Source organism: Pelophylax lessonae (genome assembly GCF_965119305.1).
Source record: "Pelophylax lessonae genome assembly, chromosome: 8".
In the NCBI taxonomy this organism is placed as follows: Eukaryota; Metazoa; Chordata; class Amphibia; order Anura; family Ranidae; genus Pelophylax; species Pelophylax lessonae.
This window is the reverse complement of record NC_138775.1, coordinates 269,219,216-269,291,304: the sequence shown is the minus strand read 5'-3', so window position 1 is coordinate 269,291,304 and position 72,089 is coordinate 269,219,216.

The following is a 72,089-nucleotide window of genomic DNA, read 5'->3' as shown; positions in this document are numbered from 1 at the left end:
CTGGGGAAGATCAAGCGGTTAAAAGTTTATTAGGGAATAGGTGGCGGGTGCCCTAACCCTATATGGGCTTAGCGCAAGCGCAAATTAGGGTCACTAGTGACACTAAATACAGTGATCAGTATTTACCTATATACTGTATTTAGTGCACAGAGTAATAGGTAGTGAAGGGGTTAACTGGGGCTGATCAAGGGGTAAAAACTTTATTAGGGGATAGGTGGCGGGTACCCTAACCCTATTTGGGCCTAACGCAGGCGCAAACTACGCTCACAAGTGACACTTATACAGTGATCAGTAAAATATCTGTATACCACTGTATATAGTGTTCACTGTGAGGGGTTTTGGGGGTGATCAGGGGGTGATCAGAGGTGATGAAGGGGTTAAATGTACCTATGTGAGGTGTGTCAGTGTAGTGTTGGTGGAACTCACGTTTTTGGTGTGTCTCTGTCTCTCTCCTGGAACCGAAAGGACTCCAGGAAGGACAGTGACATCACTTCCCCTGTCTGTGTTTACATTACACAGACAGGGGACAGATTGCCATTGGTGGGGACCGATCTACAGACACTGACCAAAAATCATTGGTCAGTATCTGATGACTGATCGGTTCCCTACCGAATGACATCGGGATCGGGACCCGCGGCGCGCGGGAGCGCGCTCTGGAGCCGTGATCGCGCATCACGTTAATACTACGTGGCTGAGCGGTATCGTGCCGCTCTGCCGCAGTAGTATTACCGTGAGCGGTATTAAAGTGGTTAATCTCCTCTTCTTCTCAAGAGAGAATAAATTCAGTTCCTCTAATCTTTCCTCATAGCTGAGCTCCTCCATGCCTCTTATCAGTTTGGTTGCCCTTTACTGTACTTTCTCCAGTTCCCCGATATCCTTTTTAAGAACTGATGCCCAAAACTGAACTGCATATTCCAGATGAGGTCTTACTAATGATTACACCTCCATCTCGGAGCCCCTAATAGAATGAACAGGTGGCACAAGTGTGTGATGGTCTTGCTGGTGATGAGCAGGGTGTTCAAGCAGTTATTGTCTCGAGGAGTCCTCCTGCCTGCTGGCATGCCTTTCTTGACAGTGGGATGGATTTTCCAAAAGCAATTAGACTGTGCACTTTGCAAGTGTGGTTGCTCCAGAGCTTAGTAAGTGAAATGCAGCTTCACTTTGCAAAGAATACCCAATCACATGCAAAGAAAATAAAATAAAAAAACAGCATTTTTGCTTGCAAATGATTGGATGGAAGTCAGCAGGGCGTAATCTCATTTACTAAGTTCTGAAGCAACTGCACTTGCAAAGTTCACAGTCTACTTGCCTTTAGCAAATCGACCCCTATACTGTATCTTGCAATAGGTCAACTTTAAAGTTGAACTCCAGGGTAAACCGATATTGCATTAATCCATTCGTCATGTATATTCCTATTGAATCTTGGTGAGCTTTGTGTATTTCTTCCAGATCTGTGCAGTAATCCAGTGTGAGACTTTCCCTCTGTGCAGGAGCTTCCTGTAACAAAGACCGCTCACTGCTGCTCTCTCTCCTTGTGCAGGGTGACTGGTCTTGTCTCCGCCCCTCCTGTAGTTTTCTGCAGGCGGTCTGTAGTGGGTGGAGCCTGTTGGGTCCCTTCTACAGCTCTGATATTTGCACAGGGTATGCACATCACAGTGATGTCACTGCTACTTTTACAAGATTATAATTGCGTTTGCAAAATCATCTGGTTTACACAAAGTGGATTTATATCCTTTGTTAGAATTAATGAGTAACTTTTCATGAAGATTTTTTTGAAATTATTTAGGAGGGGCTTACAGCATGATATTTTCTGGCTAATAATGGTTGTACTTCATTCATGAAAGTTGAACTAAGCACATTTATATGTAGTGTTTACTTATCTCTCTCCAAAGCTCTAAGTGTCGTTTCTCTCTGGTGCTCAGTTCCTCAGCTTGAGTCCCTTCTGATAAGTTCTACGGCACATGAGATAACAGTAGCTGAGGGGAGGGAGCTTAGAGGAAGATAAGCAGAAAGCTGGTCTATTCACTATACAGCTCTGCATGTTGCTTTGTTCCTCTGCCTATGTGGAGGGGGGTGGGAGTGGCCCTTTCCTGCAATCAGCTCTCACATTGTGTAAAGTTTGGCCTCCTCACCCACCCCTATGTTCTGCTGAAAGAGAAAGAACATTTTTTAACACAATCTGTACTTTCCAAAGAGTGTAGAAAGCTGAAGACAGCAGATATACAAGTAAAATTTTTGTAGGAGGATGTGTATCATCTGAGGCTGTTCACTTTACTGGATATATGTGAGGGTTTACATCCACTTTAAGCATACTGTGGGGTCTTTTCCTAAGCAGCGCTTTACATCTTAGACACGCACTTTAAAGTGAACCTTTCAAAAAAGGGTAACTCCACTTTCATGTCATGGGGGAATAAAATAGCAAATAAAAGTAATATTGCGTATACAACTGTGACACAAGTCATATTGTAATTGAATGTTATTAAAAATGACCTTTCCTTTACAATCTGCAGCTCTTTTCCTGAAAATGCAATGCAATACGGCTACCTGGAGTTGTTCTGTACACAGAATGTATACAGAACACCCTCTAGAAACATAATTTCCTGCTTGCGTGATTGGCTCACCAATTTTCCCAGAAGTCTGCACTAAGATACAAGTCAGGTTTTTGGCATCCCCTGCAACAAAAATGTCATTTTTGGTGAGATACTCCCAACAGGAAATAACATCTAAAGGGATGCAGGCCCAGCCACCTTTCCTCATTAGAGCCCTGATTTTGCAGCGGATGGTTGATAATTATGAAACAACCCCCATTAGACCCACTCAGCACAGAGGAACAAACAGGGATTTCTTCAGAATAACAAAATGAAGGAATCTGCAACAAAGTTTGTTAAAACTCTTGCAATGTACAGAGATCACCCAGAGGGGATTTTTTTTTGTCTTTCAACAAAAGTGGAGTTACACTTTAAGTTTATAGGTCTGCTCAAATAAATTTCTAACACATCACAGTATACAGCAACAGCATCATCAAAACAGCGTCTTTTATCATTAAAGGAATTGTAAAGGCAGAAAGTTTTTTTTTTTTTATCTTATTGCATTCTAGCCATTAGGATAAAAAGCCTTCTGTGTGCACTAGCTCCCGTCAGCCCCTTAATACCTATCTGAGCCCATCTCTATCCAGCGATGTTGTAGGAGTGTCTTAGCTGTCAGGGACTCCCCTCCTCATTGGCTGAGACAGCAGCGCGGTGCGGTTGGCTCCTACTGCTGTCAATCAAAATCAGTCTGCCAATCGACAGAAAGAGGGGGCTGGGCCGGGTCACGGCTCAGTATCTGAATGGACACAAGGAGCTGTGACTTGGCTTGGGTGCCCCTATAGTAAGCTGCTTGCTGTGGGGGCACTCGACAGGAGGGAGGGGCCAGGAGATCAGAAGAGGGACCTCAGAAGAGGAGGATCTGTGCTGTTCTTTGCAAAACCAACTGCACAGAGGAGGTAAGCAGGGGCAGACTGGCCACTTTCAGCCCAGGGGGCAAGTACAAACCAGAGACCCATGGTGCAGCGACTCGGCCCCCCTCCCACTCTCCCTCTTCCTGGCCTCCTCCTGACCCTCATTCAAGGCTGAAGCTCCGCTCCCGATACTCTATACTCACCGGCTGAATCCCGGTTCCCTACCTGGTTAGGAGGGGCAGTTGGGAGGATCTGGGACAGCTTGGTTGGGGCTGGCTGGGGGTGGAGAGTTTCCAGTGGGGCATGTAACCCGGCCTCTGCTCAGACACAGTTTACACCATCCATGCTGGGGGGGAGGCCTGCGCTCTATCCTTGTCTTCAACCTGCACTCAGTAGGTCAGCGGCAGGGGCTTTTTATTTCTCTTCACCAGGAATCCTTTAGGCATGTCTGTGGCAGAAGTGGTGCAGCCTTTTTACGGGGGATCAGAGCAGCCTAGGAGGCAATTGCCCCCCTGCCCCCTGGCCCAGTCCTCCCCTGGAGGTAAGTATTACATGTTTGTTATTTAAGAAAAAAAAAAAAAACAAGACTTTACAATCACTTTAAAAAGCAGTTCCAGTCAAAGTGACTTTGCCTAGGCTTAGATGAAGTAATTTATCTGCTGCAGGCAAGAATAAGCATTTCCTCAGTCTCTTCTTCTCCAGGGATCAGACTGCAACATTGTAACTTTGTAGCAAGTCATAAGGTGGGAGCCTGCAGCATGGAGATGATCTCTAAAGGTGGGGGGGGGGGGGGTTCTGTGATTTCTGTAAGAGGTAATAAGTACCTGAAAGTGTTACACTTATACATAGCCTGCATGTACAGTAAACCCCCGTTATATCGCGGTTCCGTTTTTCGCGGTCCCGGCATTTCGCGTTTTTTTTTTTTTCTGTAATACCTATTAATATTATTATATTCATTGATTAATTATTAATTAGATATTTTTGTGTTTTCCATTGCTCTTGCTCTCTCTCTCGCAATATCTTTTATGTGTTTAAATGTGTTTCTATTGTTTTAAAAGTGTGTTTAAAGACCTTAAAGAGGAAGTAAACCCTCCTCAGGAAGTTGTACCTATAGGTAAGCCTATATTAAGGCTTACCTATAGGTACTGTAAATATCTCCTAAACATGCACCGTTTAGGAGATATTTACCTTTAATGCAGCCAGTGACGTCACTGGCGCATGCGCTCTGAAGGAACGGCAGATCGTGCCGTTCCTTCAGAGCCCCGTGCCGTGACCGTCGGCTCCCGCGCGCGTGCGCGGGAGTGACGTCACCGCGGCTCCGGCCAATCAGATGGCCGGATGCCGCGATCCCGGAAGACGGGCGACTATACATGTCGCCCGTCATACAGGTAAGCGGACGGCACGGCGGGGGCTCGTTCTAAGGTAAGTATTTCATAATGAGCTAGTATGCGATGCATACTAGCTCATTATGGGTTTCTCTTTCAGGTTGTAAAGAAGAGAAAAAAAAAAATTCTTGGTGTACAACCTCTTTAAAATGCTTCTAAAAGTACCATAGAAGTTATAAAAACATGCCTAGGGTGTATTTATATGGGGTATTTCTATTTTTGCGGATTTTCACTTATCGCGGGGGGGGGGGGGGGGTCTGGAACGTAACCTCCGCAATGGAGGGGGGGTTTACTGTATTGTAATGGAAAAAAAAAATATTGGATGCTAGCTTTCAGTCATCCTGTCTGTCATTATGGATCATCAGCGATGCTCTTTTTAAAGTATAGTGCCTCTAATGCATTACGCGGCTGAGCATCATTAAAAGGCAGTATACATCCAGCGTACTATAAGCGATTCCTCTCTTTGTGTTGTTGTGTGGAGCGGACTCCAGGCGGGGGGATAGCTTGTTGCTCTGACACTTTGATGAATCAGCCCCACAGAATAACATAACATGATGTCTCATTTTTCTCTGGCACAGAAAAAAAAAAGATGGCCCTTTGATGAATCTAGCCCTTGGGGGGCAATGTATCAAATGCTCTCAGCTGGAAAAATGAAGAATAATAAAATAGCACAGTCACTACATGCCATTAAACAGAACTTCCTGATGGGATTGTATTGCTTTCTTCATTGTATAGATATTCCGTATAAAACATAATGCTGAAAGCCAGGGAGATATAAAATAAAAAAATACACACTACTTACTCCAGCTATGTATTCATTAAAAAATCATTAATAGTATTTTTTTAATTCAGCTTTTCTGTGTTTTGGCGTCTTCATATCCACTGTAAAATAAGACTGGGAGAGTCTGAACTCTGAGCCAATCATATTCTAGTGCATGGCATAGTGCTGTTGATCTAACACTGTGAATATGCTTACAGGCAGGGTTGTCTTACCGCATGGGCAGGCTGAGCAGTTGCCCGGGGGCCCCACTAGCCCTGGGGGGCCCACCTGCCCAGCGACCCAGCCAAGCATTAGTCCCGATTTCCGTGTGCATTCCGCCTCTGAACTTAGCAAGTGGCAAGCGCCTGTCGGCCCTGAGCTGCTGTCAGACCACTTGGGCCGTGGAGGGGGAGCCCACAACTGCAGGAATGCCTGTCTGCCTCCATGGGAACAGGCGCACAGAGGACAGTCGAGTCTGACTCCCATCCGTGTGTGTGTTCACCGGACCCAGCCGCCCAACTTGGAAGATGTCATTACCCTGGCACTGCTGTACCAACAAATATCACCTTATCGATAATTTGCATTTTTATTTTTGTGGGTGATTGTGTAGGCGGGGCCCCAGTTCACTACATTGCCCGGGGGCATTTAATGCTCTTAAGATGGCACTGCTTACAGGTGGTGGGAGATCATGGTAGATGACCTTATTTCTGTGCTGCTGCTCCATCTTTGTTCAGTCATCAGGCTGGAGGAGTCCCTAGACCCCTGGTGCCCTTGGACCTCAGCAGTCTGTAGTGGGAACCAGGGGAGGAATGGGCCAGGGGGCTGGGGGGAAATTGCCCCCTGGGCCGCTCTGATGCCCCATAAAAAGGCTGCACTGCTTCTGCCACAGACATGCCTAAAAGATTCCTGGTGAAGAGAAGTAAAAAGCCCCCACCGCTGACCTACTAAGTGCGAGATAAAGACAAGGACAGAGCGTAGGCCCTTGCCCCCCAGCCTGGATGGTGTAAACTGTGTCTGAACAGAGGCTAGTTCCATGCACCACTGGAGACTCTCCTCCCCCAGCCAGCCCCGACCAAGCTGTCCCAGCTCCCCCCAACCGCCCCCTGCTGGCCAGGTCAGGAACCCAGATTCCGCCAGTGAGTAGAGAGTACCTGGAGCGGAGCTTCAGCCTGGAATTGGGGTCAGGAGGAGGATGGGAAGAGGGAGAGGGCCAAGTCACTGCACCATGGGCCTCTGGTTTGCACTTGCCCCCTGGGCCCAAGGTTGCCAGTCTGCCCCGGGTGGGAACATTTATTAGGGTAATAGCATTGATCTATACTAGCCTAACATGCTGTCAGGTTCATGTTGTCTTCTGCAGCATATTCCCAACCAACAATGTATCCTGTCCACCGGGGCAGAGACAAGGTGTGGGCAGGAGGGAAAGTTGCCCAAGGGCGCAATGGTTTATTGCAGGGTTGGGGGAGCGCCTTGACCCTAAACCTAAGGGAAGGGAGGGGCGCAGTTTGGCATCCTTGCCCTGGGCACTGGATGACCTTGTACCGTCACTGCTGTCCACACTCTCTGACCCTCATTTCTTCTATTATGTTTGCAGTTTCTGACAATCTTCTCAAGCAATACATACAGGTGCATCTCATAAAATTAGAATATCATCAAAAAGTGAATTCAAAAATCAATTCAATTCAAAAAGTGAAAGTAATAATTTTTATATAGATGCATTACACACAGAGTGAGATATTTCCAGCATTTCTTTCTTTTAATTTTGATGATTATGGCTTACAACTAGTGAAAACTCAAAATTTAGTATCTCAGAAAATTAGAATATTACATAAGATCAATATAAAAAAAAGGATTTTTAATACAGAAATGTTGACTTACTGAAAAGTAATTCCATGTATGGTATAGTATAGCACTCAATACTTGGTCGGGGCTCCTTTTGCATCAATAACTGCATCAATGTTGCATGTCACGGAGGCGATCAGCCTATGGCACTGTTGAGGTGTTATGGAAGCCCAGGTTGCTTTGATAGCGGCCTTCAGCTCTTTTGCATTGTTGGGTCTGGTGTCTCTCATCTTCCTCTTGACAATAACCCACAGATTCTCTATGGGGTTTAGGTCAGGCGAGTTTGCTGGCCAATCAAGCACCATGATACAATGATCATGAAACCAGGTATTGGTAGTTTTGGCAGTGATGATTTGGGGAGCCGTGTCATCTGCTGGTGTTGGTCCACTGTGTTTTATCAAGTCCAAAGTCAGTGCAGAGCTCTAGCAGGAAATGTACATATAAACTACTTTGTGCATCCAGGAAGATTATACCTTGTTTTTTTCAGGGAAAATTGGGCTTTCATTTGGTGGTAAATGGTAATGAATATCTAATGATTTTTTTTAACCTCCCTGGCGGTATGATTCTTTCCGATTTTAGGTGCTGAAAGCGGTACCATTATTTTGCATGTAATTCTTAACCACTTCCCGCCAGCCCTATTACAGATTGACGGCGGGAATGTGGTTGTGTTATCCTGACCGGACGTCATATGACGGCGGCAGGATAACACAGCTCTGGGCGCCCCCCGGGGGCGCGCAGAGCAGCAATCGGTGATGCGGGGTGTCAGTCTGACACCCTGCATCTCCGATCTCGGTAAAGAGCCTCTGACGGAGGCTCTTTACCATGTGATCAGCTGTGTCCAATCACGGCTGGTCACATAGTAAAACAGGAAGAGCCGTTGATCGGCTTTCCTTAGTTCGTGCCTGACAGGCACGAGTAAAGGAGCGCCGATCGGCGGCTCCCTTGACGGGGGGGGGGGTCGGCACTGGTAATCAGATCATTGATTACCAGTGCAGACCCTCGGGGGGGGGGGATGCCACTAGATCCACCAGGGATGCCCACTATGACCCCAGGGATGCCCACATGACCCCAGGGATGCCCACTATGGCCACCAGGGATGGCAATCAGGGCTCAGGGAGCCCCCCAATTCCCTCCCCATCAGTGCTGCCCAACAGTGTCCTCCCTATCAGTGCTGCCCACAAGTGCCCATCATTGCCATCCTTTAGTGTCGCCCACCAGTGCCCATTATTGCCCACCAGTGCCGCCTATCAGTGCCCATTAGTGCCCATCAGTGCCGCCCGTCAGTGCCGATCAGTGCTGCCCCATCAGTGCCCATCAGTGCCCACCAGTGCCCATTAGTGCCCGTCAGTGCCACCTATCAGTGCCCATCAGTGCCACCTATCAGTGTCCAACAATGCCGCCCATCAGTGCCCAGCAGTGCCGCCTATCAGTGCCCACCAATGCTGCATATCTGTGCTACCTATCAGTGCCACATATCAGTGCCTATCAGTGCCGCATATCAGTGCCGCCTATCAGTGCCACCCCATCAGTGCCACCCCATCAGTGCCACCCCAGCAGTGCCTCCTCATAAGTGCCTGTCAGTGCAGTCTCATCAGTGCTCATCAGTGCAGGAAAAAACTTATTTATTTACAAAATTGTATAACATAAACAAAAAAACTTTTTTTTTTTTTCAAACTTTTCGGTCTTTTTTTATTTGTTTAGCAAAAAGTAAAAATCGCACAGGTGATCAAATACCACCACAAGAAAGCTCTATTTGTGGGGGGAAAATGACATAAATTTGGTGTAGGTACAGTGTTGCATGACCGCGCAATTGTCATTCAAAATGCAACAGCGCTAAAAGGGGAAAATTGGCCTGGGCAGGAAGGGAGGGAAGTGCCCTGTATTAAAGTGGTTAACCACTTAAGCCCCGGAGGATTTGGCTGCTAAAGGACCAGGGTTTTTTTTGCGATTTTTTACTGCATGATTTTAACGGACAATTGCGCGGTCGTGCGACGCTGTACCTAAACGAATTTGACGTCCTTTTTTTCCCACAAACAGAGCTTTCTTTTGGTGGTATTTGATCACCTGTGCCATTTTTTGATCACGCGCTATAAACAAAAAAAGAGCGTAAATTTTGCAAAAATAACAATATTTTTCACATTTTTTTATATGAAATTCCCCCAAAAAAATGTAAAAATCAAAATGTTTTAACATTTTTCGGCCAATTTGTTTTATGCTACCTATGTTTGGTAAAAAAAATCGCAAAAAGCGTATTTTGATTGGTTTGCGCAAAAGTTATCGCGTTTACTAACAAAGGGAAAGATTTTTGTCATTTTTGGTGTTTTTTTTTTTAACGCGAAATGGCGGCGATCTGCGATTTTTTTTCAGTACTGCGACATTGCGGCGGACAGATCGGACCCTTGACGGACATTTTTGACACTTTTGGGGGTACCAGTGACATTACTGCAGTAATCAGTGCTATACATATGCACTGTTACTGCAAAAATGACACTGGCAGGGAAGGGGTTAACTTTATTGGACAGGGAGGGGTTAAGTGTGTCCTAGGGGCGTGATTCTAACTGTGCAGGGACATTCCTATTGGTGTAAAAGCAAAGATCAACCGTTCTACATAGTAGAACGGACAGATCTTCACTTTTACACAGGGAGAACTGACAGGCAGCTTGTTTACACAAGCTGCTCTGTCTTTCTCCCTTCACAGGAGCGATCGCAGTGTGACTGGCGGACATCGAGTCCGCCGGTCACACGCACTGACTTGTCTGTGAACGAGCCGCGGCGGGCGCGCGCCCGCCCGCAATAGGCTCGCAAGTCAGTGACAGGCGAGTGACGTACCGATACGTCACTCTGCCTGGCCGGGGCTGACCGCCGCAGTATATAGTCGTGCGGCGGTCGGCAACCGGTTAAAGACGAGCAGCCCAAACCAACTATTTATATATGATTTTTTTTTACTGTGCGTTCTTCTTTATAACATCTCGGGTATGATAAAGTTTGAAACACAAAATCAAAAAATATAATATAATAAATAAGTTAAAGAATATAAATATATATATTTATATACATATATACGTATACATATGTTATATATATGTATACTGTACAATATATATATACTGTACAATATATATATACATATATATATATATATATATATATATATATATATATATATACATATATATCTGTGTATATCTATCTATCTATATATATATATATATATATATATATATATATATATCTATCTATCTATCTATCTATCTATCTATCTATCTATCTATCTATATATATATATATATATATATATATATATGTGTGTGTATATATATATATATATATATATATAGTACAGTAAAACTGCAGGAAAGGGCACTGGGGGGCAAACTAATATCAGTTTATTTTATTTCGGAATGAAATCAGTGTGTTTGTGTGTATAACTTTTCAAATTTGCCGCCGGTTCCACCCCCCTGCGAGCGTCACGTTGCAGGAGACGGAAGCCGGGGCTCTACAGCATTGGGCGGAAGATCCAGCCGCCGTATGCCGAAGGGACACATCACTGGATCCTGGCGACAAGGTAAGTAACCTCTACAAGGATCCAGCGATGCTCCCTGGCGGTACCCCGAGTGGGGCTCGGGGTTAGCGCTTATGGCAGTGAAATCCAACCCCGAGCCACACTCAGGAATACCGCCAGGGAGGTTAATTATCAAAGGAAAACTGTCCCAAAATAGTAAAAAAAATATATATTTTTTAAAATGTAGCTGTATATTTCTTGGTACCACCATAACCTTCCACCAAAGAAAAAACCCAAATTAAATTCTCCCGCTCCTGACGATCGCAGAGATACTACAGTATATATGTGTATATTAGTTGTTGCATATACCCATAGTACAGCCCAAAAACAATTATTTTGATTTTATTTATCCTACCAAAAACACACTGACACTGATACTAATTTAAATTTAAATTCTGTCCAAAAAAAAAAAAAACTGACCCTGAGCTTTGACCTTGACCCAAACACTAACCCTGGCACTGACCTAGATCAAACATTGATCGAGGTATTTTTTTGTATTTTATTTATTATTATTATTTAACCACTAGACGACCGCCTGCCGCAGATGTACTGCGGCAGGCAGCCGTTCCTGGGCGAAACCACATACATGTACAGCGCTCGCTCTGGAGAGTGTGGGGGGCGAGCTTGCGCCGCCGCCGGTGCGCTTCCGCTCGTCAGCGAGGAAGCTGGCGCTTGTGTCAGGCGGCTCCGATTGCCGCCTGACACCCTTGATTTCTCCCCACTGACAGAGAAGGACGGACGGCTGATGTAAACACAGCCATCCGTCCTTCTGCCTGCAATGATCACAGAGACCATGTCTCTTCTATATAGGATCGTATGTCTCCATGATCATTTCACAAGCCCAACCCCCCCACAGTTAGAATCACTCCCCTAGGCTTACATTTAACCCCTTGATCACCAATAGTATTAATCCCTTCCCTGCCAATGGCATTATTACAGTAACAGTGCATAATTTTAGCACTGGTTACTGTAGTAATGTCACTGGTACCCCCAAAAGTGTCAAAAATGTCAGTTAGGGGTCTGATCCGTCCGCCGCAATGTCGCAGTCCCACAAAAAATCGCAGACTAGTAAACTAATAAACGTGTGTTTCGTCATAACGTTGACGTCTTCAGAGGTGACATAAATCTTTCCCGTAGTTAGTAGACGCAATAACTTTTGCGCAAACCAATCAAAAGACGCTTATTGCGATTTTTTTTTACCAAAAATATGTAGCAGAAAACAAATTGGCCTAAAATGTTAAAATTTTTGATTTTTACATTTTTTTGGGAATGTTACAGTGGGTACGGAAAGTATTCAGACCCCCTTAAATTTTTCACTCTTTGTTATATTGCAGCCATTTGCTAAAATCATTTAAGTTCATTCTTCTTCCTCATGAATGTACACATAGCACCCCATACTGACAGAAAAACACAGAATTGTTGACATTGTTGCAGATTTATTAAAAAAGAAAAACTGAAATATCACATGGTCCTAAGTATTCAGACCCTTTGCTGTGACACTCATATATTTAACTCAGGTGCTTTCCATTTCTTCTGATGATCCTTGAGATGGTTCTACACCTTCATTTGAGTTCAGCTGTGTTTGATTATACTGATTGAACTTGATTAGGAAAGCCACACACCTGTCTATATAAGACCTTCCAGATCACAATGCATGTCAGAGCAAATAAGAATCATGAGGTCAAAGGAACTGCCTGAAGAGCTCAGAGACAGAATTGTGGCAAGGCACAGATCTGGCCAAGGTTACAAAAAGATTTCTGCTGCACTTAAGGTTCCTAAGAGCACAGTGGCCTCCATAATCCTCAAATGGAAGACGTTTGGGATGACCAAAACCCTTCCTAGAGCTGGTCGTCCGGCCAAACTGAGCTATCGGGGGAGAAGAGCCTTGGTGAGAGAGGTAAAGAAGAACCCAAAGATCACTGTGGCTGAGCTCCAGAGATGCAGTCAGGAGATGGGAGAAAGTTGTAGAAAGTCAACCATCACTGCAGCCCTCCACCAGTCGGGGCTTTATGGCAGAGTGGCCCGATGGAAGCCTCTCCTCAGTGTAAGACATATAAAAGCCCGCATGGAGTTTGCTTAAAAACACCTGAAGGACTCCAAGATGGTGAGAAATAAGATTCTCTGGTCTGATGAGACCAAAATAGAACTTTTTGGCCTTAATTCTAAGCGGTATGTGTGGAGAAAACCAGGCACTGCTCATCACCTGTCCAATACAGTCCCAACAGTGAAGCATGGTGGTGGCAGCATCATGCTGTGGGGGTGTTTTTCAGCTGCAGGGACAGGACGACTGGTTGCAATCGAGGGAAAGATGAATGCGGCCAAGTACAGGGATATCCTGGACAAAAACCTTCTCCAGAGTGCTCTGGACCTCAGACTGGGCCGAAGGTTTACCTTCCAACAAGACAATGACCCTAAGCACACAGCTAAAATAATGAAGGAGTGGCTTCACAACAACTCCGTGACTGTTCTTGAATGGCCCAGCCAGAGCCCTGACTTAAACCCAATTGAACATCTCTGGAGAGACCTAAAAATGGCTGTCCACCAACGTTTACCATCCAACCTGACAGAACTGGAGAGGATCTGCAAGGAGGAATGGCAGAGGATCCCCAAATCCAGGTGTGAAAGACTTGTTGCATCTTTCCCAAAAAGACTCCTGGCTGTATTAGATCAAAAGGGGGCTTCTACTAAATACTGAGCAAAGGGTCTGAATACTTAGGACCATGTGATATTTCAGTTTTTCTTTTTTAATAAATCTGCAACAGTGTCAACAATTCTGTGTTTTTCTGTCAGTATGGGGTGCTATGTGTACATTCATGAGGAAGAAGAATGAACTTAAATGATTTTAGCAAATGGCTGCAATATAACAAAGAGTGAAAAATTTAAGGGGGTCTGAATACTTTCCGTACCCACTGTATATAGCAGAATGTGAAAAATATTGTTTTTTTTCCCCAAAATTTTTGCAGTTTTTTTGTTTATAGTGCAAAAAATAAAAATCGCACAGGTGATCAAATACCACCAAAAGAAAGCTCTATTTGTGGGTATAAAAGAACGTCAATTTTATTTGGGTACAGCGTCGCACGACTTGTCCGGATTATTGTCCGGTAAAGTAATGCAGTGCCGAATCACAAAATAGGGCCTGGTCATTAAGCAGGAAAATCTTCCAGTCTTAAAGTGGTTAGTTTAATGTCTTTTTACACACACTTTTTTTTCTTTTCAAGGAGAGAGAGAGATACGATGTATCTCTCCTCCATTCACAGAGAAAGAAAACAGGGGGGTGGGCTTCACAGTGACTAAACACTGTGATAGCCAATCAGAGTCTATCACAGTGATCAAGTGACCTGGAATCTCAAGTTTCGGGTCCCGATCGTTAGTACGAGGCCCGGGGCTCTCGGTGAGACCCCGGTCTCTGTGCTGTGACCAGGCCGTGTGGATACACAAATATGTGGCCCCATGGGAAAAAGCCCAGCCCAGTGGGCGTCAGCATCAAGGGATTGACTACCCTGGGGGTCAGGGACCTGGCTGTGCTGTCTGATGAAAAATATGATAGCCAGTACAGGTAGGTATGGCAATTTTTACAGTTACATTGGTCCTGCTTAGGACATTATATTACATTGGTCCTGTCGGATCCCCATGGATGTTGGAAATAACTGTAGTAGGAATCGCTATTCCAGTGACCTCCATTAACTTTCAGGTGCCGTGACGAGCAGCTTCCTTGCTGCATTTTATATACAGGAGGTCATCATGGGAGCTGTTCAGGGATCACTTTGCATTTGTTCAATGAATGCAAAGCTTTTCCTGATTGGATGAGGTGGAGAGGATGGCAGTGACATCACAATCTCCACCTTTGCCAATCAGAGAACGCTTTGTATTCATCGAAAAATGTGACTTGCTTTCTGAATTTACTGATATAGCGAGAAGAAGATTTTATTCATTACAGGTGCGTTACAGATTTATTTTTCGCCAACAATTTATGTAGCACTTTACATCTACAATGTATTGTTCATTCACATCAGATAAAGGGGTCCACGTGCACGATGAAGGGGTCCTGCAAAGCTCCAAAACATAGCTTCTGTAACTATCATCTGTCATCATTGAATAAAGCTTTGGACCCATTCTGGAGATCCTTGGTGTGCTGGTGACATATTTTCTGCTTTGAATGTCTAGGGTTTCCAGCCAGTGGTTGCTGCAGTAGCCACAGCCATGTCCCAGGAACTTGTAGATTGGGAATATTGCGTTTGAACATGAAAACTCTCATTCATACACATACTATGGCCAATTTAGACAGAAGCCAGGGAAACCCACACAGTCACAAGAGGAACATGCAAACTGCAGGCAGGCAGTGCCATGGTTGGGATTTAAACCGACCCTAGTGCTGCAAGTGAACCACTTAAAGCGGAGTTCCGCCCCCCTCCCCCCCCTCCCCCCTCCAAAAATTAAAAGTGACTTTTAATATTAGGACACTTACCTTTCCCGGAGTCCAGCGATGTCGGCACTGCAGCCATCGGCTGACGGGTGCTGCCGCCGCCATTGCTGGTAAGGGAACCCGGCAGTGAAGCCTTGCCGCTTTACGGGCGTGTCCCTACTGTGCATGTGTGAAGCGTGGTGTGCATTCAGATTGGCTTGGCGGCAGGGGAAGGAGGAGCAGGGCAAACTTCCGAGGGACGGCGCCGCCACTGTCTCCCGGAAGTGGGGAAGGGTACCTGTCAACAACAGGTACCTGTTTCCCCCTCCCCCCTGAAAGGTGTCAAATGTGGCACCTGGGGGGGGGGGGGGGGGGAAGCAAATGAGCCGAAGTTCCTCTTTTGGGTGGAAATCTGCTTTAAAGCGGTTGTATCCCGCTTTTTGACACTTTTACCTAGAGGTAAGCCTATAATAAGGCTTACCTGTAGGTACAATTAATATCTCCTAAACCGGCATGGTTTAGGAGATATTTACAGTGCATGCAGCCGCTCGCGCGAGCGGCGCATGCGCTCTGAAGGTCCGGGGGGACCTTCAATTAAGTTGCCGGGAGCTTGCCAGAAAAATCACTCCCGCGCGCATGCGCGGGAGTGACGTCATCGCGGCTCCGGCCAATCAGCGCGCTGGAGCCGATTCTTCCAGCCAATCAGCGCGCCGGAGCCGCTGAACCCGGAAGAGACGACGAGGGATCATGGCAGCGCCCGCATCGATGTCCGGGGGTCCATGTCGGGGCTTCGTTTTAAGGTAAGTTACACATAATGGGCTAGTATGCGATGCATACTAGCTCATTATGCCTTTGTCTTGCAGGTTTTTTTTTTTTTTATAGGGTTTACAACCGCTTTAAGGCCCGTACACACGATATGAAAATCGGAAGTAAAATTTCGTCCGACGAACGATCTGCCGTTTTTTGGATCTTTACTATAGTGCTTTCAACAGCCGATTATGAATTTTCGTACGACATAAACTGGATGTGCAGGCTATAAAATTTTTATCGTACATGAAGACAACGTCCGATTTTCGTTCAATTAGTACAGTTTTCGTCCGAAAAAAATCATAAGAACAAGACTAGGCATGCTCAGAAACTAAAGAACTAAAGAACTACAAAACAATTCAACACATGACATCACTTCTGAAGTTGAATTCTGTCGTACGAGAATTTTCGTATGAAAGTAACCTCTTCACTTTCCATATGAGATTAGCATGCAAAAAAAAAACTAAGAAAATTTGTCTGATAATCAGATCTTGTGTAAGAGGCTTTAGCCATAATGCTGCCTTACTGCTCAGTAGTGCAGACACAGTTTTATTCTACTAAGGGTCAAATGGACAATAAATGAAATACCCATGGGGTTTTTGGGGGGGGTCCAAAAAAAACCCTTTAATCAGGACCTGAAATAGGAAACAATGTATAAGGACATACTAATGACTAGACTTTGAATAGCAGCATTGGCTACACCTTTTATTGCCCCTTTGGCCCTTAAATTTGTATCTGGTCTATTGAATAGTTGTGTGGCACTTCAATTCTTCCTTTTGCTGTTTTGAATTACAAACCAAGGAAACTGTGGAGATCCACTGGGGTGGTGGAGCTGCCAGCCTAGTAACCAGATCACTTACGCCAACATCATTACAATGCTATAGGATAGCAATACCAGCTGGATAACCTTGTGGGTTCAACGCTATGTTTTTTCTTATTTGCCCATTTATATAGTGTTGGCATCTCCAGAGTCACTGGAGATACATGGTAACATCCCATAGTTTCCTATTCATATGGGGATATTTATTAGCTGGTTGTCTGTTACTTATTGTTGACACCTGCACTGCACGACAGCTAGTCAATGATCATAGACATTTCCATATGTGGATTTGGGAAAAGACCCTTCTATTCTTAGCTAACTACCCTGTTGGGGCATATACAGCCGTGGCGAAAGGCTTTGAGAACGACACCATATTATTATTATTATACATGATTTATATAGCGCCAACAGTTTGCGCAGCGCTTTGTATTCAAATGACATGACAACAGTCAAAAAAGCCAATGCATTTCGGCCATCAGGACTTTTTATTGGCAGCCATGATTAAGGCCTGATGTCTGACACGTGTTTGATTTTTTGACTGTTGTCCACCTGCAATAGTAAAATGACGTTTTAGCTGACTTCCATGGCACCAGCCTTTCTCCTTTTTTTTTACCTGATTGGTGGGTTGAACAGGCAATGGAGGGGTTTTAGTGGATGAATATAGGAGTTCCCTGGAGAATCTTCAGTTTGATGACAGCTGATGTCAGAGAACAGTTATTGTCCTTTTGGTTTGGACTATGGAGCTCAATGATGTCCTCATAGAGGAGTGGAAGAGGACTCCAGTGGAAACCTGTGAAGCTCTGGTGAACTCCATGTCCAAGAGGGATAAAGCAGTGCTGGAAAATAATGGTGGCCACACAAAATATTGACACTTTGGGCCCAATTTGGACATTTTTACTAAGGGGTGTACTCACTTTTGTTGCCAGCGGTTTAGACATTAATGGCTGTGTGTTGCGTTATTTTGAGGGGACTACACTGTTATACAAGCTGTACACTCACTACTTTACATTGTAGCAAAGTGTCATTTCTTCAGTGTTGTCACATGAAAAAGATATAATAAAATATTAACAAAAATGTGAGGGGTGTACTCACTTTTGTGAGATACCGTATATAGTTATAGCAGCTGGCGAGGTTCAAGGTCCCTAAAGGCGGTTATTTGAAAAAGATGGTGAAGTCCCTTGAAACATGTCATGCCCATTCCTCTCCCAACATCAGTTGAACTCTTTGACAGCTGTCACCCCCCCAGAGATCGGCTTCAGATCCATCCATCCCCCGTCTGTTTTTGGCACCTTGGTGTACTGTTGCTACATATTACTCATTGGTTGTCATCTCTGCCAACTTGTTCACAGCTGCCTTGTGTCCCGATGTCTCGATTGATCTCATAGATTGGCAGATTTTATTCTACTTCACATGTAAGTCTGCTGCATTGTTAATAAAGGTATCTTGGCTTGCATTAATGCACTAACCCCAGTGCCCTGCTCTCTGCTTGTTTCTTACCAATAACCATTGGTGGAGTTCACATTAAGACAATCCTCTGAAAACAGTAGCAGTGATCTTCAACTAGTAGTTGGAATAGTAACAGTGCAAGTGGTCCAGGAAGATCTAAAGTAGATACTGCTCTGTGTTTGCAAACACAGCATAATGGCAGGAAATGTAAAATATTCCAAAAGCTTTATCCTCAGGCCTTCTCCATAACATCCCTTTTCTCCCCATACAGTAATTGTCCACTCAAACACTCTTCCAATACATCCACATATTTATGTAAATGCAGCTGTAAAACATTATCCTTAAGGGCTAACTACTTATTGATCTTCCATGCACAGATGGCATGAAGCATATCTGTATACCGTAGTGTAATGTTCTGGTACCTTTGGGTACCCTAATTACTCTTTCATAAGTGTATGCGCCCCACCATTCTCTTTTGGTAAGGTGCGCATACACCTTTAAGTCTGATGCTGTCATCACTGAGCGCCGGACTGGATGGCTATTTAGATCGCCGGCTCTCACTCACATGTGTTCGTTCAAACTGCTTTGTGCCTTGATGCTAACCTGTCTTGAAGCTCTCATGCTTGCAAGCATACCTCGCTGTCGGAACCACGCTGCGCTGATCCCTGTATCCCGCTACTGGATCATCCGCTCTTGCCGAACCTCTCCTCTGCTACATTGCTATTAGTGATAAGTACCCCACAGGGGAAACCTCTATAACCTTTATACTAAAGCTTACACTATCTAGCTCTGCATACTAAGGACTATTACTACATCTGCATTATCTAAGATTGCTAGCTCTTGAGCCTACTACCACCTGTTCTTGCACTGGGTTGATCTCTCTTGTATGTCCACCTGCTACTCTGTCATCTGCTACCATACATGATTGCTAAACCTATCTGCATCCCATCTGCTACTATCTTACTTTCAAGAACATTTCCTTTCAAGTGTCTGTCATCTACCATCTCTACCCAACCTGTCTCTTCAGCCTATCATCACTGTGTTACTATATACATAAGTCACTCTAGGAAACATCTTATTGAGTGTGTGTATTTACTTGCTGAATTGAGATCCTCCACACATGATGAGTCATTGGGAGTTGGGATTGGTGTCTCAGCGTTTCTCTACATGACTACTGAAGTGGAATATTTCTGCAGCTGAAAATCCACATCATACGTAAAACGCAGGAGCGTTACACGTAGATGCTATATCATGTCACAATTGCTACTGATCTCCAACTGTCATATCAGCACAAAAGGTATAAAAGTAAAATATCTCTAGCACTCTCCAAGGTAGGTCCTAGAAGAGAGTATAGTTTTTTGGGTCTTTCTGCTACCAGGAAGATTGCCAGGTAAATTTTAGAGTGCTCTGCCTACCAGGGAGCAGGATCTATTGGGGGTCTGCTCATGTGTTCAGGTGCAGCTCAGCTTGTCTGAATGTTTCACACTGATCCAATAGGGAAGAATATTGGACAGTTGGAGGAAACCTGACAAGTGAGGGCACAGACATTGTTACAGCCCTGACGATTGGCAGAGGAAAGTCCCTTGAGCATGCTGGGTGACTGTATAAATGCTAGGGGCACATGTGCTCAGGGTCTTCGGCTGGTGAGCGGGGTCCCGGAGGGAGGGGATGGCTGCCCCTCCTCTGTAGAAGTTGCCATGAAGCCTTGGGTGGTCGACCTAAGGGCCTGAGTCAGAAAGAGAGAAGCTGAATGTACAGGTCCTGCAGAGCTGACTAGAAGGGAGACAGCAGGAAGGATCTGATTCTGTTAGTACAGATCTGTGTCATGGGGCCTGTTCTGTGAGGGCCACCCCTTCAAGTAGAAGAGTAAGTGGATGCGTGTCAGTCAAGGAGATGCTAGAGAGTGTCCTGAAGGTAAAGTAGTGTCATCAAGTCTGCTGCTGGAGAGAGCAAGAAGACTTAATTCTTTCATACAAGTGGCAGTATGGTAAAAGCAGTTTGTCTGCTTCCACAAGTATTCTGGTGAGAGCTATACTTCAGTTGGAGTATCCCACCAGTGGCGGCCCATCCATTGGGGGCGCAGGGGCGCCGCGCCCCCATCCATGTGTCCGGCCCCCTAATCTACATGCAGGGCGCCGGACGCATTGATTCCAATGGGTTCTTTTTTTTACGCACCCGATTAGAGCCAGAGACTCTAATAGGCTTCAAAAAAGGGTGGGCTCTGAGAGCACTGCAGGAGCCAGCAGGAAATATACCAGCAAATCTTCCTAGCAAAGGATGTGTGTTCACCCGAGGCTCAGAATCTAAGTACTAGCCGGTATTCCCCAGAGCTCCTAATAGTGGAGATGGGTTTTGCTGTGTGTTAATACCAGGTTATGGTCCTCAGGATCGCCCCACTTGGAGGGGAGCAAGCCGGGGTCCAGTATTAGATATAGCAAGTAGGGATCCAACAGAAGCGTAGTCAGCAAAAAAGCCAAAGGTCAGTAACAAGTGGTAGCTGGATGGGATCAGACAGAGGCGTGTTTTAGGAACAAGCCAAGGGACAATAACAAGTGTTGCAAAGATAAGGATAGCAGAAGATATGCAAGGAGCAAGATATCGGCTGAAGAGAACACAATAATCTGGCAATCAGAAAGTGTAATGACATGGCTTAAAGTGATACAAAAGTCTCCTTTTTTTTGGGTTAAAAATAACAAACATGTTATGCTACCTGAAGCTTGCTATGGTGGCACCCGAGCTGTACCACAGCTCCCTGTATCCATTCAGACATGGAGCCGTGGCCTGACCCTGACCCCTTTCTCTCCTCATTGGCTGACTTACTTTGATTGACAGCAGTGGGAGCCAATGGCGCCGCGCTCCTGTCTCAGACAACGAGGAGGGGAGTACCCGACACTCCTGCAACATTGCTGGATCTAGATGGACCTCAGGTAAGTATTAGAGGGGCTGAGGGGGGGCTGCTGCACACAGAAGGCTCTTTATCTTAAAGCATAGAATGCATTAAGATAAAAAAACCCTCTGCCTTTACAACCATGTTAGATCAGGAAGTTCATGGTAGGAGCATAGGAGCAAAGGGTTCAAGGTTCACTAAAAACAAGACACAAAGCAGGGTTGTCCAAGGAATCAGGTAGGGGGCTTCCAGCATCTTTGGAGGCACAGCAAGAAGAGTCACAGCCAGACACTGCAGAGGTCTCAGGTTCAGACCTTGAGCCTGACAGAGCTGATGAAGGGGCTGTGGTAAAGAGCAAGGAGACTTCATGGGGCTTTGGTCTGCTATCCCTGAAATGCTATTTAACCGCTTGCTGACCATACTACCTAGATATACGGCGGCAAGGCTGCTCGTACCTTGATTGCCCTAGATATTCAACCCAATGTCATTAGTACAGTGACAGTGCATATTTTTAGCACTGATCACTGTATGAGTGTCATTGGTTCCTGCAAAGTGTCAAAAGTGTAATTTAGTGTCTGACTGCTGCAATATTGCTGTCCTGCTTTACGTCGCTGATCGCTGCCATTACTAGTAAAAAAATAAATTGATAAAAATTCAAGTATACATCCCATAGTTTGTAGATGCTATAACTTTTGAGCAAACCAACCAATATACGCTGATTGGGATTTTTTTTTTTTTTACTAAAAATATGTAGCAGAATACATTTTGCCCTAAATTTATCAAGAAATAAGATTTTTTACATTTTTTGGATATGTTTTATAGCATAAAGTTAATTTTTTTTTATTTTTTTAAATGTTGGGCTTTTTTTGTTTATAGCGCAAAAAATAAAAACCACAGAGGTGATCAAATACCATCAAAAGAAAACTCTATTTGTGAGAAAATAAGGACTTCAGTTTTATTTGGGTAAAAGTGTTGCAAGACCGTGTAATTGTCAGCTAAAATAACGCAGTGCCGTTTAGTAAAAAAATGGCCTGGTCATGAAGGGGGGATAAATCATCCGGAGGTCAAGTGGTTAAACGTGGTGCCCCACTCAATGCCATCTTAAGAGCATTAAAGGGCCCCGGGCAATGCAGTGCACTGATCCCCGCCTACACAATCACCCACGAGAAAAAAAATGCAAATTATCGATAAGGCGATATTTATTGGTACAGCATTGCCAGGCTCATGATAGCTTCCAAGTTCAGTGGCTGGGTCCGGTGAACACACAGACGGACGGAATACAGACTCTACTGTCCGGAGTGTGGCTGTTCCCTTGGAGGCAGACAGGCATTCCTGCAGTTGTGGGCTCCCCGTCCACTGCCCAAATGGCCTGACAGCAGCGAAGGACCAACCGGCACAAGTTCGGCGGCGGGATGCACACAGGAATCAGAACTAATGCTTGGCTGGGGCTGGGTCGCTGGGCAGGTGGGGCCCCCAGGGCAACTGCCCAGCATGCTCATTCGGTAAGATTGCGCTGGCCCCACTTGCATCTCTTATCAATACCCAGGGAAGCCATCAGAAATTTTGGGGCCCCTTGGGGACCATCAACATTCCCCAGGGCCCCCCCACTGGCTGTCCCACCAAGTCCCATCCCATGTCCTCCTCCTTCTCCATCCCATCTCCCCAATCCCATGTCCCCCTCCTGCAGTCTCATCTTCTCCATCCCATGTCCTCCTCCTCCAATCCAATCTCCTCCATCCCATCTCCTCTCTCTTGCACTGTGCACACTTCCTGGTTGCCGGGGCCTGGGCCCCTCCTGACGCTCAGGCCCCATACAGGTTTATCACCTGTACCCCCCTGATGATGGCCCTGTCAATACCTGATCATTGTTCACAACACCAGGGTGTAAAACCCAGTCTGACTTTGACAAAAGTTGCAAACATGGAATTTTACCAGTTAACAAATAACTTTCGCTAACTGACTGAATACTTTGAGACATAATCACTTGCCTTGGTCTAAGAATACCAAGATTCCCCCGTGCTGAGGCTCCATAGATTTGTACATAGATTTGCAAGTAATTAAAAGCTGGCCTGAATTAGGTTTAGTTCTATTAAAATCAGGACTCAGAGGGGTTCATATCACATCCTCATGTAGACTTAAATTAACCTGTCTGCTTATAATTATAAAAAACGAAGACGAGATTGCTGTTATTATTCATCTTCTCCAACTTTTCAGAATATTCTGAAGTTCATTCACTGGTGGGTTCAGGCTATCACTTTTATTTTGGGTGTAAATGATAACCAAGCTTGATAACTACTGACTGTTAGATCCTTATTCCATATTCAAACAGGTCTTTCCTAATTCCTTTTCTTAACCAGTTCTGGACTGGAAGATTCCCCCCCCTAATGACCAGGCTATTTTTTGCGATTCAGCACTGCTTTACTTCAACGGACATTTGCGCGGTCGTGCGACGCGTCTACACACTAGGGGAAAGATTTTTGTCATTTTTTATTTATTTATTTTTTACTACTTAGGGCGGCGATCAGTGATTTTTAGCAGGACTGCGGGAACCTGCTGACCTGCTGCCGTATAACTGCAGCGGCTGATCGGCAAGTAGTTACAGTGCAACTGCATGGAAGAATCCCCCCCCCCCATGCCGCAACATCATTTAGGCAGTCAGTACACCAGCACCATATTTGAGCTCTTGTCACTCCTCTCTTCTGGATCTACCTATCACTTGCAGGTTGGTTGGTAACAGGAGTTTGATCAGATTGCAGAAAAGCTGGTCATCAATATACAGTCGAAGACCTCTCAGCACTGACGCTTGAAAGATTAAGATTTAAATGGCCTGCTGAGTAACACTATGAGCAATGAGTGTGCATGCACATGCTGCAAGCGATCGGACACAGATTCTATGAGCAGAACCGTGCACATACAGGTGTTCAAGCTGGAAAAATTCTATGCAGGCTGGCGCATCTTCCCGGTGTAGCACCTTCCTAGTTAGGCTGCAAGGTAAATTTTGTTTTTGGCTCCACTGTAATGAGTGGAGTGGTTGTTGATTGTTTTGGTCTGATCAGGGTTCTTGAACTGAGAGTTTGATTGCTTCCACCTGCTTCTGGAACAAGCTTCCAGAGCATAGGAAGGGAGATTAAAATGATCAGTTGAATATATATCATCCCCTAGCCAATCCCTGAAAAGGAGCATCTAGAAGGTGGCCGGGGAGATAATAAATAAACAGGAGGCCTAAGCAGATTGTTCTTTCCTTGTCAGGGAGGGTTCCAGGACCCTGCTTTGTGCACTGGTGTGCAGTCATGTTGGAACAGGAAGGGCCCATCCCCAAACTGTTCCCACAAAGTTGGGAGCATTAATTTGTCCAAAATGTCTTGGTATGCTCATGCTGACGCCTTAAGAGTTCTCTTCACTGGGACTAAGGGGCCAATCCCAACCCCTGAAAAACAACCCCACACCATAATCCCCCCCTCCACCAAATTATTTGGACCAGTGCACAAAGCAAGGTCCATAAAGACATGGATGAGCGAGTTTGGAGTGGAGGAACTTGACTGGCCTGCACAGAGTCCTGACCTCAACTTGATAGAACACCTTTGGGATGGATTTGAGCGGAGACTTCGAACCAGGCCTTCTCGTCTAACATTAGTGCCTGACCTCACAAATGCACTTTTGGAAGAATGGTTAAACATTCCGATAGACACACTCCTAAACCTTGTGGACAGCCTTCCCAGAATACTTGAACCTGTTATAGCTGCAAAGAGTGGGCCAACTCAACATTGAACCCTGCAGACTAAGACTGGGAAGCCTTTAAAGTTCATGTGTGTGTAAGGGCAGGCGTCCCAATACTTTTACAATATAGTGTATTTCCTCTATGGTTCAATAATACTAACAGATCTTGCCCCCCCCCCCCCCCGAGCCTGTGACTGGACTGTAAAAGGAGAAGCAACAGACTACTCAGCTCATCTCTGCTCCCTTCTCCTATCAGCATGCTCATTGTTAGCACATAAGCACTGCAGCACATCTGACTGACTCCCTGTGCTACTATTCCCTCCCCAAGTCTGAGCACAGCTGTATAGGGATTGCAATTGGCTAATACCAAGAAAAATTCTGAAACTTACACTGTTTGAATTAAGAAAAATAAATTTAATGCATTTTCTTATTTCTTTATATAAAACAGGGGTCTCCAAACTTTCTAAACAACGGGCCAGCTGATTGTCCTTTAGACTTTAGGAGGGCTGGACTTAGGCAAGCGGGAGTGGAAATTTTTCTGACATCATTGGGAATAAACATCACTGCATTTGGTATTAGGGGGAAGAATAGTGCCCCATCATTGGTATCAGTGGGAGGAATAGTGCCCCATCATTGGTATCAGGGGGAGGAATAGTGCCCCATCATTGGTATCAGGGGGAGGAATATTGCCCCATCATTGGTATCAGGGGGAGAAATATTGCCCCATCATTGGTATCAGGGGGAGGAATATTGCCCCATCATTGGTATCAGTGGGAGGAATATTGCCCCATCATTGGTATCAGTGGGAGGAATATTGCCCCATCATTGGTATCCGTGGGAGGAATAGTGCTCCATCATTGGTATCAGTGGGGGGAATAGTGTCCCATCATTGGTATCAGTGGGAGGAATAGTGCCCTATCATTAATATCAGTGGGAGGAATAGTGCCCCATCATTGGTATCAGTGGGAGGAATAGTGCCTCATCATTGTTGTCAGTGGGAGGAATAGTGCTCCATCATTGGTATCAGTGAGAGGAATAGTGCCCCATCATTGGTATCAGTGGGAGGAATAGTGCCCCATCATTGGTATCAGTGGGAGGAATAGTGCCCCATCGTTTGTATCAGTGGGAGGAATAGTGCCCCATTATTGGTATCAGTGGAAGCAATAGTGCTCCATCATTGGTATCAGTGGGAGGAATAGTGCTCCATCAATGGTGTCAGTGGGATGAATAGTGCGCCATTATTGGTATCAGTGAGAGGCATAGTGCCCCATTATTGGTATCAGTGGGAGGAATAGTGCCCCATCATTGGTGTCAGTGGGAGGAATGGTTCCCCATCATTGGTATTAGTGGAAGAAATAGTGCCCCATTATTGGTATCAGTGGGAGGAATAGTGCCCCATCATTGGTTTCTGTGGGAGGAATAGTGCCCAGCCCCCATTATTGGTATCAGTGGGAGTAATAGTACCCCATTATTGGTGTCAGATGGCAGAATAGTGTCTCTTATAAGTGGGAGGAATAGTGCCCCAAGGCAAACAAAGGGGCGCATATGGCCCTCTGGCCGCAGTTTGTAGATCACTCTTATAGAATATTTTTACAAAACTTTCTGTTAGGATTCTAAACACTTCTTGTAGTAATTATTTAACTATGGATTTGGCGTGTTGCCAAGGCACATTTATTAATGTAAGCATTATGAAGACAACAGTTAATCATTAGTCGGCATTATGAATTATTTTTACATACATTTAAATGAATTGCCTGGGCTTCATTGTAAATGCATACTTTCCCTAATTAAAAGGTTGCTTCGTATTCACAATATTAGCAGTTTCATTAACCTGCAGCAGATAAGACAACTTCCCCGGGGGGAACGCTGAGCTCTCCGGCGCCGATTGTAAGGTTATTGTTTTGCTGCTCTCAGAATATATGTTTACATTTTAATGACGGTTTAGGCCATTTATCTAAGTCCCTTTAAATCGTTTGATGTAGTACATCCCTCTCTGCATTGTCAGCTGGCTATAGAGGGAGCCAAGAACATTACAGCCGTGATTATCTTCATTTCCAAGAACATAAACACATTACTAATATTAGGAAAAGTCACTATGATGAGCAAAAGATGTCTAATAATTACACAGGTAGCACCCTCCTAGGTAGGTAAAAGCCTAGTGTCTCCATCTGCTTATCAGGGGAGCCTGATTGTTTGTTAGGCCTGTTGCATGTGTCCATGTGTGATTCATCTGGCCTGAGGGAGTGTCCCCACTGTATTCAATAGGGGATCCTGTTGGACAGTGGAGGAAACCCAGCCAGTGCCTACCCAGTTGGTAGGCACAACAGTGGTGCATCCTGGGATATGTTACAAAAGCCACGGGCACATGTGACAGGGTGTCTTTGGGCGGGAAGCCAGGTCCCTGCAGGAGGGTGACGGCTGTCTCTCCTCCTGTTTGCTGTGGATGGTGGTCACAGGCGGTTGGCCCTGTGGACCAGGAGTGTGGTGCTGGATCCAGAGGTCCAAGCTGACTGGTGGAGTAGATGGCAGAGCAGAGCCAGAGGCGTAACTAGAACCTTTAGGGCCCCGGTGCAAGAAACCATGAAGGGCCCCCCCGGACGCCTGGCCGGGGCCCTTCCCTTCAAGCCTGGGGCTCCTCCCACTGATCCTGGGGCCCTTTACTCTCATTGCCGGGCCCTTGATTACAGTCCCACAGGGGGACCCTTTTACAAGTTCTGCAGTGGGCCCCCTTTCTGCCATCTTGGGGACTCCCCACGGTGGTGAAATGCCAGAGCCCAGTCACAAGTGTGACCTTTGCGATCCTGGAAGTTCACCCACTGTGTCAGTAGTTTTTATTTTTTGGTATTTTAATTGTATTATTTTTTATCTTTTTATTTTATTTTTTTACAATGTCACTGACTATGACTCTGTCCATTCAGAAAAGGAAGGAGCTGGTAAATTACATATTTACTGACCCCTTCCTGGTTCTCTATTGTGATACATCCCCTGCAGCAGCCGGCAGGAGAGGGGAGGGAGCACAGTGGGGCCCAGAGACAGCAGAACACAAGTGAACTGGATAGGAGGAGTGGCGGGGGCAGCATACAGAGGAACCAATCTCCTCCATTTTTCTCCTGCAGCTACAGGAGGAAAAAGGAGGACAATGATTTCTCTACATGCTGCCCCTGCCGCCCCCCCCTATCCAGGTGTACAGGGGAGCCGCACAGGCCCTCTGGAGCATGGGGCCCGGTTGCAATTGCAACCCCTGCAACCCCTGTAGTTACGCTCCTGGGCAGAGCAACTCTGGAAAAACAGTGTCCATGTGTACAGGGAAGCTTGCCAAGGGGTCTGCCCAGAAAGGGGACCACTCCAGTGGATAGAGTCAGTGGACGGGTGTCAGCACACACAGGCAGTGGAATTAAAGGGGGTGCCAAGTTAGAACCCTGAAGAGAATGACTAAAACAGGAACTTTCTAAACTATCTTGACTTTAATGGCAAGGTGAAGCAGCGGCCTTGCCACACTCTGCAGTTAGTTGTCCTCAAGTTTGTGCATAGTTCAAAGTTGGGGTATCCCACTCATCCCTTCTCCCATCCCAGTTCCAAAGAAAATACAAAAAAAAAACCCCCAACATCCCCTGGACTGATTTTGTTTGAGCCAAGGACTTTAAATGCCGTTTTGCCTGCTATCGGTTGCTAATGGTAACCCAGGGGACCCGCAAGGTGTAATTCTCAGCAGCCCTCTAGGGGGGAGTGCTACACACAGAAAGTCACAATTGCTCCAAGTTTGTCAGTCCTTAGATGTGGTGGCTGCATTCGTTTTCTTTTTTCAGATTTCTCTTCCTGATCCTGCCAGCAACACACTTCCTGTTCTAGGTGACAACGCTCACTCACTGTACTGTATGTATAGAAGGGAGGGGGCCAAGGGGACTTTTATAGGGATACTGTCATCAAGACCAATAGCAGAAATCAGACAATATGTCTGATTTCTGCTATTGGTCTTGATGACAGTATCCCTATAAAAGTCCCCTTGGCCCCCTCCCTTCCTTCTTCCTTCATTTTACTTGGGACGTGGATACTTGTACCCCTTATGACCTACCCTTAATTTGAAAGCTGTCCCCTTTTTTCATACTACATACTGTATGTATAGAGGAGCAGTGTTGTCACCCTGGAGCAGTGTTTTATGGCCCTTTTTTTTCTTTCAATGCACCCTTTGAGAATATGCAAATTCTCAAGGCACCTAAGTCTAAAACAGGGTCCCCATCACATCAGAAGCCCCCATTTACACCAAAGTCTTTACCCCCCCTTTTATATCAGAGTCCTCAGCCCCCCCCCCTTTTACACCAAAGTCCTCATTCCCCCTCTTTTCCATCAGAGTCCTCAGTCCCCCCCTTTTACATCAGAGTCCTAAGTCACCTCCCCCCCTTATATATCAGAGTCCTCAGTCCCCCCTTTTTTACATCAGAGTCCTCAATCCCCCCCATTTACATCATAGTTCTCAGTCCCCCCCTTGTACATCAGAGTCCTCAGTTCCCCCCCCTTTTACATCAGAGTCCTCAGTCCCTCCCTCTTTTACATCAGAGTCCTCATCCCCCCCCTTTACATCAGAGTCCTAAGTCCCCCCCCCTTTACATCAGAGTCCTCAGCCCCCCCCCTTCTTTTACATCAGGGTCCTTAGACCCCTTTTATACAGTAGAGTTCTCAGCCTCCTACCTTTTCACATTGGAGTCCTCATTAGCCCCCTTTCACATCAGACTCCTCTGCCCCCCTCTTTTACATCAGTGTCCACAGTCCACCCCTTCACAGCAGAATCCTCAGCACCCCCTTTATAATCAGAATCCTCAGCCCCCCCTTCAGAATTTGGCGTAAACAACATGAAAGCATGGATCCATCCTGCCTTATATTAACAGTTCAGGCTGGTGGTGTAATGGTGTGGGCAGAGGCGTAACTAGAACCTTCAGGGCCCCGGTGCAAGAAACCATGAAGGGCCCCCCGGACCCCTGGCCGGGGCCCTTTCCTTCAAGCCTGGGGCTCTTCCCACTGATCCTGGGGCCCTTTACTCTCGTTGCGGGGCCCTTTATTGCAGTCCTACAGCGGGTCCCTTTCACAAGTTCTGCAGTGGGCCCCCTTCCTGCCATCTTGGGGCCTCCCTACGGTGGTGGAATGCCAGGGCCCGATTGCAAGTGTGACCTTGGCGATCCTGGAAGTTCACCCCCTGGTGTAAGTAGTTTTTATTTTTTGGTATTTTAATTGTATTATTTTTTATCATTATATTTTATTTTTTACAATGTCACTGACTATGACTCTGTCCATTCAGAAAAGGAAGGAGCTGGTAAAGCATACAGAGTAACCAATTTCCTCCATTTTCCTCCCGCAGCTACAGGAGGAAAAAGATGGACAGTGATTTCTCTACATGCTGCCCCCACCGGAGCCGCCCCTCCTATCCAGGTGTATAGGGGAGCCGCACAGGCCCCCTTGGGACATGGGGCCCGGTTGCAATCGCAACCCCTGCAACCCCTGTAGTTACGCCCCTGGGTGTGGGGGATATTTTCTTGGCAGGCTTTAGGCCCCTTAGTGCAGCGCTATAAATGAAAAAAAAATAAATGAATAAAAAGTCTAAGGGCTCTTTCACACGGGCGGTCCGATCAGATCCGCCTGTCAGTTTTTTAGGCGGATCTGATCGGATCCTCCATGCAGCTCTATGGGGCAGCGGGTGTCAGCGGAGGTCATTTCCGCTGACACCCGCTGCCATCCGCATCCGATCCTGTGCTGAAATCTGGACGGATGGAAACCCTATTTTTCCATCCGTTCAGTAATCGGAGTGGAGTGGATCTGATGAAAGCGGACAAGCGGTCCGCTCTCCTCCGATCCCCCATAGAGGGCAGCGGGTGCTGAGACACCTCCCTCTCCGCTCTGCAAGCGGAGACGGAGCTGTCATCCGCCCGGCTCAGCGGGGATCGCGGATCGATCCCCGCTGAGCAACACGATCCGCCTGCGGAGGCGGACCGTGTGAAAGAGCCCTAAGAGTCTCTTAAATTTCAATTGCAAACAGAGGTGCACCGTGCACATACTCCAGTCGGTCAGGCAGAAATTTAGATGAAACCACCACCAACACCGAACACACTGACTCTTACCCTAAAGCCACATCAAACTGGCATAATAGTATCCACAAGGGTTAAAGCATCAAGCCCGATTCTTCAATGGTAATGCTCCTTCAGAGTGCAAAGAGTCTCCTTGTTGGAATCCAGAGGTGAATTTATGTCAAAGGTGCAAAGAGACATAAATTGCACCTTTGCGATTAATTCTCCTAGACATAGAAACACACAGGGATTTTTTCGGAATAACAAAAGGTCGGAATCTGTAACAAAGGTTGTTATAATCCTTGTAATGTACAGAGATCACCCAGAGGGGAATGTTTTTTTCTCAAAAACTGTCTGGAATGTAGCAATTGTAAGGCTCCATTCACACCTGGGCATTCTGAATCGCGGGTGTATTCCCTCCCCAATTCTGCCCCACGATTCAGAATTGCGGCAATACACGCAATGCATTTGCGATGCCATTATTGCTCAATGGCACCTTAAACGCGGTGTATTACGGAACTTCTTTTTGGGCGACACACGTCCCGCAATTTTGTTTGCACGACAAATCACAGCAAAATCGCACCATGCTTGGGGTGCCAATGAGATATAATGGCATTGCAAACGTGTGGTGCGTTTTGCAGTGATTGTGAACGACGGGCAGAATCGCTGTAATTCTGCTCACGACTCCAGATGCCCAGGTGTGAATGGAGCCTTAGGGATTACATACCTTGAGAAAGTATCTTATTTTGACTTGGTGTTAGCCTCTTGCAGTCACTGTACAGTAGAGCTTAGACTGTGTGGGAAAAAAAAGTAGCACAAGGAACCAATCAGTTATGCTGCAGCACAAGAAACATGCTGATAGGAGGAGAGAGAGCAGAGTGATAGAGAGATGCAGAGGCGTAACTAGAACCTTCAGGGCCCCGGTGCAAGAAACCATGAAGGGCCCCCCGGACCCCTGACTGGGGCCCTTCCCTTCAAGCCTGGGGCTCTTCCCACTGATCCTGGGGCCCTTTACTCTCGTTGCGGGGCCCTTTATGACTGTCCTGCAGCGGGACCCTTTCACAAGTTCTGCAGTGGGCCCCCTTCCTGCCATCTTGGGGCCTCCCCACGGTGGTGGAATGTCAGGGTCCGGTTGCAAGTGTGACCTTTGCGATCCTGGAAGTTCACCCACTGGTGTCAGTTTTTGGTATTTTAATTGTATTATTTTTTTATCATTTTATTTTATTTTTTTACAATGTCACTGACTATGACTCTGTCCACTCAGAAAAGGAAGGAGCTGATAAATTACGTATTTACCGACCCCCCCCTTCCTGGTTCTCTATTGTGACACATCCCCTGCAGCAGCCGGCAGGACAGGGAAGGGAGCACAGTGGGGGGGGGGGGGGCAGGGGAGCACACAGGAGCCCAGAGACAGCAGAACACAAGTGAACTGGATAGGAGGAGTGGCGGGGGCAGCATACAGAGGAACCAATCTCCTCCATTTTACTCCTGTAGCTGCAGGAGGAAAGAGGAGGACAGTGATTTCTCTACATGCTGCCCCCACCGCCCCTCCTATCCAGGTGTACAGGGGAGCCGCACAGGCCCCCCTGGAGCATGGGGCCCGGTTGCAATTGCAGCCCCTGCAACCCCTGTTGTTACGCCCCTGGAGAGATGAGCTCATCAGTCTGCTACTTCTCCTTTCACTACTCAGTAACAGACTGGAGGAGGAACAATATGTAAAAAGTGCAGCGCTAAAACAAAGTGATGATATTGAATAAACCACTCACAGTAATTGAATGTAAATATAAAAATGAGTCCCAAGTGAAAAAAGGTGAAAATGAAAAGTCCAGGGTGATGTGCGTGATCACAGTAGACGCTAGATCCCAACACCAGCAAGGAAACATAAATATGCACTCAGAGGCGTAACTAGAACCTTCAGGGCCCCGGTGCAAGAAACCATGAAGGGCCCCCTGGACCCCTGGCGCCCTTTACTCTAGTTGCGGGGCCCTTTTATTATGGTGAGGGAAGGAAGAATTCTGAAGGGGGGGGGGGAAGCCCAGAAGGGGGGGGGACCAGGGGAGCACACAGGGGCCCAGAGACACCAGAGACAGCAGAACACAAGTGAACTGGATAGGAGAAGTGTACAAAGGGCAGCGTACAGAGGAACCAATCTCCTCCATTTTCCTCCTGCAGCTACAGAAGGAAAAAGGAGGACAGTGATTTCTCTACATGCTGCCCCTGCCGCCCCTCCTATTCAGGTGTACAGGGGAGCCACATGGGCCCCCTTGAGCATGGGGCCCGGTTGCGATTGCAACCCCTGCAACCCCTGTAGTTACGCCCCTGTATGCACTCACCAGAAGGACGGGACCCAAAATACTGTATAGTAGATGGGTCAGATGGGCTCACCAGGTATCAAGTGGGTCTCCAAATCAGTGCTGCGGCCACGGATATTCCGGTTTGCAATCACAAGACAAATGAAGCAAGATGAAGACTCTCATTCGCCAAATGAAATGGAGGGACAAACCAAACGAGGCAAACATAGTGTAAATCCGCTTGAAAGGTTTTAATAAAAAATAAGGGAATACACTTACAGAACATTCAGGAACAAGAGCACATAAATAGGACACATAAATGGAGGAGGAACAAGCCCCGTACATGCTTCTGAAAGACATCTGCCAGACAGGGCTGTGCTATGTGACAGAGCTGTGTAAAGCCCAGGACTGGATGGAAAGTAATACAAATCCTTTGGCCAGTAAAATAGTCTGGATAAATCTATTTTGTATGTGTATGTAGTTGTTTGCCTGGAGTTCAGCTTTAAACATCACAATAAAACGAGGAAAACTACAGGAAATGGAGATGAAAGGGACATCGTAGCTCTAATGTTGCAGCTCGTGGGTGACAACTAACACGTATAGCGCCATCCCTCCGAGCGAATCTGTTCAGCTGCTGACCCCTGTGACCTTACAATTTTATATTTCCAATTGTGACTGTTCTGCGGCTCTCAGCGATATGTCAGAGGTTATATTGTGCCATTTCCCAGGTCGCAGATCAGGGAACCGTTCACAATGAAAAGAACCTTAAATATCTGTTTTCTCATTCTACAACCATACGTTACCAATTGTCTGGCAAATGGTGGGAAGGATTAAAATAGAACTCCAGGCAAACATATAAAACATCCATTTATACACTTTTCTATTTCTTTTTTCTATTTAAGTCCCAAAGATGTCTCAATTCAGCTAGTGTTCCCTTCAAGCTGTACTTACATTGCATTGACACATGCCAGCTGGAAGTTGAAAAGAGCCCCATCCAGGAGTGCCAAAACCTGGAGAAAGCAAAAACCGTTTTCTCCACTCCACATCTACACTCTGTAGTCCTGCACTGAGCCAATGTGCACCCCCTGTGTCCTGGAACTCAGCCTTTTTCAACCAGGGTGCCCAGGCACTCCGGGGGTGCCTTGAGGTTTCTTCAGGGGGTGCCTCAGTAAAATGCCAAAAAATTGCCTAAAAATTGTATACAAGGCAGTGGGTGGATGAAGCCTACCTTTTAGTTGCACAAAGCCACAAGTTTTCATTGTGCACCAATATGACCTTCTAGCCGCCAATCTGCTAACGACCAATGACATCAGCTGATAAGGAAGATGTCATAACATGCTTATTTGACCCTCCCCTGCCTCTCTCCATCAGTTTTTGGAGTCACATTAGCAGGGCCATCCTACCGAATGGGCACGCTGGGAAGTTGCCCGGGGGCCCCACTTGCCTAAGGGGCCCCACCTGCCCAGCGACCCAGCCAAGCATTAGTCCCGATTCCCGTGTGCATCCCGCCACCGAACTTAGCGGGTGGCAAGCGCCTGTCTGCCCTGCGCTGCTGTTAAGCCACTTGGGCTATGGAGGGGGAGCCGACAACTGCAGGAATGCCTGTCTGCCTCCACAGGAACAGGCACACACAGGACAGTCAAGTCTGACTCCCGTCCCTGTGTGTGTTCACTGGACCCAGCCTCCGAACTTGGAAACTGTCATTAGCCTGGCACTGATGTACCAATAAATATCGCCATATCCAGGGCCGTCTTTAATATGGATTGGACCCTGGGCAAACATTTTCTTGGGCCCCCCCCCCATGCAATTTAGCTCTCCACCCCAACAGCGTACCCCCTTCAATGCAGAGACCAGCGTACCCCCTTCAATGCAGAGGCCAGTGTACCCCCTTTCAATGCAGAGACCAGCGTACCCCCTTTCAATGCAGACCAGTGTACCTCCTTTCAATGCAGAGACCAACGTACGCCCTTTCAATGCAGACCAGTGTACCCCCTTTCAATGCAGACCAGTGTACCCCCTTTCAATGCAGACCAGTGTACCTCCTTTCAATGCAGAGACCAGCGTACCCCCTTTCAATGCAGACCAGTGTACCCCCTTTCAATGCAGAGACCAGTGTACCCCCTTTCAATGCAGACCAGCGTGCCCCCTTTCAATGCAGAGACCAGTGTACCCCATTTCAATGCAGAGACCAGTGTACCCCCTTTCAATGCAGAGACCAGCGTGCCCCCTTCCAGGCTGCTGTCATGTGCATTACCCCCCCCCCACTCCACTCCATTCCCAGGGGGGGTGGGGGTAATGCACATGACAGCATTTAATCCAGTTAGTAAATCCTGACCATTCCAGGCTGCAGTGCCGAGCCTGGAATGGTCAGGATTTACTAACTGGATTAAATGCTGTCATGTGCATTAACTCCCCCCTCCCTAGGGAGGAGAAAGACCTACCTGGTCCGGTCCGGTCCATCCTGGCCAGCTCCGCTCTGATCAGTGCCTGCGATGCTGTGTGACATGACAGGCTATCGGCTCGAATCCTCCCGCCACACACCATTCACGGACAGGGGCGGGGCCAGAGCATGAGTGGAGATCACGGCCCCGCCCACTCTTCGCTCCTTGCTAGAGAGCAGTGCGGGGGCGCCGATGCCATGCCCAGCCAGATGCCGGCTTCTGTCACATAAAGTGACTGTCAAGCCACAGCGGTCAGCGCCGATGGGGCTCCCGATTTGGGGCTTAAGGGGCAGCTCTGCTTTGGGCCCCTAAAGATTGACAGGGCCCTGGGCAGCTTCCCCTTTTGCCCTGCGGTAAAGACGGCCCTGGCCATATCGATTATTTTCATTCTTATTCTCATGGGTGACTGTGTAGGGGGGCCCCAGTGCACTGCATTGCCCGGGGTCCTTTAACGCTCTTAAGATGGCACTGCACATTAGCAGAGTGATGGAGAAAAACTGAAGAAGAAGAGAAACATTGGAATACTAGTCAGTACCAACTTGCAACTCTAACATTAGGTGTCCTACGTGTGTGGCTGTTGCAGCAATATTTAAAACTAATAGTTTGTTTTACATTTTAGAAAGGGGTGCCTCAAGACTTTCTATAATTTTAAAGGTGCCTTGACTGAAAAAAGGTTGAGAAGCACTGTTGTAACTGACCAACTTCACAGTGGCAGAGTCTTGTCCTTTCATATCACATTGGGGTGCATTGGGCAAAGCTGTCCAATGCAAGGATAAGCCGATTTGCTTTATGTCCAATTAGTTCCATTTAATTGGTATGTACTGCAAAAGGGGAAAGTGTTTCTGTGAGGGGAAATCTCTTTTACTGGGAATCAAGGCTGGAGGTATCCATGACCAAGAGATAGATAGAAGATTGAATTTTGGAATGCTGTCCACGTGGAGCAATCTCCTATGTCGTTAAGCCTGATCTGATCTTCTGCTAATGTAAGAGATGCTAAACATCAGGTAGGTACCCCATAAAAAAACAAAGTAATAAGTAGGGATAGACCGATTATCAGCAAGGCCGATATGCACTTTCCCCGATATATCGGTATCGGCCCCAGAACTGGCCAATATTGCCAATATTTTTGTGATGTCATTCTGCCTTCTTAGGCCACCTCCCTCGACTTGGACAGCCTTGTCTGGAGTCGGGACTAGTCTCATGGGAGTGTATCACAGCCATAAACCCACCCATAGCAGCCCGGTGCCAGCCAGCCACCCACATCCACAGGCCCTGTACCAGCCAGCCAGCCACAGGCACTGTACCAGCTAGCCAGCCAGCCACCCACAGGCCCTGTACCAGCCAGCCACAGGCACTGTACCAGCCAGCCAGCTACCCACAGGCCCTGTACCAGCCAGACACCCACAGGCCCTGTGCCAACCACCCACCCACCACAGGGTGCCAACCAGCCAGCCACCCACCACAGGGTGCCAGACAGCCAGCAACCCACCACAGGGTGCCAGACAGCCAGCCACCCACAGGCCCTGTACCAGCCAGCCACCCACAGGCCCTGTACCACTCAACCACCCACAGCCCCTGTGCCAACCGCCCACCCACCACAGGGTGCCAGCCAGCCAGCCACCCACCACAGGGTGCCAGACAGCCAGCCACCCACAGGCCCTGTACCAGCCAGCCACAGGCACTGTACCAGCCAGCCACCCACAGGCCCTGTACCAGTCAGCCACCGACAGCACCTGTGTCAGACAGCCACCCACCAAAGGGTGCCAGCCAGCCACCCACCACAGGGTGCCAGCCAGCCATTAAGCATTAAACACAAATTAACATGTTCAGTACCATATTTGTGTCAAAAATTGTCTTAATTTTTCATAATTTTAAATATACAAAATATCAGCCCATATCGGCCGATACTGATACGTTGTGACCAAAATATCGGTATCGGCCCTGAAAAAAACATATCGGTCTCTCCCTACTAATGAGTGTCACATTTCCAGCTCCAGCAGTTCAGCATTATAGTTCTGTTCATAGAGAAAGTAAAGTATATAGAGGGGGATTAACCGCGCTTAAAGAAAATAATATTGAACAGCAGCAACTTCAAGTGTGACCACACCCTGTAGAATATTTGTAAATTAAGTTGCGCTAAGTGTGATAAATGGAGATGTAAAGTCCATAAAGTCCCAATAGTAAATGATGATGACAAAATCCTAGATGTAATCCTGGACCAGACTCCCTTAAGGGTATAGGCTTACCAGATTCAGGTAAGAGAAAAGCAGATGCTCAATGAATCTTGTCACCTTGATAGAAGATCCAGGCCCACGTGAGCGGTAGACTCAATGGTCATTGGATCATGAAAAAAATGTAAAATACGCAATAGCGTAAAACCCAACAAATAGGTAAATATCACCAATGTGACTTGAGAATAACGTGTGTAAAAATTAGACCACCACCAAAGATTCTTATTATCAGTGGGCAAGTGTATATTAAAGAAAATGGTGTGTGTTAAATACCCCTTACCAAATATAAATAAGGGTAGGTGTATATAAACCAATAAATAATTCCAGCTGAAGTTGCCTCTTACCAGACGACTATAATGGATGTGCCAAAGTGAAAAAAACAATGATGAAAGATAGGTGTAGAACCATCACCAGCTAGATGAGCCTCTTACCATGTGAACGAAATCAAAATGTGTAAAATCAGATTCCAATAAGACACCAAGATTCAGTACCGAAAAGGAACCAGTAGGGGTCACCTCTTACCAGATCTTTAGATCAACCACGCTTGTATGATATTAATTGGTTGGGGGTCCGGCAACAGACTCGAGCAACTGATCCTCAGATGTTCCCAATGTTCACCATTCAAAAAGAGAGAGAGAGGCTCCCATAGCGTAAAACAGTAAAATTTATTCCAAAAATAAAAGCAAGAACACTCACAGAAACCAGGATGGAATGAGCAATTGTATACAGCCGCCGGCCGAACGGCTTCGCTCGCCCACGTTTTCACCTTTGAAAACGTCATCTGTGACGAAACGTCGTCAGGGCACGGCGTACTGACGTCATCCGATCGCGACCAGAGAGTGCGGGCGAGCGAAGCCGTTCGGCCGGCGGCTGTATACAATTGCTCATTCCATCCTGGTTTCTGTGAGTGTTCTTGCTTTTATTTTTGGAATAAATTTTACTGTTTTACGCTATGGGAGCCTCTCTCTCTCTTTTTGAATGGTGAACATTGGGAACATCTGAGGATCAGTTGCTCGAGTCTGTTGCCGGACCCCCAACCAATTAATATCATACAAGCGTGGTTGATCTAAAGATCTGGTAAGAGGTGACCCCTACTGGTTCCTTTTCGGTACTGAATCTTGGTGTCTTATTGGAATCTGATTTTACACATTTTGATTTCGTTCACATGGTAAGAGGCTCATCTAGCTGGTGATGGTTCTACACCTATCTTTCATCATTGTTTTTTTCACTTTGGCACATCCATTATAGTCGTCTGGTAAGAGGCAACTTCAGCTGGAATTATTTATTGGTTTATATACACCTACCCTTATTTATATTTGGTAAGGGGTATTTAACACACACCATTTTCTTTAATATACACTTGCCCACTGATAATAAGAATCTTTGGTGGTGGTCTAATTTTTACACACGTTATTCTCAAGTCACATTGGTGATATTTACCTATTTGTTGGGTTTTACGCTATTGCGTATTTTACATTTTTTTCATGATCCAATGACCATTGAGTCTACCGCTCACGTGGGCCTGGATCTTCTATCAAGGTGACAAGATTCATTGAGCATCTGCTTTTCTCTTACCTGAATCTGGTAAGCCTATACCCTTAAGGGAGTCTGGTCCAGGATTACATCTAGGATTTTGTCATCATCATTTACTATTGGGACTTTATGGACTTTACATCTCCATTTATCACACTTAGCGCAACTTAATTTACAAATACACATAGAGAAAGTAAAACCTATGGCTTTTCTATTAAAGCTCCACTTGAGGGCAGCATTGAGTTAAAAGCATGAATGAAGGAGTGTACATTTTAATGGAAAACTGCTAATATAGCAGGGGGAACCAAAAAGACAGACCTTTGTTTCTCGTGGGAACAGAATAGCAGTTACTATCCGGTCTATCAGACTGAAGGTCATACTTTATGTCATTGTAGGTAAGACTGAGCATATTTAGGGCTATAAACAGGACGAGATTGATTTAATTTACATCCCTGTGATCAGTAAAGGCTGCTGTCGCTACTTTGTAATTAAATAACACATTGCACAAATGTTAGTGGATCACACTGACGCGTCACATGGTGCCAGTGTACCGGGAATGTGATTATCATAGTGGTATGTTTCTTTTATCATATTAGATTGTATTATTAGACCACAGTGGTGCAGAATGAGTATCATTCAGCACATGGTAAATGGTTTATTATTTTCTATGAAAACGTTATTCCTGTATATGAGAATGTTATTATTTTATATATGTGTGTGTATTATTATGTAGGAACAGAATAGCAGTTGCTATCCTGTCTATCAGACTAAAGGTCACCCCCTAGGCACATATGTAACCCTTTGGTCCCACCTGGATTAACCTCTTCCCTGCCAGTGTCATTATTACAGTAACAGTGCATATTTTTAGCACTGATTACTGTAGTAATGTCACTGGTCCCCCCAAAAGTGTCAAAAATGTCAGTTAGGGGTCCGATCTGTCCGCCGAAATGTCGCAGTCCTGCTAAAAATCCCAGATTGCCGCCAGTAAAAAAAAAATAAAAAAAAAAAAAATAAATAAAAATGATATAAATCTTTCCCCTAGTTTGTAGACGCAACCAATCAAAATACGCTTATTGGGATTTTTTTTTTACCAAAAATATGTAGCAGAATACAATTTGGCCTAAAAGGATGAAAAAAATTAGATTTTTTTTTTTTTGGAATGTTATATAGCAGGAAGTAAAAAATATTGTTTTTTTTTTTTTTTAGAATTGTTGCTCTTTTTTTGTTTATAGCGCAAAAAAAAAAAAAAAACCGCAGAGGTGATCAAATACCACCACAAATATAGCTCTATATGTGGGAAAAAAGGACATCAAATTTATTAAGGTACAGTGTTAAAGTAACGCAGTGCCGTATCGCAAAAAATGGCCTGGTCATTAAGGGGGGACAAGAAGTGGTTAAAGTGATTGTAAAGTCTTTTTTTTTCAATAAAAATAACAAACATGTTATACTTACCTCCTCTGTGCAGTTGGATTTGCACAGAGCAGCCCAGGTCCTCCTCTTCTCGGGTCCCTCTTCGGCTCTCCTGGCTCCTCCCTCCCTTTGAGTGCCCCCACAGTAAGCAACTTGCTATGGGGGCAACTGAGCTGAGTCACAGCTCCGTGTATCCATTCAGACATGGATCTGCAGTTGGGTCCCACCCCCTCTCTCTCTCCTCATTGGCTTCCTGACTTTGATTGAAAGCAGCGGGAGCCAATGGTGCCACTGCTGTGTCTTAGCCAATGAGGAGGGGAGTCCTGGATGGCTGAGACAGTCGTGGACATCGCTGGATCGAGAGGGGTCTCAAGTAAGCATTAGGGGGGGCTGAGGGGGGCTGCTACACACAGAAGGCTTTTTATCTTAATGCATAGAATGTAATAGGATAAAAAACTTTCTGACTGTACAACCCCTTTAAAGAGTCATTGCAATCATTTGATGAAGATTTTTCTTTTGTTTGTTCACCTTGCGGCATTCGAATCGACAAAAAAAATCAAAAATTTTGGATTCAACCAACTGGAAATTTATTAATTCGAATGTTTCGAATCGAAAAAATTGGTAAATTCAAAGAACATTTGAAAAAGACATAAAACGAATTCCAAATATGAATTCCGAATACGAATTGAACGAGATAACCGAATCTAACGAAATGATATAACTAGATTAACAAATCGAAACTAAACACCATTTTTTTTTCGTCATGCACATGCCTAGCTGACAGTGGGAGTCGCGTTTCTGCAAGCTGGTAGGTGGAAGTGGGGTGTACATAGATGGGCTTAGAAAAGGGAGAAAGCACAAGTCACCGGTCCCATGATATTAACCGCTTGACCTCCGGAAAGGTTTTAATCCCCTTCATGACCAGGCCATTTTTTGCTATTCTGCACTGCGCTACTTTGACAGACAATTGCACAGTCATGCAACACTACACAAAAAAAACCGTATAGGATTTGTTTTACACAAATAGAGCTTTCTTTTCGTGGTATTTGATCACCTCTGAGTTTTTTATTTTTTGAGCTATAAACAAAAAAATGACTAACGATTTTGAAAAAAAAAACAATATTTTTTACTTTCTGCTACAAAACATATCCAATAAAAATTAGTCAACTTAGGCCAATATATATTCTGTTACATATTTTTGGTTAAAAAAAAAATCCTGATACACATATATTGATTGGTTTGCACAAAAGGTTATAGTGTCTACAAACTATGGCATGTTTTTGTTAGGACAAACAACATTTTATCTGGATGATTTTGTCTTGCAAAACTGATAGCCTTTGAAAACGTCACCGGATGTGACGAAACGCGTCAGGACGTGGACCACACAGCATAGCACACGTGACATACGATTGGAACGCAAGCCGGAAGTAACGCCGCTCGCCACTCTGCACAATCGTTTGCATGTCACGGATACCAGTACGAGATATCCTCGCTGGAACTCGTTGATTTTTATCTGTCATTTTTGGAATAAAACTGTTTTATTATGATATCACACTATCTGGAGCATATTTTTTCTATCTACTATGATCTGAGCTGCCCTATGGATCCGTAAGGAGGAAAACCATCAGCGGCTGAGGAGGATCCTTTAAAGGGAACTTACCATAAAGCTTGGTTGGTCTCAATATTATATGATAAACGAGACCCACTCCATTTGGTAAGTTACCCACCTATATTATATTGCATGGGAAGAAAGATTCAAGCACTTTTGCACATTTTTTACCAGTCACTGAATTTGTTTTTAAAGAGCACTGGCACATGTCCAAGAAAAAGAAGATTTCTTTCGGATTGTATAATTAATTTCATTTACACCTTGGACATTTTTTGCACAAAAGAAAACATATTGATTTATGCATGAACTTATAATATTAAGTTATTGATTTGCACAAGCACTTGCACTTTGAGATTTTATTTGTACACTAGAGAAACCAGAAAAAGTTTTTTATATTTTTTATATATGGATTTGGAATATTGATTAATTGCTTCGTATATTTATTAGGACATTGGCACTATTTGCACATAATACATATATTTATATTCACAGATTAATATATACAAGTTTTTTAGCAAGCGCTGTAGATAGCCCTATTTTTAGGACTATTTCTTTCAATTTCTACCTTCCACTACTGCTGCTGCTAATTTATTACTAATACACTTTTATATTATTTATACATTCATTTAAAGGTGATTTTATATCTAATAATTCCTAGGCGCGGGGAGTATAACCTTTTTTAGAAAAGGGATACTTACCTTCATAAAACAGATTTTTCTTATAAAATCCAAAGACCAAAAAAATGTTAACAGAAGTGAGAAAAACATAATTCTTCCTACTTTGATCCATGTTAGCTAAAAAAAAAAAAAAAGATGATTTCTGCAGTAGATAAAAAGAATAAAAATTACTCTATAATTTATCCTGTTTAAAATGACACTAAAATGATGATTCTGGAACAAAGCATATCACGGTTACTTAAAAATGCAAAAATGAAATAAAGGCTTTTCCACAATTTTGTGCTTCTTTAATGGAACACTAAAAAAATTAACAACCAAAATGAATGAAAATGAAAAATGTTGACATAATAATGTTAAAAAGATAGGAAAAAAAACAGCAGTAAAATAACACGGGAGAAGAGGACAAAGGAGTTCATTTGGGCTAATTAGGGTAAACTAACAGTTAATAAGGGGTTCAATGAGAATTTATTTTGCGTATTTTTTTATTTGCTTTAACTGATATCATATGCATATTAAAAATCATGTCTTTAGGGCTCTTTCACACAGCCCGTCCGTCGGACGGACTCAGTTTACCTCAGTGGGGGATCGATCCTCCGATCCCCCGTTGAGCAGGAGGATGACAGATGTTCTCCGCGCTGTGTGCGGACATGCAGCTGTCAGTTCCCCATGCATTTCTATGGGGGAATCGGATGGGAACGGACCGTCGGTCTGTTCTCATGCGATCCGCTGGGCGGATGGAAAATAGGGTTTCCATCCGTCCAGATTTGATGGATCGGATCGGATGTCAGCGGACATGTCTCCACTGACATCCGATGCCCCATAGGGATGCATGGGGGGGACCGTTCAGATCCGCCAAAAAAATGGACAGATCTGAACGGTCCGCCTGTGTGAAAGGGGCCTAAATCTTCAGATGAATGAAACAGAGTGGATATAAAGGGGGAGATTTACTAAAGTAGGTGCACTAAGAATCTAGTGCAGCGCATTATAGTCAATCAACTTCTAATTTTCAGCTTGTTCATTTAAGTTTTGGCAATAAAACCTGGACGCTGATTGGTTCCTATGCAGTATTGCACCAGATTTTGCACTCTCCAGCTTTAGTAAATAACCCCCTAAGTAACCAGGTTATTTTGTATCTCATTCACACTGTATGTTTTATTTTACAGCAGAGCTATTACAGCCGCTTTATTTACACAGCAACTTTCGGCTGTCATTTTGACAGCTGGGAATTTCTAGCAAGTGCAGGGAAAGGGGGAGGAGTATCGGGGCAGGACAGGGCTAGACATTTTTGGGCATATGTAGCAACTCAAGAGCCACAACAAGTTAAAATATGTGTAAAGCCAAAACCGTTTTTTTTTTTTTTTTACATTTTGTATAGAGTAGGGGAGGGCTAAATTTAGTCAGTTTTGTTCTTTTGAGGTACCTCATTAGGGAGGTTTCCAGTAGTGGTACCATCCGCTGAATGCAACCTGCCATCTAATTTTTGCTATGGCTGTCAAGCAAAGTATTGTGGCCACTGCATGTGTACAACCCTGCATGTTCAAGTTTATGGCACTTTTCCACTGCAAGTACCGGCTCGCCTCCACTCGGCCCTGCTTGGCTCGGTTTGGTTTTCCACTGCATGGTACCGCACGGTACGGTTTGCTTTTCTACTAAAGTAAAGTGGGTGGGATAACAATGATTCTCTGACCAATCAGTGGCTAGTAGTGACAAAGGCTGCATGCAAAGTATTGTGGGATATGGTAACGGTACGGCCCTCTTGGAACCACAACTGAGGTGGTACTGTTTAAGCGAGCCGTACTGTTGGGTTCCATGTAGTGGAAAAGTGCCGCCGTACTGTACCGAACCGTTCCAACACCGTACCATGCGGTACCATGCAGTGGAAAAGCACAAAAGCGAGCCAATCCGTTCGGTTCCATGCAGTGGAAAAGCGTCTTTAGATGGGCACTTGAGAGTGGTAAAACCATGGTCAACTGTCTGCTTTTACTGCCCCTGGGCTGCTTGTGTGAACAAGTCTTTAGATCCCTGGTGACCACATTGCAGTCTGGGGGAACATGCAGTCCTTTGACAAATTTTGTGTGGCTTTCAGGGCCCCTGCCTACACTAATTTGTGTTTCCCTATTGCCCTGTTATAGCAGTGATCTCATGTACAACGTCTTTAGTCTATGTCTGTTTCCTGAAGCATGTTCCCATTCTCCAACAACTCCTAGCATGTCCATCTCTTATATCTCTGACCATCTCTTATATCATGTCCACAGTCTCTGACCATCTCCTGTGTCATGTCTGCAGTCTCTGACCATCTCTTGTATCATGTCTGCAGTCTCTGACCATCTCCTGTGCCATGTCTGCAGTCTCTGACCGTCTCTTGCATAATGTCCACAGTCTCTGACCATCTCATGTATCATGTCCTCAGTCTCTGACCATCTCTTGTATCATCTCTGCACTCTCACCATCTCTTGTATCATGTCCACAGTCTCTGACCATCTCTTGTATCATGTCTGCAGTCTCTGACCATCTCTTGTATCGTGTCCTCAGTCTCTGACCATCTCTTGTATCATGTCTGCACTCTCACCATCTCTTGTATCATGTCTGCAGTCTCTGACCATCTCTTGTGACATGTCCTCAGTCTCTGTCCACAGTCTCTGACCATCTCTTGTATCATGTCTGCAGTCTCTGACCATCTCTTATATCATGTCCTCAGTCTCTGACCATGTCTTTTATCATGTCTGCAGTCTCTGACTATCTCTTGTATCATGTCCGCAGTCTCTGACCATCTCCTGTGCCATGTCTGCAGTCTCTGACCATCTCTTGTGCCATGTCTGCAGTCTCTGACCATCTCCTGTACCATGTCTGCAGTCTCTGACCATTTCTTGTATCATGCCTGCAGTCTCTAACCATCTCTTGTATCACGCCTGCAGTCTCTGACCATCTCCTTTGTTATGTCTGTAGTCTCTGACTGTCTCTTGTATCATGCCTGCAGTCTCTGACCATCTCCTGCATCCCCCCTTCCACCTCTTCCCGGTCGTTTCCAGGCTTACCTGACTGATCAGTGAAGTCAGGGAGTGGTCTGAAGTTGGCGGTAGCTGGGTATGGAGAAGAGTGTTCAAACCACACCTGTGAGGTATTGCCGTGATTGTGAGAGCGAAAGCAATAATTCTAGTGCAAGACCCCCTGTGTAATTCGAAACAGGTAACCTGTAAACCTTTTTAAAATGTTGTCTATGAAGATTTTTAGGTACTGTCGTTCCACGAGCGTGCGCAGTTTTAAAGAATGACATCTAAGGTCAGCGTAACATCATGTTTTAGATTTTACAAAAAAATTGGGCTATGTGTGGGGTTTTTTCACATTAAAATTCATTAAGGTGTACCGTTTCCGAAAAAAATAAATTGCGTTTGAAAGACAGTGACATAAAATATTGCAACGACTACCACTTTATTCTCTAGGGCCTCTGCCTTAAAAAAGAAAGATATAAAATGTTTGGTGGTTCTAAGTAATTTTCTAGCAAAAAATACTGATTTAAACTTTTAGGTCGAGTTCGCATATGTCTGGCCGCGATTCCTAGCATGGGGTCTGGTGCGTTCCTGTTCACCGGATCCAAAGATACACAGGACTTTTGGAATGTGGACCGCGTCCGCCCTGGATCTGTGTGAACTGGCTCCATTGTGAGCCATACACACTCATTTGTCATGCGAATTGAAACCTATCAGTGCCACCTACTTGTGCCTATCAGTGCCCATCAGTGCCACCTATCAGGGCCCATCAGTGCTGCCCATCAGTGCCACCTATCAGTGCCCATCAGTGCCACCTATCAGTGCTTATCAGTGCCGCCTATCAGTGGCCAACAGTGCCACCTATCTCTGCTGGCTCTCACGTTGTGGGGATTCCTCAGTGGTTGCCACAGTTTCCCAGGTCAGTGGAAAGCACAGCAGGGCCAGGACAAGGGGTAGGCAGAAGGGGCGGCTGCCCTGGGCACTGTAGTATCATGTGAGGTGGGAGGCATCACAAGGAGATGGGGGAAGGGATTTGTGCTGGAAGGGGGAATTTGGGGATGGCAGGGGTAAGTATTAGTCTTGAAAGGAAAATTGGGGGGGGGGGGGTGGGGGTGCTAAGAGTGGTGAGGATTGGGAGGATTTGGGGAATGGGCGATCAAAGATTGGTGCTGAGAGGGGGGATTTCAGCAGGGGGTGCTTTGTGCTTAGGGGTAAGCATGCAGATTAGTGCTGGATTTTTGCTGTCACATAATGCTCATACATTTTGGGGGAGGGGGCACAGTTTAGCATGTTTGCCCTGGGCTCTAGATGACCTTGTCTCGGCACTGACGCACGGGGAGTCATCTCAGAGAGACCGTGACGTCACTTCCTGGTTGTGATGTGGAGACGTCTCCACATCGCAATCAGGAAGTGTCGTCACGGTCTGCCGGAGCTGACTCCCCGTATGTTCCAGGGACCCTGGAAATTGCGGCAACCACCGAGGAATACCCACACCGTGAGAGCCAGCTGGGATACCACCACCAATCATATCAAGAAAGTTGACCACCACTGCTTTAGACAGTTGTCACCTTATTTTTTTTTTTTAACAATCAAGTTTATTGATAACATGAAGTACAAAACAACCAAAAAAGTATAAAAGTAGCAAAGGTACAAACATGTCAAACAGGGTGGGAGCAATAGCTTCCAGTTGTCACCTTAACCACTTTACCGCTGCTCACTAGAGCTATACTGCGGCAAAGTGGCTCTTGTAGGTCTGACGACGTAGACCCAAGTCGGCAGACACTCCCCCTTCTCGGCGGCGCCGCCGGAGGCTCGCTCCCGCTGTATTCAGTCACAGCGGGAGTAGGGCCAGGGGAGGAGCAGTGGCGATTGCCGCTGCTCTTCCCCGATCATCGAAGAATCGAGTCTGGAGATCCGCCCGCTTGTTTAAACAGAGCGGGCGGATCTCCTAAGTGACAGGCAGTGTCAGATTGCAGGGCTCAGCATAGTGTCACTCAGTCCCCTCCCCCCACACACGTCAGTAAGCACCAGGCATACATTAACCCCTCCCTCTCCAATAAAATTAACCCCTTCCCTGCCAGTGTCATTTTTACAGTAACAGTGCATATTTATAGCACTGTTACTGTAGTAATGTCACTGGTACCCCCAAAAATGTCAGTCAAGGGTCCGATCTGTCTGCCGCAATGTTGCAGTCCTGCAAAAAAAATTGCAGATCGCCGCCATTACTCGTTAAAAAAAAAAACACCAAAAACGACATAACTCTTTCCCTTAGTTAGTAAACGCAATAACTTTTGCGCAAGCCAATAAAAATACGCTTATTGCGATTTTTTTTACCAAAAAATATGTAGCAGAAAACAAATTGGCCTAAAATAATAAAAAAATATTGATTTTTACATTTTTTTGGGGGGGAATTTCATATAAAAAAATGTGAAAAATATTATTTTTTCAAAATTGTTGCTCTTTTTTTGTTTATAGCGCAAAATGTAAAAATTGCATCGGTGATCAAATACCACCAAAAGAAAGCTCTGTTTGTGTGGAAAAAAGGACGTAAATTTCGTTTGGGTACGGCGTTGCATGACCGCGCAATTGTCAATTAAATTCGCACAGTGCCGAATCGCAAAAAGTGGCCTGGACGTAAGACAGCAAAATCCTCCGGTGGTAAAGTGGTTAATAAGTGTCCCCACTGGAAGATTTCTCCTCTAATATTGCTCTGGTGGCAACCCACAATTTTGGATTTACCTTCACTTTCATTCCCGGTGATATTGGTGATCGGACCCATTGGAGAGAATCAATCTCCCTAACGGGGACACAGGCAGCAATAAATACCTGATAGTAGCTTTAACCCCTTTATCTATATCTAAAAAAGAAGTGTTGCCTTTAGTTATCCTTTATTATTGGGAATCCCGGCCATTGCCCTTTGGCCCCGGTGTACATACATCAGGCTGGGGCCGTGAGACGGCTTCCTCTGTATCTCAGCCCAATGAAAGCATGGCCCGTTAATTTGATATATTCCACTTCATAATACTCGGAGCCTTTACCATGGAAACAGTGTTATCATCAACACATGTGCACACTATATAAATAAATGGAGCCGGGTCTCTTTGGGTCCAGTTGCTATGGTGACCTAAAAGTCCTGTTATTATGCAGTGTACCACGGATGATGGACATTTATAACAGAGGTTGCTGCTAGGTCATCTCTAAATAAGACCTATCATTTCTACCTTCCCGTCATCTCTCCAGCCTTGTATATCGTCTAATATCATCAGAACATTCTTCAAACGCAAGAAAGTTATAAAACGAGAACATTTGTAAAGAGAACCGGTCACCCAGAAGAAGATGGCCTTGCTAGGCCTTGATCAGGCATTTTCATAGGTCAGATAGAGCTTGCAAGGTAGGGAAGGTGAGCTTGGTACCCCGGCTTTGATAATTTCCGGCAGATATAAAAGACACAATGTAATGTGTATCTAAAGCCAAGGACAACCTTATAATATATTGCAGATTATCAGTCCTTAAGTGTATCCGTTTTTTTTTTTTTTATTTATTTAGACTTTTTTTCCCCTAACCCAGAGCTGTTTTTTTTTTGCATTTTTTGCACATGTTTAACCACTTCTGGACCGAGAGGATTTTCCCCCGATTTTTAGCGGGACTGCAACATTGCGGCCAACAAATCGGACACTAACTTACACTTTTGACACTTTTGTGGGGACCAGTGATACACTGATCAGTGCTACAAATATGCACTGTCACTGTACTATGACACTGACAGGGAAGGGGTTAACATCAGAGTGCGATCAAAGGGTTATTGTTTGTTCCCTGGGAGTGCTTTCTAACTGTGGAGGGGGAGGGAGTGCTTTGACTGGGGAAAGACAGAGATGCGTGTTCTTGCTTAGCAGAAAGCTAACTTTCCCCTCCCACAGAATGGCGGTCTGCCTTGTTTACATAGGCAGACCGCCGTTCTGCCTCTCTCACGAAGGATCACGAGGTGCCGCCGAACATCGGATCCGACGGGCCCGCTTATTGGCTACCACTGTGTCCAATCACAGCGGGAGCCGGTTGCCAGTGGTGCGCACGTCCCAGACATGAACGATATACCATTCAGGCATTTGGTAGTAGATTGACCCCCCGCAGGTGCACACCCATCCTCGGCACCAGAGATACAACCGACAAAAAAAGAATGGTGGCACACTGCAACATATTTCTGTTGCCCGTATCTAGATTTTCCATTAGATGTTATTGTTTTTACTTTTAATTTTTGTATGGGAATATTCATGTTTTGCACATCTGGTGTGTTATGTGTTTTTATCATTTGACGGTATTTAATGATATGGAGGTATGTTTTTTTTTTTTTATAACCAGTTATGGACCAGGAGATTTTGCCCCCCTAATGACCAGGCCATTTTTTGCGATTCGGCACTGCGTTACTGTAACGGAAAATTGCGTGGTCGCCTGACACTGTCAGTGCCGGGACAAGGTCATCCAGAGCTCAGGACAAAGATGCCAAACTGCACCCTACCCCTTCCCTTAGGGTTAGGGTCAGGGCACACCCCTATCCCTGCAAAAAACCCTTGCACCCAGGGAAGCCGTCCCTCCTGCCCACCCCTCGTCCCAGCCCTGGACACTGTATCCAAATAAAATTGACGTCCTTTTTTTTCCCACAAATAGAGCTTTTTTTTTTTGGTGGTATTTGATCACCTGAGCGATTTTTATTTTTTGCACTATAAACAAAAAAAGAGCAACAATTCTGAAAAATATATATATATTTTTCACTTTCTGCTATATAACATTCCCAGTAAAAAAAAAACAAAAGTAAAAATCAATTTTTTTCATCATTTTAGGCCAATTTGTATTCTGCTACATATTTTTGCAAAAAAAAAATCCCAATAAGCGTACTTCGATTGGTTTGCGCAAAAGTTGTCATGTCTACAAACTAGGGGAAAGATTTATGTCATTTTTCTTTATTTATTTATTTATTTTTACTAGTAATGGCGACGATCCCCAATTTTTCGCGGGACTGAGACATTGCGATGGACAGATCGGACGCCCTAACTGACATTAATGACACTGGCAGGGAATGGGTTAACACCAGGGGCCATTAAAGGGCTCAATGTGTCCCTAGGGAGGGAGTGCTTTCAAACTGTGTGGGGGATGAGCTTTCTGAATGAACACAGGGACCAGTGACATTACTACAGTAATCAGTGCTAAAAATATGCACTGTTACGGTAATAACGCCACTGGCAGGGAAGGGGTTAACCCAGGGGCGATCAAAGTGTTAAATGTATGCCCAGGGGAGTGTTTTCTAACTGTGAGGGGGATAGGCTTGTGAAATGAACACAGAGACCTGTGATCCTAAACAGGAGGAACACAGGAGATCTGTATTGATTCCAGAGAGAACAAAGGTCTGCCGCGTTTACAACAGCAGACCGCCGTTCTCTCTCCATGGGGAGTGATCGCGGGTGCCCGGCGGCTGCCCGTGAATCGGCTCCTCCTGTGGCGAATGGTTGGCGCGTGAGCGCCCCCCAGGAACGCTCCTGTGAATCAACGTACAGGTACGCCGATTCGCGCAGGCTGAGCCAGCTGCGGCAGGAGGTCGGCAAATGGTTAAAGAGTAACTCCACTTTTGTTGAGAATAAAGGTGAAGGGGTGGGGCATAAAATGTCCCCACCCCCACCACATATGGGATCATGGCAGATAAAGAAATTTCTAGAATTGGCAGTTGAAATAAAAAAATAAAAAAAATTTAAATACTTACTAATGATTGACGATGAGTTGAGTTGACAGTTGCCCAAAAACAGTCCTCTGGCACAAACTGTTACCTAAAATGCATCATTAGAGGGGCAGACAATGAGAAGATCCAGAAAACAGCACATCCCACGTCCCTCCCTGTCCTGGCCCTTTTTTTGAGGTTCGTCCCTTTTTTTGAAAGGGGATGTTAACCACCAGATTTACTGCGGCAGGCTGGCTCGGCTGCGCAAAACAATAGCCCTATGTCGGTCGCGCGTGTGGGGCTGAGGGGCTCCTGCCCCCACTAGGCAGCGGGGAAGCCGATCCATGGGACCGGCTACCAGGATTGCCGCCGGGCACCCGCAATCGCTCCCTGCTGAGAGAGAAGGACCAGCTGACCGTTCTTCTCTCAGAAATAATCGCAGAGTGCCTGTGATCCTTCTATATAGGATCACAGGTCTCTATGGTCATTTCACAGGTCCCTCCCCCATACAGTTAGTAAACACTCCCCTAGGCTCACATTTAAGCCTTTGATCACCACAGGGTTAACCCCTTCCCTGCCAGTGTCATTATTACAGTAACAGTGCATATTTTTAGCACGGATTACTGTAGTAATGTCACTGGTCCCCCACAAAAGTGTCAAAAATGTCATTAAGGGGTCCAATCTGTCCGCCGCAATGTCGCAGTCCCGCTAAAAATCGCAGATCACCACCATTACTAGTAAAAAAAATAAAAATTACATAAATCTTTTCCCTAGTTTGTAGATGCAATAACCTTTGCGCAAACCAATCAAAATACGCTTATTGCGATTGGGCTTTACTGCGGCAGGCTGGCGCGGCTAACAGACATAGTACTAAGTTGGTCACACGCGTGGTGCTGGGGGGCGAGCTCATGCCAGTGGCGGTGCGCTCCAATCTCCACTAGGCAGCAGGGATGCCGTGATTGCAGCTGGCCACCCGCGATCGCTCCCCGCTGAAAGAGAAGAATGGTCAGCTGTTGTAAACACAGCCGACCGTTCTTCTCTCTGTAATGATAACAGAGCACCGGTGATCCCTCTGTATAGGATCACAGGTCTCTATGGTCATTTCAAAAGCCCCTCCACAGTTAAAAAACACTCCCCTAGGCTCACATTTAACCCCTTGAGCACCCGCTAGGTTAACCCCTTCCCTGTCAGTGTCATTATTACAGTAACAGTGCATATTTTTTAGCACTGATTACTGTAGTAATGTCACTGGTCCCCCAAAAGTGTCAAAAAAAGGTCAGTTAGGCGTCCGATCATTTGGGGTCCGATCATTTGCATTACTTTGGGGGCGACTTGCATTGACTTCTATTAGAGAAGTAGTTTGAAAGCCACGCTGAAGCAGTGCTGCATGGGGGTGGCTTCAGAGTCGGGCGACTTTGAAGCCGCCCCCCAGTGTGAACCGAGCCTAATGGCTGTGTGTTGAGTTATTTTGAGGGGACAGCAAAGGTCGCCTCACAGGTCACCCCAGTGTGAACCGGGACTTAAGATGTTGTAAATACTTACAACATCTTACAAAGCCATCCACAGCTTAGCCCCCAGCTACATCACCAGCCTCATCTCAAAATACCAACCTAATCGCTCTCTTCGTTCTTCTCAAAACCTCCTGCTCTCTAGCTCACTCATCACCTCCTCCCATGCTCGCCTCCAGGACTTTTCCAGAGCCTCTCCAATCCTATGGAACTCCTTACCCTTATCTGTCCGATTATCCCCCACTCTATTAGCTTTTAGGCGATCTCTGAAAACCCTCCTCTTCAGAGAAGCCTATCCTACCAACCCCTAACAAATGTACCTCCTTTTCTCCATCAACCCATCCCCCACAGTTATTGCCTTTTCTTTCACTTGACCCTCCCTTCTAGATTGTAAGCTCTAACGAGCATGGCCCTCTAGTTCCTCCTGTATTGAATTGTATTGTAACTGTATTGTCTTCCTTCACACTGTAAAGCGCTGCGCAAACTGTTGGCGCTATATAAATCCTGTATAATAATAATAATAATAATATACAAGCTGTACACTCACTAATTTACATTGTAGCAAAGTGTCATTTCTTCAGTGTTGTCACATGAAAAGATAGAATAAAATACCGTATTTATCGGCCTATAACACGCACCTCAATTTTAGGAGGAAAAATTTCAGGAAAAAAGTTTAAATTTGAAATAAACAGCTTTGAACTCAGAACTTTTTTTTTTTTCAATCAATGCAGCCTCACCAGCGCAGTGTCATCTATTGCAGCCTCGCCAGAGCAATGTCCTCTATTGCAGCCTCGCCAGAGCAATGTCCTCTATTGCAGCCTCCCCAGCTCAGTGTCATCTATTGCAGCCTCGCCAGCTCAGTGTCATCTATTGCAGCCTCGCCAGAGCAGTGTCCTCTATTGCAGCCTCCCCAGCTCAGTGTCCTCTATTGCAGCCTCGCCAGCGCAGTGTCATCTATTGCAGCCTCGCCAGCGCAGTGTCCTCTATTGCAGCCTCGCCAGCGCAGTGTCCTCTATTGCAGCCTCGCCAGAGCAATGTCCTCTATTGCAGCCTCCCCAGCTCAGTGTCCTCTATTGCAGCCTCGCCAGAGCAGTGTCCTCTATTGCAGCCTCCCCAGCTCAGTGTCATCTATTGCAGCCTCGCCAGCGCAGTGTCCTCTATTGCAGCCTCGCCAGAGCAGTGTCCTCTATTGCAGCCTCCCCAGCTCAGTGTCATCTATTGCAGCCTCGCCAGCGCAGTGTCATCTATTGCAGCCTCGCCAGCGCAGTGTCCTCTATTGCAGCCTCGCCAGAGCAGTGTCCTCTATTGCAGCCTCGCCAGCGCAGTGTCCTCTATTGCAGCCTCGCCAGAGCAATGTCCTCTATTGCAGCCTCGCCAGAGCAGTGTCCTCTATTGCAGCCTCCCCAGCTCAGTGTCATCTATTGCAGCCTCCCCAGCTCAGTGTCATCTATTGCAGCCTCGCCAGAGCAGTGTCCTCTATTGCAGCCTCCCCAGCTCAGTGTCATCTATTGCAGCCTCCCCAGCTCAGTGTCATCTATTGCAGCCTCGCCAGAGCAGTGTCCTCTATTGCAGCCTCCCCAGCTCAGTGTCATCTATTGCAGCCTCCCCAGCTCAGTGTCATCTATTGCAGCCTCGCCAGAGCAGTGTCCTCTATTGCAGCCTCCCCAGCTCAGTGTCATCTATTGCAGCCTCGCCAGCGCAGTGTCATCTATTGCAGCCTCGCCAGCGGCATTACACAGAGCAGTGACGGGCCGGGCAGAGGAGTGTGAGGACGAGCGGCCGCTGTCATCTGAAGTCCCGACTCCTATGATAGATGTCACACGTTCCGGCCACTGTGCTGTCTATCATAGGAGGCGGGACTTCCTATGACAGGGAACGCTCATCCTTCCTTCTCCTCATCCTGGCCCGGCCCGCCCCCTTCTGCCTCTCAGAGCTGCCTGGGTTCCTGTGTTTTTTTTTTATTTTTTATATAACGGCAGGGCTTTTTTTCTCAGAGAATAGGTGCAGGAACTCCCCCTTCTAAGTAACTTTGTGTCTCCGCCCCCTACCCACCTCCGAGCAACTAACCCTTGGTTCCACCCCTTCCAACCTCCGAGCACTGACCCTTGGTTCCACCCCCTACCAAGCATCCAGTACAGTCCCTTTTAGAGAATATAGGGCCAAGTATAATTTTGTATTGGAATGTATAGGATTAGGTTATGATAACAAGAAAAGCAATAAAATAGATCCCCCACAGCCAGCAGCAATATACCCCCCCAGCAGCAGCAAAAGATCTCCCAACAGCCAACATCAATAGACTCCCTTGCAGCCAGCAACAGTGGACCCGTCCCTAAACAGTAGATCCCTTCTAGCAACAATTAACCCTCAGTATCAAAAGATCCTCCACCAGCAACAATAGATTTCCATGCAAAAATAGATCCCCTCCAGCAACAATAGATCTCCCAGCAGCCAGCATCAGTAGACCTTCCAGCACCCATTGGAGGTGCCGGAACTGCGTTCCCCCGCGTTCCCGCTGAAAAAAAGGCCTGTATATCGGTGTATAACACGCACTGCTGCTTTGCCTTCCAATCTTAGGAGGAAAAAGTGTGTGTTATACTCCAATAAATACGGTATTTACAAAAATGTGAGGGGTGTACTCACTTTTGTGAGATACTGTATACACTAGTGCTGTCATGTCTCCTGGGCTTGGAAATATACCTGCGATTTATCTTGGATGCCCGGAAGTGTCCGTATGCATAAGGCCATATGACTTCCAGGAAACTCAGATCAGTATAAGCAGTCACATATGTGCCCAGGGCATTTACACATTCCAAAAATAAATAAATACAAAAAAAAAAAAACAAACAAGACAAAAAAAAAAACACACTAGAAAGATCCTTTAAAAGCATTACAGTGCAATCAGATACGTCAATCCGCCGGATTTCACAGGAATTGAGACACATATACAGTTGCTAACGCTTACCGAAGTGATTTCTTTATTCTTTTCAAGCAATTTTTGCACATCATGCAATTGCAGATCATTATACGCGACTACAAAGTCATTTATTTAGCTCTTCCAGTATCAGCGACGCTATGAAAAGCGGCACTATGTGTCAGGATACTGTACATAACAAAGAATCTTCTTCACATCGCTTCTCCATAGCCGAAGTGCTAACACAAACACAGTGACCTTCATCTAAAGCAAATCCGACACACATGAAGGAAGATCATTGTGCTATAGAACAGCCTGACACAGTGCAGAAATAGCTTTTGCTTTTACTTTTATATTTGTTCTGCCATTGCCAAGTAATCAGCACCTAAATCTGTGGGTTTTGGCCCCATTTCATTTAAAAAGAACATCTACTGGTTTTGTCAATTCTTTTTTTTTTTTATAATGGGGTCCGGACTACATTTTTTAACAACTTCAGTCCTTGAAGATTTACCCCCCTGCATGACCAGGTCTTTTTTTGCGATACGGCACTGCGTTAATTTAACTGACAATTGCGCGGTTAGGCGACGCTGTACCCAAAACATTTGATGTCCTTTTTCCCACAACAAATAGAGCTTTCTTTTTGTGGTATTTGATTACCTCTGCGGTTTTTAATTTTTGCGCTATAAACAAAAAAAGACCGACAATTTTGAAAAAAAAAAAATATATATATTTTTGACTTTTTGCTATAAAACATATCCAATAAAAAAATGTAAAAAATCTAATTTCTTCATCAATTTAAACAAATATGTACCCAAAAAAAAAATTATGTCCTTTTTTCTCACAGATAAAACGTTCTTTTTGTGGTATTTGATCACCTCTGTGGGTTTTTTTTTTTTCCGCTATAAACAAAAAAAGACCAACAATTAAAAAAAAATAAAAATAAAAATATTTTTTACTTTTTGCTATAAAACATATCCAATGAAAAAATGTAAAAAATCAAATTTCTTCATCAATTTAGACCAATATGTACCCAAAAAAAAAATTTATGTCCTTTTTTCCCACAAATAAAACTTTTTTGTTGTGATATTTGATCACCTCTGCAGTTTTTATTTTTCACGCTATAAACAAAAAAAGACTGACAATTTTGAAAAAAAAAAAAAAAGCAATATTTTTTACTTTCTGCTATAAAACATATCCAATAAAAAAATCAAAAAAATCAAATTTCCTGACAGACTCCATGGCAGCCTACGTGTGGGTTAGTCCCACCTCCTCCTACCTCATAGGACCCCACTCCCATAAATTTCACTCTGCCCTAGAGACCATGTTCCTTTTTTGTCCTCCTCCTGTTGGATGGATATCAAGTCTTACCTCATGAAGATTTTCGGTCTATTTCCTGGTGATTTACACGATTGATTCCAGGCTGAATTCCTGAAGAGTCCAGTACGCCCTAGCTACTAGCGGGGTAGGACACGGGTGTGCAATCCCATTCATTGGAGAAGCATAAAGCCTGGCCACTGGCGGGCAAGCTGAATACGGCCAATCGTCCTAGCTACTAGCGGGAGGCCAATTAATACACCCCGAATCGATGCACTGGAGGTTTTCGTGTCCCAGGTCAGACCGTGGTTCGGAGCGTGCTTGGTAACGTATGGCAGCCATTTTTTGTATATGTATTTTGTCTTGCGGTGTTTTGGAACGCAGGTGCGTTTCATCTTGCGGCCCCGGCTCTTCCTGTGTCCCAGCGCAGCTTCCGGGTCACCGCTGGGTGTCTGGGGGCGGTGCCGGCGCAGTGGAGTGGCTGTTCGTGCTCACACATGCGCACGGATGCTGTCTGTCACGGGGGGGGGGGGGGGGGCGGTGACGTCATCATCTGGCGGCAGATTTAAACTGCTGTCACAGTGGATCACATTGGGATTGTACTGCGGGCATATGCGGCGGCTTCCCTGTGTTTGATCGTTCTCTGCTAGTGGTAAGCTTAATCCTGCTGGATGTCTGTGTGCAGTCTGGTGTATGCAGCACTTCCTTATTCCTGTGTTTGTTACAGTCTTCCTATTAAGAGCAGTATGGATACTTCACCGCCCCCCAGTGACCAACCCTTACTCTACAGGTAAGAGTGGTATTATTTTTACCTATCCCTGTACGGTTCGGATTTAGGGCAGTAGGGGTAATTTTTCCCTTTTCTCTTAGCCCTTCTAGGTCTGATAAACAAACTAAAGCACGCGAAGATAAGGACCTTACTAGGTCACAACGTCATCACACATCTCCTGGCACTAGTCGCCACAAGTCTTCTACCAAACATCACAGGGAAGGCTCCACGCTTGCATCAGCACAAAGACACCCTGATAGAAGATCTTGCTGGGGTTGTGGAGCACGTGTTTCTGATGGCAAATCACTATGTGATGCATGTTTTGCCCAGGCCTCTAGAGAAAGGGGGAATGATAACCAGCAGGTGGAATCCCTGGTTAGACGGGTGGTCCAAGAATCCCTACAAAACCTGGAGGTTGACCGCACCTGTAGCCCCTCGGCTGGTATGGCAGACATCCCTGTTAGGGATAGCCTCAGTACTCCCGTTCCTTCTCAGCAGAGCATTTCCGGCTTCAACTCCTCGGATAGTGAGGACGAATCGGATACTCCTGGCACAGGCTTTGATTTTGCCTCGGTCCCTGCCCTGGTTAAGGCAATTAAGGGAGCCCTAAAGTGGGAGAAGCCAGTAGAGTCTCCATCTAAACAAAGAAGGTACTTCAAACACCTAAAGAAAGAGCGCCATAACTTTCCCTTTTTAGGTGAGCTGGGCGAAATCATCTCGGATGAGTGGGGATGTGCAGGGAGGAAAAATTCTCTGGTATCCAAAGTTTCCAGGATGTACCCATTCAAGAGTGAGGATGTGAAGCACCTGGAGTCAGCGCCCCTAGTGGACGCCGCCCTCATGAGATTAGCAAGGCACGTTATTCTTCCACTTGAAGACACAGTGTCTTTTTAAAGATGGGCTGGAAAGAAAAATCGACACTGACCTTAAGAAGATTTATGTGTCTGCTGGAATGGCTTGTAAACCAGCCCTAGCCATTGCGGCTTTATCCAAGGCCATGGAGGCCTGGACACTAGAGGTGGATTCAGATCTAAGGTCTGTATCAGAAGAAGTAGCCAGAGCTTCTTCAGTGAATGAGCTCAGACTGGCGGCTTCTTTTCTGGGGGAGGCTTCCCTAGATATTATTCGTCTGGTGGCCCGGGTCGTGCTCTCTTCAGTGACAGCTAAATGGGCTCTATGGCTGCGCCCCTGGCTGGCCTCCAAGCAGGCTTGGTGCCGTATTCCATTCGAAGGGTCTTCCTTGTTCGGGAACAAGCTGGAGAGCGATATTTCGCGGGCCACGGGCGGTAAGTCGGGGTTCCTCCCGCAGGATCGTCGCCTGCTGGGTCAGAGAAGGACACAGTCCAGACAATCTTCGGATAGAGCGAAGGATGCTCGAAGTTACAGACCTGGTCGTGAATTACGGAAAACATGGAGGAAAAATCCATCTTCAAACCAAAAGGCTTCCAAAGGAGCCTCTTCTAGTAGCCAGGAAGCGGCTAAGTCCTTTTGATGTTGGGCCTGTCCAGACGGTTCAGGTCGGTGCTCGCCTTCTGGGCAGCCTCGATAAGAGATTTTTGGGTCATCAGGACAATCTCCACTGGTCACACTTGGTCGTTCTGCAGTCCACCTATCCTCAAGTTCGTTCCCACAGCTCTTCCACGGTCGGAAGAAAAAAAGGAAATCCTTTCGGCATACGTAGATGCGCTGTTGCTTCAAGGCGCAGTAGTTCCAGTACCAGCCAAAGAGAGGTTTCAAGGCCTCTATTCTCCACTCTTCTTAGTAATGAAGAAGAACGGCTCCTGGAGACTGGTCATAGACCTCACACATCTAAACTCCTTTATAAAAAAGGAAAAATTCAAAATGGAGACACTATTGACAATCCGCCAGGCGGTTCAGCCAGGAGATTGGCTTGTGTCAATAGACTTGAAGGATGCATATTTCCATGTGCCTATAGCAACAGAGTTCCAGAAATCCTGCAGTTTGCTGTGGATCAACACCATCTTCAGTTTACATGTCTCCCATTCGGGCTCACAACATCTCCTCGAGTATTTTCAAAACTCTTATTGTCTGTGGTAACCCTGATCAGAATCAAGGGAGTTCGTCTTCACCATTATTTAGACGACTTACTACTTCTGTCACAAGATCGAGAGCAACTCCTGGTTCACAGAGATCTAGTCACAGCGACTCTTCTCGAGTTCGGCTGGTTGCTAAACCTGGAAAAGAGCCATCTGGAGCCCACACAAGCACTTATCTTTCTCGGGGCTCAATTCAATACAGTCAAGGGCACCATCTCCTTGCCTCTAGAGAAAATCCTTATTATCAGAGACAGAGTACAGCTGGCCATGTCATCATCCCATCTCCGGGCCTCACAGTGCCTCAAAATAATAGGTACTATGGTGGCCATGACACCTATGGTGAAATGGGCTCAATGGAGGATGCGTCCTTTTCAAACAGGTTTTCTTCGCCAATGGTGCCCAGGCGACATGGATCATCTGATTTGAATTTCCCCAGTAATGCGGGAGAGTCTCCTGTGGTGGTTGCAGAAGAGGAATCTACTCAATTGCCATTCTATCCTTCCCATCTCCTGGGTCACGATAACCACGGACGCAAGCAACACAGGTTGGGGCGCTCACTGCCTATCAGAGATAGCCCAGGGCAAATGGAATCCTCGGTTACACAGGGAAGTCTCGAACATCCTGGAGCTTCAGGCAGCATTTCAAGCTCTCCAAGCATTTCATCACCTTACAGTATGAATATCTGTCCTCCTGAGGCTGGACAATACGACGGCAGTGTCGTATATAAAGCGTCAAGGGGGAACTCGCAGTCACTCTCTATTGAAAGAAGTCGAGCCAATAATGGTCTGGGCTCAGAAACACTTATTCAACCTCACTGCGGTTTATCTACCAGGATCACAGAACATCCAGGCAGATTTTCTATCACGAGTCTCCATGGACAACGAGTGGAGTCTTCATGCCGATGTGTTTCAGTGGCTAAAATCCCTAGGGTTCCTTCCGGAAGTGGATCTGTTTGCTTCCCCGTGCAACTTCAAGTTGGAGAAGTATTACACGAGATTCAAATGCCCACAAGCTTTTGGGGTCGATGCCCTAACAGAGCAATGGAGGTTTCACAAGGCTTACGCCTTCCCACCGGTTCCAGACTTCGATTCCTGACGAGACTCAGGTCGGAAGAAGTGGAGGCTCTTGTGATAGCCCTATATTGGCCGAACAGGCCCTGGTTTCCAATGCTGCTACAGCTGAGCTTTCGCGAGCCAGTTCCACTACCTTCCAGGCAGGATCTCCTGTCTCAGGGAATGGTGTTACACCCTTGCCCGGCCCATCTGCACCTGATGGCCTGGTTTTTGAAAGGGAAAGGCTGGAGGCATTAGGGTGTCCAAGCAGAGCTATCTCCACACTGTTGAATGCGAGAAGAGCTGGAACAAATAGAGTCTACGAAAGGATATGGAAGAAGTTCATGTCTCATATCTCCGGAAATATGGATGTGCAAGGCACTCCAAAGGTTCAACATATTTTGAGTTTTCTACAATCTGGCCTGGATCTGCCTTTATCAGTCAGCTCTCTTCGAGTTCAAGTGTCAGCTATCTTGGCTTTCACAGGAACATCCTGGGCAAAGCATCCCCTAGTGAGGCAATTTTTCAGAGGAGCTTCTAGGCTCAGACCACAAAGGAAGCCCAGATTCCCTAAGGGGGATCTTCCACTTGTTCTGGATTTCTTTGCAGACCTCAGAAGAGATAACCTGGTTCAACTCTCCATCAAAGAATTGTCTCTTATAGTAGCGTTCCTGGTGGCAGTCACCTCAGCAAAAAGGGTCTCTGAGCTGGGAGCTTTGGGTTGCAAAGAACCCTTTTTGACGTTTTTCCCGGATTGGGTGGTTCTGATTCCCATGTTGGATTCTCATCCTAAAGTATCCTCTATTTTTCATGAAAATCAGGAAATTGTCTTGCCAACATTCAGATCCTCTGACTCTGCGACTCATCCACTGGATGTAGGGCAAATTCTGAAGCTATAACTGGAAGCCACATCTCATTTCCGCCATACGGATTATCTGTTTGTCCTGTTCTATTGGAAGAATAAAGGCTTGCGTGCTTCATCTAGATTGATCGCATCTTGGATTGTCCAGTCCATTCAGTGGGCCTTTAGAGCTAAAGGGTTGGCTCCCCCGGAGGCTGTGACAGCGCATTTTACAAGAGGAATGTCGACTTCTTGGGCAGCTTTCCGTCATGTGGCTCCTGAAGTTGTATGCAAGGCGGCCTCATGGTCTTCAATTCATACTTTCATGGCTCATTATTGTGTCGAGCCAGCTTCTTTATCATCTGTTGATTTTGGTTTGCGGATACTATCAGTTGATGGTGCAAATTAAATTTCTTTTGAACAGTAGATTGCCCACCCTGGTGTGTTTGGCTAGTTATTTCCCACACGTAGGCTGCCATGCAGTCTGTCAGGATAACGGAAAATTTATATCAAATACTTACCGTAATTTTCCTTTCCTGATGGACTCCATGGCAGCCGGAGTCCCCACCCATCTGCCGGAGGAGGTTATTTTATGGAACATGGTCTCTGGGGCAGAGGGAAATTTATGGGAGTGGGGTCCTATGAGGTAGGAGGAGGCGGGACTAACCCACACGTAGGCTGCCATGGAGTCCATCAGGAAAGGAAAATTACGGTAAGTACTTGATATAAATTTTCCGTTTTTTGTGGTATTTGATCACCTCTGTGGGTTTTTTTTTTTCGCTATAAACAAAAAAAGACCAACAATTTAAAAAAAAAAAAAAAAAAAAAAAAAAATTTTTACTTTTAGCTATAAAACATATCCAATGAAAAAATTTAAAAAATCGAATTTCTTCATCAATTTAGACCAATATGTACCCAAAAAAAAAATCGATGTCCTTTTTTCCCACAAATAAAACTTTTTTGTTGTGATATTTTATCACCTCTGCAGTTTTTATTTTTCACGCTATAAACAAAAAAAGACTGACAATTTTGAAAAAAAAAAAAAAGCAATATTTTTTACTTTCTGCTATAAAACATATCCAATAAAAAAAATCTAAAAAATCTAATTTCTTCATCAATTTAGACCAATATGTACCCAAAAAAATTGTCCTTTTTTCTCACAGATAAAACGTTCTTTTTGTGGTATTTGATCACCTCTACGGTTTTTATATTTTGCGCTATAAACAAAAAAAGGCCAACAATTTTGAAAAAAAAAAAAATATATATATATATATATATTTTTTTTTTACTTTCTGCTATAAAACACATTCAATTAAAAAATGTAAAAAATCTAATTTCCTGACAGACTCCATGGCAGCATACGTTTGGGTAGTCCCGCCTCCACTCCTACCCTATAGGACCCCACTCCCATAAATCCTTGCTCCCTTTCAGCATCCGTGTTCTTTTTTTGTCCTCCTCCATGCACCTGTTTGGTGCTGAATTCCTACAAAGTATGGTCGTTTTATATGACGCAGGGTCGTTTGGAGTCGGCAGGACCTGTTTTCCCAATAAGCCCTTGCTGCTGCGGGGTATGGGATGGGCAAGTTGAAGAGGAGCCTAGAAAGTGCCTGACAAAGCGGGCTAGTAATGGCATGGCCGATGACCCCGCTGTGGTGGGTGGCCTCATTGTATTGCCCCAACGCTGGATTGGATGTCCTCTGGCTCTAAGGTATCCCTGGTGTCTAGTGCGACTGGAGGGGTAAGTGTTTTTTCTTTATTTTATCCCTTCTGTGTACCTGGTGGTCTAGCGACTGCCTGGTGGTCTAGTGTGCGGCTCCTCGTTCCGTTCATAGTCTTCCTGGTGGTCCGGGAGGCTCTGTGAACACCGTGGAACGCTATGCGTTCCATCCCCGGCGTCCTCGGTCGCTCTGCGCATGCGCGCCGACTGACCGAGAACGAGGCTTGGTTCGCGCATGCGCAGTAGCGGCGAGTGCCGATACTCGCGCATGCGCAGTTCGCCGCGACCGTGACGTCACGGCCGGCGCCGGATTTAAACAGCTGTCAGTTCCACAGTCGGTGGAACTGACTATATATCACGGCGCCCAGCCCCGTAGCCTGTTCCCAAGAGCTGACGCTCTAGATTTCAGGTATGTGGGTTTCCTTTATGGGGGTCCTCTTGGGATACTTATATGCCTTATTTATTCCAGTGGTTCCTTTTTCCTTATGGACCCGTCACCGCTCCCCTGTGACCAGCCCTCTCTTAGGTGAGTGCAGGGCTCAATGAAGGGGGGGAGCAGGATGTACGGATGGGCATTACTGTATTGCCTTATGTGTTTTCCTCTTGCAGCTCCTCTTCTAGGACGGAACAACCGCAGGACACGCGGCAGGATCGCCATGCTAATCCGCAGCATCACCGCTCCTCCTCCAAACATGGCTCATCCAAGTCCAGATACCGTAGTAAAGACCGGTCACCTCCCAGGTCTTCACGCCAATCCAGCGAGACTAAGTGCTGGGGCTGTGGTATCCGTTTACTGGACGGTGGATCACTATGCGATTCCTGTTATTCCCGTGCATCGAATGAAAGGGGAAGATCTGACCAACAACTTGAGTCTATGGTCAAACGCATAGTCAAGGATTCGCTGGCTGATTTTAATAAACGTCAATCTCCAGCGCCAGAGCCATCTGTATCTCCAGTTAGAGAGACCACTAGCGGAAGAGCCCTTGAATCCTCTGATCCTAGCCATCCCTCGGTATTCAAGTCTGATAGCGATTCGGATCAGGATGAACCAAGTTTAGGATTCTCTTTCAATTTGGTTCCACCTTTAGTAAAGGCCGTCAGAGAAACTTTAAACTGGGAAGATCCAGTAGTTTCGGCCCCGAAGCAGAGAAAGCTCTTTAAACAGCTGAGCAAGGAACGGATGAATTTCCCGTTTATTCCTGAATTAGGAGAAATCATAACGGAAGAATGGAGCAAGGTGGAGAAAAAGAATTCTATGATCTCAAAATTGGCCAAGCTCTATCCATTCAAGGAAGAGGAAGTCAGACATCTGGAAACTCCTCCTCTGGTAGATGCGGCTGTCATGAGGCTAGTAAAGCACGTAACTTTGCCTCTTGAGGATACTGTCTCCTTCAAGGATCCTCTTGACAGGAAAATCGACACGGATTTGAAGCGTGTCTATCTTTCAGTAGGTGCTGCCTGTAAACCGGCTTTGGCCCTGGCTGCTTTGTCCAAAGCCATGGAAGTGTGGGTGGACAATGTGGATGATTCCCTCAGAAGCTTCTCCGAAGATGCAGCTAAGGACTCTCCTATTGAAGAGTTGAAACTGGCCCCAGCCTTTCTGGGGGAGGCGTCTATTGATGTTATTCGCCTGTTAGCCCGGGGAATGCTATCGTCCGTGACGGCGAAGCGTGCACTTTGGTTACGCCCTTGGTTGGCTGATCCTGCTTCTAAGCAGGTGTGGTGCCGTATTCCCTTTGAGGGTTCGTCCCTCTTTGGGAATAAGTTAGATAGCGCCATTTCCAAGGCTACTGGCGGTAAGTCGGGCTTTCTCCCCCAGGATAGGCGTCTTCTGGGTCAGAAGAGGCCACCTCTTAGAAGACAAAATTCTGATCGTGCCAGGGAGGCACGTAGTTATAGGCCAGGAAGGGAGTTTGGAAGAAACTGGAAATCCAGGCAGTCTTCCTTTCGGAAAGGCCCCAAGTCCAATCCGTCTGGGGATAGAGACACGACGAAGTCCTTTTGAGATTGGGCCCGCTCAGGTCGGTCAGGTGGGAGGTCGTCTCTTTCACTTTCGGCAGGTCTGGGCGGCCTCAATCTGGGATACTTGGGTCGTCAACACGGTCTCTGCAGGTCATTCTTGGACCTTCACCAGTATTCCCGGAGACAGATTTTTTCCTACCTCCCTTCCTCGGTCAGGCGACAAAAGAGAGATTCTCTTGTCTTACGTAGACTCGCTAGTCACTCAAGGAGCAGTGGTTCCAGTGCCAGAATCCGAAAGAAGATTCGGAGTGTACTCTCCTCTGTTCATGGTGCGCAAGAAGAGCGGCGCCTGGAGACCAGTGATAGATCTGACGCACTTGAATCGCTTCATCAAAGGAGAAAAATTCAAGATGGAGACTCTATTCTCCATTCAGCAAGCCGTTCAACCAGGAGATTGGATGGTCTCAGTAGACCTGAAGGATGCTTACTTCCACGTACCAGTGGCAACAGAGTTTCAACGATATCTGAGATTCTCGGTCGGCCAGCATCATCTACAATTTGTATGTCTCCCCTTCGGGCTTTCCACATCGCCTCGTACCTTTTCGAAGGTCTTATTAGCGGTGGTAGCCTTGATAAGACTGAGAGAGGTCCGTCTTTATCATTACCTGGACGACCTCCTTCTTCTGGCCCAAGACAAGTCTGTTATCCTGGAACATCTGGCTCTGGTCATCTCGTCTCTAGAGAGGTTCGGCTGGATCCTGAACAGGGAAAAGAGCCATCTGATTCCCACTCAGTCCCTGGTCTTTTTGGGTGCGCTGTTCAACACCAAGAACAGTACCATCTCTCTGCCAGAAGAAAAGATTCCGGTAATCAGGGACAGAGTGTCTCTAGCTTTGTCAGCATCACGTCTCACAGCAAAACAATGCCTAAGGGTAATTGGCACCATGGTGTCGGCAGCCCCTATGGTGAAGTGGGCTCTCTGGAGGATGAGGCCTTTTCAGAGGGGTTTCCTTCAGCAATGGAACGGAGTCAGCAATTCCCAACGAGTTGTGATAACCGCAACAATGAAGAGCTGGCTTCCGTGGTGGCTACAGCTGAAGAATTTGAGCAATTGTCACTCCATAGCCCCCATATCTTGGGTGATAGTGACATCAGACGCCAGCAACACCGGATGGGGCGGTCATTGCAGAACAGAGATGGCACAAGGGAAATGGGACTTTCGGTCTCGCCAGACGGTGTCCAACATCTTGGAACTACGAGCGGCCTTTCAAGTGTTACTAGCCTTCAGCCACCTCATTCGGGGCACCTCAGTCATGCTGAGGTTAGACAACACGACTGCAGTAGCCTATGTGAGGAAACAAGGCGGAACTCGCAGCGCATCCCTGCTTCGGGAAGTAGAGCCAATAATGACCTGGGCTCAGGAAAACCTGGTCAATCTGTCGGCAGTTTACATACCAGGGGCTCAGAACACACAAGCAGATTTCCTCTCGAGAACACAACTCAACAACAACGAGTGGTCTCTCCACGAGGATGTGTTCAGCTGGATCCTGTCCTTGGAGTTCATCCCAGAGGTGGATCTATTTGCCTCCTTCAACAACAGGAAGTTGCAGAAGTTTTACTCGAGGGACAGAGACCCCAGAGCATTCGGGGTGGATGCCCTGACAGATTGCTGGAGGTTTCACAAGGCTTATGCCTTTCCCCCAGTACCAGTCATCTTTCAATTCCTGCGGAGAGTCCAGATGGAGTCAGTCAAAGTGGTTGCAGTAATCCCGTTCTGGCCCAACAGACCGTGGTTTCCCCTACTGTTTCAACTGAGCTACCGCGACCCAGTCCCTCTTCCTCTCAGGACTGATCTGCTGTCCCAGGGCTCCATCCTTCACCCATGCCCAGCCCGTCTGCACCTTCGGGTCTGGTTTTTGAAAGGGGAAGGCTGGAAGCGTTAGGATGTCCCGAAGTAGCCATACCAACTCTTTTGAGTGCCAGAAGACAAAGCACGAATAAAACCTATGAAAGGATTTGGGCTAGGTTTACTTCCTTCCTAGAGTCCAAAGGAAAGTCCTGGTCATCTCCTTCTGTGCAAGATATTCTTTCTTTTCTTCAATCAGGATTGGAGTTGCCTCTCTCAGTAAGCGCCCTACGAGTACAAGTCTCAGCCATATCTGCTTTCACAGGCATTTCCTGGGCTGCACATCCTTTGATCAGGCAATTCTTCAAAGGGGCAGTAAGGCTAAGGCCACAGAAGAAGCTGAGATTCCCCAAGTGGGACATGCCTCTGGTCCTTGATTTCTTATCATCGGTTGGCTCAAGTCTTGAAAATCCTATATCAGTGAAACATCTCACCCTCAAAACGGTCTTTCTGGTGGCCATCACATCTGCTAAAAGGGTGTCAGAGATCCAAAGTCTGGGAAGTAAGGAACCTTTTCTGACTTTTTTCCCGGATAGAGTTGTCCTCATTCCAATGCTGGGAGCAAGGCCTAAAGTCACTTCGGTTTTTCATGAGAACCAAGAAATTGTTCTCCCTACTTTCAATTCATCGGCCGAATCTCCGGAAGTCCATCCTCTGGATGTGGGCAACACGCTCAGACAGTACTTGGAAGCTACAGCCTCTTTCCGGAAAACAGATTATCTATTTGTCCTATTGTCTGGGAAGAATAAGGGTATGCGTGCTTCCTCAAGATCAGTTGCCTCCTGGATAGTAGAGGCGATTCAGTGGGCTTATAGAGAGAAGGGCTTGGTTCCTCCTAAAGCGGTGACTGCACATTCTACGCGTGGTGTCGCTACTTCATGGGCAGCTTCAAGACATGTCGCTCCGGATGTGGTCTGCAGAGCAGCGTCTTGGTCGTCCATTCATACATTTATGTCTCATTATTGTGTTGAGCCGGCGGCTCTTTCTTCTGTTGGTTTTGGTGCTCAAGTGTTATCTGTTGCAGGTGTTAATTAAAATTTATCAGCATCTGCCCACCCAATTGTGTTTTGGCGAGTTATTTCCCAAACGTATGCTGCCATGGAGTCTGTCAGGAAAACGGAAAATTTATATCAAATACTTACCGTAATTTTCCTTTCCTGATGGACTCCATGGCAGCAGGAGTCCCCTCCCAGTTCCTGAGTAGGCTAGTTACAGAACACGGATGCTGAAAGGGAGCAAGGATTTATGGGAGTGGGGTCCTATAGGGTAGGAGTGGAGGCGGGACTACCCAAACGTATGCTGCCATGGAGTCCATCAGGAAAGGAAAATTACGGTAAGTATTTGATATAAATTTTCCGTTTTCTTCATCAATTTAGACCAATATGTACCCAAAAAAGAAAAAAAATTTCTTTTTTCCCACAAATAAAACTTTCTTTTTGTCATTTGATCACCTCTGCGGGTTTTTTTTTGCACTATAAACAAAAAAAGAGCGACAATTTTGAAAAAAAAAAATATATATATTTTTTACTTTTTGCTATAAAACATATCCAATATAAAAATGTAAAAAAATCAAATGTCTTCATCAATTTAAGTCAAAATGCATTCTGCTACATGTTTTTGGTAAAAAAAAAACATTAAGCATATATTGATTGGTTTGCCCAAAAGTTATACTGTCTACAAACTAGGGGATATTTTTATGGAATTTTTATTTATTTATTTACTAGTAAGGGCGGCGATTTTTAGCGGGACTGCGAAATTGCGGCCAACAAATCGGACACTAACTTACACTTTTGACACTTTTTTGGGGACCAGTGATACACTGATCAGTGCTAAAAATATGCACTGTCACTGTACTATGACACTGACAGGGAAGGGGTTAACATCAGGGGCGATCAAAGGGTTACGTTTGTTGCCTAGGAGTGCTTTCTAACTGTGGAGGGGGAGGGAGTGCTTTGACTGGGGAAAGACAAAGATCTGTGTTCTTTCTTAGCAGAAAGCTAACTTTCCCCTCTCACAGAACGGCGGTCTGCCTTGTTTACATAGGCAGACCGCCGTTCTGCCTCTCTCACGAAGGATCGCAAGGTGCCGTCGAACATCGGATCCGACGGACCCGCCGATTGGCTACCACTGTGTCCAATCACAGCGGGAGCCGGTTGCCAGTGGTGCGCACTTCCCAGACATGAACGATATCCCGCTCAGGCATTTGGTAGTAGATTCACCCCCAGCAGGATCACACCCAGGCTCGGCACCAGAGATACAACCGACAAAAAAAGAATGGTGGCACACTGCAACATATTTCTGTTGCCCGTATCTAGATTTTCCGTTAGATGTTGTTGTTTTTGCTTAAAATTTTTGTATGGGAATATTCATGTTTTGCACATCTGGTGTGTTATGTGTTTTCTATCATGTGACGGTATTTAATGATATGGAGGTATGTTTTTTTTTTTTATAACCAGTTCTGGACCAGAAGGTTTTGCCCCCTTAATGACCAGGCCATTTTTTGCAATTCGGCACTGCATTACTTTAACGGAGAATTGCGCGACCGTGCGACACTGTACCAAAATAAAATTAATATCCTTTTTTTTCTCACAAATAGAGCTTTCTTTTGGCAATATTTTATCATCTCTGCGATTTTTATTTTTTTGCGCTATAAACAAAAAAAGAACGGATATTCTGAAAAAAAAAAAAAAAACAATATTTTTCACTTTCTGCATTATAACATTCCCCAAAAAAAAAAATGTAAAAATCAAAAGTTTATATCCTTTTAGGCCAATTTGTATTCTCCTACATATTTTTGGTAAAAAAAAAAAAAAAAATAAGTGTATTTTGGTTTGCGCAAAGTTATTGTGTCTGTAAACTAGAGGAAAGATTTGTTATTTTTTTTTTTTATTTTTTTTTTACTAGTAATGGCGGCGATCTGTGATTTTTAGTGGGACTGCGACATTTCGGCGGACAGATCAGACCCCTAACTGACATTTTTAGCACTTTTGGGGGGTCCAGTGACATAACTACAGTAATCAGTGCTAAAAATATGCTCTGTTACTGTAATGATGACACTGGGAGGGAAGGGATTTACACCAGGGGCGATCAAAGAGTTAATTGTGTACCCAGGGGGTGATTCTAACTGTGTGGGGGGCCAGACTTGGTGGATGGAAACAGGATTGAAATAACAGGAACACAGGAGCCCTGTTTCAATCAGTGACAGATGAGCGGCGTGCCGTGTTTACAACGACACATCGCCTTCTGTCAGTCCCTGCAGCAATCGCCGGATTCCTGGCGGCCATAGCAGCCCCTGGACCCGTTGCTTAGCTGCAGGGCTAGAGATCGAGCATGCGATCGTGCCGCCGCAGCCGGCGCGCACACCCGAGACCCGCTCTCGCAAGCTGCTGTGTGGGTACGGCGGTTTGCGCCGGAGAGCCAGACTGCCGCAGTATATTTGCGGCGGCTGATCTTTAAGCGGTTAATTGAACAAGCTGAAGTTAGAAGCTGATTGGCTACCAAGTACAACTGCACCAGATTTTGCACTCTCCCGTTTTAGTAAATCAACCCCTCTGCGTAAAATCCGGGTGGGGGAGAGAATGGGGGTTGGGGGGGGGGGGGGCTGTGTGTCTTCCTGAAATTGATCCTTACAAACAGCCTGAGTTCACAGCACTGTTGCACAGAATTGTACTTATATGTCACTATGTGCCGCCACTTGTGTCCTTTAAATGAAATTACTGTAGATAAGTTCCATTTTTCATTGATTTTCATTTCAGTCTGGCATTTAATGGTCCTGGAACATCTTTAGGCACATAAAAGCATAGCAGAGAATTTCAATTTCACTTGAGTAATGTTGAAAGGTGCTCAGGATTCTCGGAGCAGGCTGAAGTCCCTGCACTTTTATCCAATGGTGGACTATAATAAAGGTGGAATAGGCAGCTGTCCGGGGCCTCAGACTGCAGGGGGGGGGGTGGGTTTAAGAATTGTGAGAAAAGTTCTTAACCACTTAACGACCGACTGCCTCAGGTTTACTGCGGCAGGTCGGCTCTGTCCCGCGAAATGATGTACCTGTA